Raw genomic sequence first — 72,089 nt, 5'->3', positions numbered from 1 at the left:
AACTAAAATTCCTTATCAAAATACTCAAATTTCAATTTCTTTTCAAATTTTTATCCAAACATCTTATTTAATTGAAGAGTAATTAAAATCCTTTAAAAAATTGAATTACCCTATTAAATTTCTCCATCCAAACATACTCTAAGAAAAACTCTGATATTAGCAACCATACAGCTACTTGAACTTCATAAATGGTTAAAAACGAAAGAGTTCCTCCTCCACCAAATCCTATCAAGAGTAGCAGCAAACCATATGCTCCACCACACTTCTTCCGCCAACTTCTGACTCTTTAAATTCATCATCATCTAGCTAACCAAATCGTGCTGGAAGAAAACATATTGGTCATTTACACTAGCCATCGTCCAAATATTCTTAGCCCAAATACACACCCTTACGGAGTGAATCACAGTTTCTGGCTCAGAATTACATAGAGGACAAATATCAACCTGCACCATTTGCCTATGTACTCTCAACATTTGTAGCCAGAATACCACTGGCAATCTTCCGTAAATGGTATATAATTCTCTCAGACCCATCCCACCTCCAAATAATCTTGAACAACTGACTGCTATGCAAATTATCATTGCCAGATATACGCAGATAAGTTCCTTAGTCGAAAAATTGCTATCATGAGACCTTCTCCACTCCACATAATCATTTGAATTGGAGCTACATGGAGGCTTCAAGTCATTAACCCTCTGAATGACATTTGAAGGAAGAATTTGTTACAGCCTGTCGATATCCCACTTACCCAATCTGTCCACAAAAAAATAGATTGGAATGTTTTGGTTATCCAAGGAATGAGTATCATTATATTTTTTTCATGGCCAGGAACCCACAAATCTTCCCAGAATTTAATCCTTCTCCCATTACCAACTCATCAAATCAGATTGGACTGAACATTATTCCACGTTTTGACAATACCAGGCCACAAGTTGGACCCATTTCTGTAAGGATCAATATAGGAATTACATCATCCCCGCATTTATATTTTGCACGAATAACCTTCGCCCAGAGATCATTTTTCCTAGAACATAAATTCTACAACACCTTTGTTACACTCCTTTTGGGCTGGCACACATCATCCTATTTCATCCAATGAACCTATTGAAACTGTAAAGAAATGCCATGAAGAAGAAGAAGAGATAGCTTGTGAAGGAAAATTGAGAGAATGCTTGATTACAGAGAATGATTCTGAATTGTTATTGAAAGAATAACCAGAATGCAAAAAACAGAATACAAAGTATATTTATATACACTCTATAACTAACCACCTCTAACTAACTATAACAGAAATTAGTTACTAACTTACTATATCAGAACTTAGTTAGGATGGTTAATATCCCCCCTCAAGCTGGAGAATGTATGTCTGACATTCCCAGCTTGCACTGAAGAAAATGGAAAGCACCTGGTGGAAGAGCTTTAGTATATATGTCTGCAAGTTGTTGAGCAGAAGCAATGGGCAGCAATTTGATAAGGCCGGAATGCAACTTCTCGCGCACAATGTGATAGTCTATCTCAATATGTTTCGTACATTCATGAAAGACAGGATTCGCAGCAATGTGAAGAGCGGAGCGATTATCCCAAAACAAAAGAGTTGGTTGAGTGTAAACAATTCCAAAGTCATTAAGCAAGTGGGTTAACCACTGTAATTCACATGTAGCACTGGCTAGTGCCCGATACTCAGCCTCGGATGAACTTCTAGACACTGTGGCCTGCTTTTTGGATTTCCAAGAAATAAGGGAATTACCAAGATAGACGGAGTAGCCAGTGATAGATCGCCTTGTATCAACGCATCCTGCCCAGTCAGAGTCGCTAAAAGCTCTGAGGTGCAATGTGCTGGAAGCAGGGAAAAATATACCAGAACCTGGTGCTGCTTTCAAGTATCTGAGAATCCTATAAGCTGCTTGTTGATGAGCTGAAGAAGGATGAGCTACAAATTGATTTAAATGTTGCACCGCATATGTGATATCGGGCTTTGTGTTTGTGAGGTAAATAAGGCGACCAATGAGCCTACGATATGATGAAGCTGTTGTATCATCAAGTGGAGTTCCAGATTATTGGTGTAGTCTTACAGCATAGTCAATGGGAGTAGAGATAGGTTTTGCTTCCTAACATGCCTGCATCATGCAAGATATCAAGAACATATTTTCTTTGACAAATATTGATCCCTTGTTTACTTCGAGCCACTTCAAGTCCAAGAAAAAATTTTAAGTCACCAAGATCTTTGATTTTAAAAACTTGATCCAGAAGCTGAGCTATGGACTTAATTTCTAGAAGATCATAGCCCGACAAGACAATATCATCTACATAAACCAGTAAAGCAGTAAAAGATTGAAGATGCTGCTTAATAAACAAAGAATGATCAGAAGAGCATTGTCTATAGCCATGTGAGATGAGGAAAGTAGACAAGCGAGCATACCACTATCTACTGGCTTGTTTAAGGCCATACAAAGATCTCTGCAATCGACAAACTTGATCAGATTTTGTTGAGTGCATACCAGGAGGCAAAGTCATGTAAACTTCTTCATTAAGATCTCCATGCAAAAAAGCATTATTCACATCTAATTGTTGTAAATGTCAGTTGTTAACAGCAGCCAAAGTAAGCAATAATCTCACAGTAGTTATCTTGGCCACTGGTGAAAAGGTATCAAGATAGTCCTGACCTTCAATCTGAGTACACCCCTTTGCCACTAACCTAGCTTTATATCTCTCCACTGACCCATCAACCTTGTGTTTGATTTTATAAACCCATTTACATCCAATAGCAGATTTGTTAGGTGGAAGGTCAGTCAAAATCCAAGTATGATTAGCCTCTAAAGCCTCAATTTCAGCATTCATTGCTTTAATCCATTTGTCTGATTAAGAAGCTTCTTTAAATGACTTAGGTTCTGTCTCAGAGGATACAGCCATAATAAAATTGTGGTATGTAGGAGACAAATTCTTGTAAGATATAAGATAGAAGCTAAAGGATAACGAATACTTGAGGATTGACCAGTAACAGCTGATGTAAATGTAGTGTGAAAGTCTTGAAACTTCTTTGGTCTGGTTCTGTCCCTGTTAGATCTTCTAGGAGGAACAATAATTGGGGAATTTAATGGATTAGAAGAAGTGTTTGAGGAGTCCAATTGTGAATGATCAATAGACATGTTAGATTGAGAATCATCAAGGATATTAGAGTGTGAAAAAGGTGAAGAACAAACCAAATCTTTACCATGGTCATAGGAATGTACAGGGAAACTGGGAAAAGATTGAGAGGCACTAGGAGACGCATAAGGGAAACAATCTTCATAAAAAAATCACATGTCTAGATACGATTATGGCTCTAGAGGAAAGATCAAATGTAATATACCCTTTAGTGTGAGGCTTGAAGCCCAAAAAAATGGAAGCAGAGGTTCTAGGATCAAGTTTTTTTCTGTTATTAGTGAGAGTGCTGATGTAGCATAAGCAACCAAAGACTTTCAAAGGAGAAATGTCATATGCAGTACGATATAATTTTCCAAAAGGAGACTTATTATTAAGAAATGGAGTTGGCAAACAATTGATGAGTAAAACAGCATGCTGTAAAGCAAAAGACCAAAAGATTGGTGGTAACTTGGACTGAAAAAGAAGGGCTCGAGTAACATTTAATAAATGTTGATGCTTTCTTTCCACAATTCCATTTTGTTGTGCGGTTTCAACACAGGAAGTCTGGTGTATGATACCAGTATTATGATAAAACTATTTCATAATAAATTTTGCACCATTGTCTGATCGGATAGCTTTCACTTTTGTATTGAATTGCCTCTCAACATAGGAAACAAAGGCTTGTAAATGAGTTTGAGTCTCAGCTTTTGAAGTCATTATAAAAATCTAAACAAATCTAGTATGATCATCCACACTTGTAAGAAAATACTTATGTCCATTCAAAGTAGTTGTGGCACAAGGACCCCAAATGTCTACATGTATCAAAGAGAAAGGACTAGAAGCATAAGAGTCACTATTGGGAAATGAGAATTTTCTCTGTTTTGCTCTATGGCAAGTATCACAAACAAAGGTTTTATCACAAGTCAACATAGGGTAAGTTTGTTTCAACAATTGCATTATCATATGAAAGATGACCCAACAGATTTAATGGAAATGAAATTGTTGTTAGTCTTGGGAATTGAATTGGAAGCAGGTATTCTAAGCTTGTACAAGCCTTCCACTACATCAACTCTACCCAGCTATATAAGCACTTATCAAGTTTGTTAAACATCCGATGTGGGACTATTTTCAACACCTATCGGTGCTAGGATTTTGTGGTTTGAGTCTGTACATTGTATCTATGTTATATTTATTCATTGTGGTTCGGGTTATGTAACTAAAATGTATTTTTGTTTTACTTGTGTCATTTTTGTACCGTACCTTAGCCATGCTGAGACTTTTTTTTTTGGCATGAGTTTGTATATTATATCTTTGTGATGATTTAAAACTCTTAAACCAGATTGTAATGGATAAGAAATTTTGTACCAATAACCCCATTGATTTTCTTTTTTCTTTTTTGAAATATATCCCCCTCATGCCTGGCGTCCACCTTCTTATATTCTTAGGAGTGGGTTTAATTTACATATCCTCACCTAGTTGTTACCTGAGATCCTCGGATACACACATCCTAGAATAAATGGCATATATGATGAAGAGAGAAAAATATAAGTGTATAAAAATGTTGTGAAAATTGATTGCATGAATATAATTATTCTAAAATACGGTTGGGGGATATGTAGAGAGAATGTGTTGGTAAGATTTATGATATGACCCTCTTATTTATATATCCTTCAACTTGTTTCTAGTAGTTTATGAGCATGTTTTATTTAGCTTCACCTTTTTACAGTATATTGGGCCTTTTCAATTTTTTTGTCAATGACTTTTTGTTTGTTTTAGTCTTCAAGTCTTGTCTTAGATATGTCTATATGATATTAAAGTTCACATTAAATTTGTGTGCAAATCCTTATTCAACAGTACGTGAGGGTAAAGTGTGTTTTAGTAGAAATTAGCTCGAGTAACTGGTTTTGTTCCAAAATATCTAAACACTTAATGATCTTCTTGTTATATTGGTCCAAGGTAACATTCCTTTTTGCAGGAGGTTGAATTATTTAGGAATCGTATCAAACATAACTTGACAAGGTAAAGCCATGATCTTATTAGAAATTCAAGAGAAATTTTCAAGCGAAAGAAAAAAGTAGAACCTTAATGGAAGCTTAAAACCTTTAAAAAAATTCAAATCTGAACACAATCAAAATGAATTTTCCTAATAGTAGAGTCAAAGATCCAACAAGTATCAATGAGTTTACATGAATTAATTGTCACGTATAACTTTTTTACGACTACGATTTTCTCTGTAAATTAACATGTTCGGGGAAACGTGTAAATTAACATATTCGATGTACTAATAATTTTATCTAACAAGACCTTAATACAATATGGCCAAGGATGAACTTTTTTAAAATTGAAGTTTTTAGATTAACTCTCAAAAAATATGTGTCATATATGATTCAATATTTTATTTGTTTCCAACTTCCTCCTTAAATTGTTGGCCGAGAATCTCATAAATGTTCCAGACGACAAGTTGACAAAGTAAACATCATTTTCTATTTTCCTTGAGGATACTTTTACCTATGGTGTCCATAGTAAAGATCATAGAACTTTCGGGCTGAAGATAATAATCCAAAGGGTGAACCCAAAAAGAGGAAGAGAAATCTTACACACGCTGGAGAATCTTGGACGAAGATATCTGTGAGATTGTATAACTATATTCAACTTAAGGATGGGATAAATCAATTCATCTCCATTTCTTGTTAGGCAATTAAAAAACATAATCTTTTACTTTATGGTGAATCTATAATTTATTCGTCCATCGCACATTACCTATATTACTAGCATATTAAAAAAAGAGGTTAATCTTGCTCCTCTTGGTAAGGTAATTACGTGCTCATATTTACTTACTTTAAGTATTAATATTTAATATCAGGGGAAACGTGATAAATTAAAAGATAAGTTTAGTAAAATATGACCCGAACAATTGTCGGATTTAAACTTCCTGTTTCATTGTTGAGTCTCACTTATAAGTTATGTGTATTTTCTATCAATTCTCAAAATACCCCTGGATCTCTAACTAATAGAGTCTATGCCACGTTAAAAAAAAGAAAATGAAGACAATATAATTTCTATTTACTGCTCAACCTCCTTCCCCACTCCTTCGTCATCGTCTCTGATATATGTTTCAAAGTTATTGTTCCTTATCGGATAATTTTTCGAAAACCTTTCAGTTTCGCCCCCTACGTCCTTCTCTGGCAACCCCACAACATGAGAGAGAAAAAAAAAAGATTCACAGTGTTGTTACCTATAACACCTTAAATTCTTTTTTTTCTCTCGAAATTTTGCTTATAAAACTATTTAAATGATAAATATTGTGATTACACATCATTAATTCTTAATTTTTATTTTTATGTTCGCAAAATATTTCATTAATTTTTCTTTTTATAAATAAGATGAAATAAAATAAAATAAAATAAGTGTGTTGCTTAAAAAGCAGTAAGTTTTCACATCATAATTAAATTTGTATATAAATGAATGCAAATTTATAATATGAAACCTTTGTACCCAAATAAAGCAAATAAATAGTGTCACATTAGAGAAAATTTGGATACAACCCAAAATGTAAAAGTAGTGAAATGATCGATACACACCTGTTAAATAAAAAAAACATTTCCAGTGAAGACCCCGCCCCTTAAAGTACATCAAAATATCAAAAAGGATCTAGGATCGGAGCATATCATTACTCGACTAATAGTACTAAACTACGCCTAAGGTATAAACGGAAGGTAACCAATTCTCCTCTCTAAATCTCATAGAAGCTCATGATACACTTGCTCCTCCTTAGGCGTCATGTCGGTGTGATTTCCTTGGTGCTCAACGACCTACTAATGAGAGCTGGTCGACAAGTATATCAATTTATACAAGTAGTATAAAACGGTAAGACCGAATATCGTATCCACAGAAAATTTGTTTTACGTAGACTATGTATATTCAGTATGTAAACACTTTTAAAGCTTGGAAATAAGTAAATATTGAATGGTAAATTAAGTTTTCTGCACTATTAAACTACTTGGACAATATTAAAATACTCAAAGCTATAAAATGTGACAAATATCAAGATAAAAACATTGGGGAGTTTCCTACTGAAATTTCTCTTGTCAGTCTAAGTTGTAATTTTTCAAGGTGTCACAACTCTAACTTATTTTAATTATTCTACATCATATAATTAGATACTTTAATTAGTCACCAACTAACTAAAATAAAATTCTATTTTTAAACTAGTTGCATAGTCATTTATGAAAATGCCCTCCACTTTAAACTCTGACTTAACTATCCATTTTCTAATTCTATAAAATCTAGATCACAATTAATCAACCTTAATTATCTCCACTTAATTTCTAACTTTACTTACATTAATTACTAATTTTCTTTCAAGCTTCTAGTTTATATTTCCATACCAAAATTCATTTATTAACATCTAGTTCATTAATGAGTTCACCATTTTTTGACCAAAGAATTTTCTTTGAATTATCCTTATTCTTTATATACTTTACTTAAAAATTTAAGATTTTAACCATGTTTAGGTATCCTATGGTAATATCTCATTTTCTCTCATTTCAATAGTCTAAAAACACTATTAAATACACATGACAACTTAAATGGTGTGTCACCATTTGTTTGGTGGAACACGAAGTGAGACAACATATTTAAATCCACAAAATAAATTGAGATTTCATGACGCAAAGAGAAATCTCCACTTCAAATTAGATCCTTCTTGTCTCTAGTCCAACAAATGTTAAATAATATATTTTTGGTTCGTTAACTTTTTACAAATTTTATTTTTAGTTTCTCTCTCTCTCTCTCTCTCTCTCTCTCTCTCTATATATATATATATATATATATATATATAAATAATAGTTTTAATCTCTGCTATCACATGAAGTGTTTTTTGATGACATAACAATCTTGTTAATAGATTGGTGACTTGTCATGTTATTAAGAGTTTAACGGAAACAATCACATATGATCTTTTTAATATCTCATTAATTATCACGCTTCATGTGTAATTACTTTGATCCCTCATCTGTTTAGACTAGTTGATGATGTCAGCTTAGTTGATGAGATATTAAAAATATATTTTATCAAAAATAATTACACATAATTATTCTGTCAATTTTCTTAATGACGCAACAGCTCAATGAGCTACTACTATGACTTATGCCATCAAAAATCACTATTATGTGATAATAAGGATTAAAATTGTTAATAGGAAAAAATACAAGGACCAAAAAACACTAAAAAATTTATTTAGAAATTAAAACAAAATATACAAAAAAAATTAAGAATAAAAATATATTTAATCCCATAAAAAAGAGAAAAAAATAAATGATAAAAATTAGAATGAAAAGAAAATACAGAGATAAAATGTCAAATGACTGGAGGAAAGTTCAAGAGTGAAGAGAGACTATTGTCCGGTAAGGATCGAGATCCTTCTCCACTTACACGTCAGAATTTTGAGGTGTGACAAGCACAAGTGACAACTTGTAATGGTCTTATTTTAAAAGAATGTAAAAAAAAAATACATTTAATATGTTCATTCATTTTAAAACTTAGTATAGTTAATTAAATTACAGTAATTTTAAATAATTAAACATATTTGAGATAAATATCCAAATTAATCTCGATCGTTAATTTTACATTAGAATGTGTGTTCTAACATTTCTAAGTATTTTTCAAATAAGCACCAATATTCAGCCTACATCTTCATGTACTTCCATTTAAAACTTATTTGTTAAATAAAGGGAAGAGAGTATTTGCTCTTTTAAATTTTACTTCTTTTACAAATAGACTTCTTATATGTTAATTTCATCCTAATTATCTTTAAACTTTAATCTTATTGCAAATAAATGCCTTAAATCTTAATTTTATTTAAATTGATCCTTAAACTTTATTTATTATTGTACATAAACACCTTAATTTCAATTTTATCTTAATTAATTCTTATAATTTATCCTCTTATAAATAGTCACTTATATTAAATTCTGATTAAAATATTAATTAAGAAAAAAATATCAATAATTTTTTTATTATATTAGTTGTATTTGTATAAATAAATTTTTTAAACATATAAGAATAATAAAATTTATAATTAAACAAAATCAAATAAAAAGATTTTCATTTTTTTCTATATTCATATTTTTATTATATTTTAATACATGAAGGAAATTAATTGTAACAAAAGAATAAGAACAAAATGATTGACATTTAACAATAATTTAACTCTATTTCGATATGAAAAACCATTTGTAAAAATGATAAATTTTAAGGATGAATCGTAATGAAATTAAGTTCAAGGTGCCTATTTATAAAAAATAGTAATTAAAGTATGAGGTTTAATTAAAATTAAATCAAATATCATAGTGCTATTTATAAATGAGATAAATTTAAAGGATCAATTAAATTTTAGGGTGTCAATTTGTAAAAGAGGTAAAGTTTAGGAGGGATTTAGTGCTCCTTTCCCCTAAATAAATTATCATTTTTGTTCTATATGTCATACTCCTCTCCCGTCTTTTTATTTCTTAATTTAATTTTTAAATTATTTTCTTGTCTAGTTATATATTTCAAAATTTAAGATGCCATTGATTATTTTCATTACAATTTTATTAAAATAATGGTTAATTATTTTTTTGTAAAAAAGTAATCAAATTAATATTATAAATGAAGTACTGTCATTTCAATAAAACTTTATAACTATTAATTCCTGAACAATTATTTTAAACACAAATTTTGTATCTATAAAATAAACTCTTATAATTTATATAAAAAAAAACTCTTATAAAGAGAATTAATTAATCTTACCATATCTTAGACATCGTGGATTTCAATCAATTTCCGTATGTATCAGGTTCTTGAAAAAGAATACGTACGCGCTACCAGGAAGCAAAACTCTCTTTTAACACTCTTAGATATATTGTATTTTATTGGTTAAAACTTATGGATTTGTTAAATAGATGATGAGATTTACATATTTAGTAAGACTTATATAAATTTCACTCAATAAATAAATATGTTAAAATAATATAAAGAGTGTATTAGTAATATTTCTTAACACCGGAATAGTTTGAAAGTATTGAAATAACATTTTATCAGTAATTTAATTCTCATATTTATCTGTAAGAAGAAGTATTTGTTCACAGAGATTGATCTCTTAAAATAATTTTAATATTTTAAATGACTGGTCATTAAATTTTAACTAAATGTATCCTAACACAAAAAAATTTAAATATATTTTTAGTCTCTCAAATTATTTTTTATTTTTAAATTAAAATTTACATATTTTAATCTCTCAAATTCACTAATTTTGTTTTTAAGTCTCTCTTACGGTAAAAAAAAAGGGCCACAAATTAATTGTGTACTCAAGCTGAAAAAAATAAGTCAAGAGGGATTAAAAAATTACATTTTGCGAATAAGAAATACTAAAAATTGTAAATTTTTATTTGAAAGACTTCAAAAAGATAAACTCTAAATTTAAGAGATTAAAAATATATTTTTAAGTCAAAAAATAATAACATGTAAATTAATTGATATAAAATTATTTTAACTTAATTAATAATTTTAAATTGAAATCCTAAATATACATATATTCATAATAATTTTATCTGACATGATTGACTCAAATGAAAAATACACATGATGTATAAAAAAAAGATTTAAATATGTTTTTGGTCCTTGATATATATTTGTTTTTGCATCTAATCCTTAAATTTTTTTTTCTTCAAATCAAGTCCCTAATATTTGAAAACTTTTGTTAGAGATTCCTGTCGTTAGTCAATATTTGTTATCTACTTATGTGATTGTTAACCGGTCAAGCAGATATGTCACGTGTAATCTTTGTCTGAGTGAAACTACATATAAGATTTTTTTTATAAAAAAGTAAAAAATGACGTCGTTTGTTTGCATGGTTTCAATCTTTTTGTTTCTTTATTTTCCTTGATCCCTTTGACATCACAGAATCATTCTTCAGCATCTCTCTCGCATTTCTTCTCCCTATCTTTCTCTCCTCCCTTTATCTCTCTTAATTTCCTCAGGTCTTAGTTTTCTATTGTATGGTTATGTGTCTCTCTCTCCTCCCTTTTGTTTCTCTGTTCTGCCATTGAACAATGACAGTGCAATGACCTTGTTGTTTGGCCTCACCACGTTCATGGTCGTGGTCACCATAGTCATGTTGCTGAGCCTCATCACGATGACAAAGGAGCCGGTGTTATCGTTGACGTCGAGGTTGAGTACACGTAGATGAAAAACATCAAAGCAAGCTCTTGGTGTGTTGAAATTTTTTGGTTTGCTTTTTTATTTTCAAAATTTGATTGGTGGTGGTTAAAGTGGTGGGGGGGGGGGGTTATGTTAGGGTTACAAAGGGGGGATATGGTTGTAGGAAGAAGGGGTTTGATAGGAAGGTTTTGAGTGGGGTGTTGATTAGGGTTGTTGTGGTATTCTAGGTGGTTGTGATGACTTTGTTGGTGATGGTGAAGAAGAAGAGGGGTGGTGAAAGAACGGGGTTGGATGAGGAGGAGGAAGAGGAAGATGGGTTTGTGTCTGTGTCGGGGGTCAAGAAGACTTTTGGTTTGGACCACCGTGATAGTTTTTTACAACATGAACCGTTTGGTGATTGATCAAGCCACTAGAAATGGTTCCATGCCCTATTATTTTGGTGCTGGACATCTCAACCTCGCTCTCATGATGGATCTTGTGATTGGAGTTGTTGTGGTTTTGAGGGTGGTGGTGATGACTTTGTTGGTAAAGGTGAAGAAGAAGAGGGGTGGTTGAAGAAAGGGGTTGAAGGAACCACACAACATTGTTTTTTACTTTTTTTTTTAAAAAAAAAAGTTTACATGTAATTTCATTTAGACAAAGATTATACGTGACACCACACGTAACATGTATGTGTGGTCAGTCAACAGTCATATAAGTAAATAACAGATTCCAACTAACGGCAGAGACTTCAGACAAAAATTTTCAAATATTAAGAACCTGATTCAAAGAAAAAACTTATTAGGAACTAGATAAAAAAAATAAATATATATTAAAAACTAAAAACATATTTAAACCTAAAAATACATTAAAAAAAAACATAGGTGAGGATTACGAAAAGAAACGTAGTTTTGGCAATCTCTAGGGTTTGTTCAGCTTTCGGTAGCCCTACCTGGTGTGAAGTCATGAGCTACAGTAGGTGATGATCCATGGGACCCTCTAGTCGATCACTAATCAGCATTTGGGCGCCACATATTATAGTCATTTTAGAGTTTTTACACCATGGAAAATTTTTGAAGGTCTTCATCGATTTTGATTAGATATTGAGTCATTGTGATGGGGTATGGTTTGGTTTCATCTCCACATGCATTTTGGCATGTGTGGCCATGTACTCATGCACGTCTCTTTCAGTCATGTCTTTCGGTCAAATGCATGGGAGGAATCGCACATAATGAATACTAACAAAAAAAGGGTGTGTTTTTCATAAAGGGCATTATAGTTTTGATAGAATTTACAATTTCATACTGGAATTCTTTATCTTTAACATATAATTAATTTGTCATTAAATACTTCTTACACATTAGTATTTTAGTCTATAAATTATATAAGATAAATATTTAATTTTAAAGTTAAAATTTATAATAAATGACTATTTTAATATATAAATTATTTTATAATTAATAATAGAGAAATATCTTTAAATTATAAAGTAAATGTTAATAATAAATTATTTGAGTTATAATGCAAGGCTATTTTTAATTATTGGTAACTAAGAAAAACTATCTTTTGTAAGCCAAAAGATATATGTTAATAACTTGCAGCTATAACTTAACTCAAGATATGTAAGGATTTAAAAACAAGGAGTCAAATGTATAACAAAAGTAAATGGATGTTGTTCCATCTCATCAAACAACCTCACATTGTTTAGGAATTGAAATCTGGAATGGTTTATAAATATCATCATCATCTTTTAGCTTATTGAGACATGTTTTAAGGAGAAACAAGATCTACAAAAATCAAAATGGACAATACTTCAAACACGAGCCTAACAATCTAGCCAAACTCTGGTATTGTGTTCAAAAAACTTTTTCTTTAAATGGACAATTGAATTTGTTGGACTAATTAAACTTGTAGTTTAATTGATATCAACTTTAATATTCACCAATTTTGTTCTCTACTCAAATTCTTGTAAATTATAATGTAAAAAATGTTAAACCGTTTCAATTTGAACTTCTATATAATCATACCAAAAGAACAACATATTAAAAATTAATATATTCAAAATCTTACTATTGGAAACTTAATGCTTTAAATTATGTTCATTTATATTTTAAAATTTATTTATGTGTATAAGTTAAGTTATAGTATAAAACTCATGCTAGTTCGTATTATATTTCACTTTGCTTTTCAAAGACAAACTTGATGGAAAGTTCTATTGGTTTAATATATAACTTATAAATATAAACAAAATTTAGCGACTAAAGTCTGCGTAAAAGATAATTTCATATATATAAAAAATTGTGTATTTACTGTTAAAAAATAATATCATATTTTTTTTTTTATGTTCTTTCCCCGCTTGTAGGATATCGTGCATAGTTTCAAGCTTCTAGAAACTTATCCAATAAAACAATTTACCATCAATAATATACTTATAATTTCTTTGTGATGAATTTGGTTGTGAAAAAATAGGTGAGAAAAGAAAAAAAATATAAAAAATATGTGTGGATCTCATGTCTCTGTCATATTATTCTAATTCAAATATTTTTTTCATTTTATTCTATTTCATTTCTTTCCATTCTACCAAGCCAATCCTATATGTATTTTATATAAATACTAGTGAAAAAATTGTGTCTTTATCTTTATTTAAAAAAAAATAAAAAGAAAAAGTAGTTAAAGAACTGATAGGAGTTTTTGTTAGAGTAATGATAGCAGTTACATCTTAAAGATTTATGAAGAAAATAAAAATAATTATATATGTTAAAGAATAATTTAATTAGAAAGTATTGTCTTTCAAGATTTGATGTTTTTTCTGACATATTTAATTAAATAAAAAATATAACATGTTCTTTTCCCACATTTACATCTTCTAATTAATTAACTATTTCGATGTGATAATAATGCTAACTAGTTTAACTTCTTTTTTTCTACTTGCATTTAGTATAGTTTTATTAAAATGAAAAAAATAGCTTATATTCAATACACTATGTATGTCAAAAATCAATTAATTAAATATAAGTGATGAATGTATTAAAATTAAATAATTCAGATTAAGAAAAAAATATCAATATCAACCATATCATTTATTATTCCATTCTCATTCGCATAAGTGGGGTTCACACCAGATCAAGAAAAAAAAAAAGAGAGAAAAAGAAAAGTGAGGGTTCACTCAATGGCATGTGGGGCCGTTGATTTAGCAATTGCCACGGTAATTTTTCATAATCCATTGGTTGATGATTGGTGGTGCTATGTGCCCAACAAAAGCAGAATAGTGTGGTAAGGCTTTGTCCCCACACTTATCTTTCCGTCGATTTACACTTTTTTTGTTTCATCACATAAAACAAATTAAATTACTATCAATCACAATCGAGCTTGGGTATCTAGAGTTACTTTTATACAGCACGACATCCTCAACATTCAATATTTTTTTTATTACATATTCATTTTTGAGAGTTCTAATTTTCTTTTAATCTTTTGATTCATAATAAAAAAAAATTCTTATGAATACGAAGTTTGATGAAAACATAAATAAAACCTTATTAAAAGTTATTTTCATGAAGGATAGAACTTATTAATTACCTGAATTATTTAATGTTAACTTTAATATATTAATTATTTTTATTAATCATTTGATTTTTTGAAACTTATAATAAAATAACATTGAGTAACTCATAAATTAATGTAATGATATAAGATCTCGTTAGATTTATATATGAAATTGTAGATGAATGATTTATTTAATCAATAAATTTATAATATTTATTTTTTTATAGAAAAATTTCTTTCGGATAAAAAAATTATATATTACGAATGAAACTAATTTAACCTAATAAAGTGAAGGAAATCCGTAGTCTCTTAAGAAAAAAATTAAATACTGAGTGGCTGAATCAGGAGCTACACAGCATTTATTTTCAATAGGGGTTGACGTCCCAATTATATTTGGATAAAGATTCTCCTGAGTTATGATGCATTGGTGAAGTTCACATCTTCACCTTTCATTTACATTAACCCTACTTTATGATAATTCTAGTTAAATAATCAAACGTATCTTACCGTTGAGATTGAATAGAGTTTTCGTAAGACTGTAAACGCTCTTATTCTATCATATTTATACATAAGAAAATAAAAAAATGAGAAAATGGAATCGTCCTTTGGTCCCATTCACGTGTCAACCTTTTATGGTTTGGAATCTTACGTGCCGCCCTCTCAATGGCCAAGTTCTAGTTCGCATATTTACCAATGGTTACCCACCTCTTTAATTTGCAACCGCAGCCCTTTTCTTACATTAAGTCAATAACTCATAGTAAAATAATTATTAATTATTTAATAATCTCTTACTAAATAGTTTATCTCAAGAATTTATTGTAGAATTGAAGGTTTTTATTGTATAAATATATTTATATAAAAAATAAATAGTATTATGAGAATTATGAAACACATAAATTAATTAACACCGGACTATTTCACTAGTGATCATAAGTCTTAAGTTCGTCGTTGCACCTCTACTAAAAGATACCTATGACTATGATGTATAAAAAAAATACTACATGGATAATGGAAATTAAGATTACTTTTGACACACAAACTTAAATATAAAATCTTATTTTAATTAAAAAGACCAAACATATATAACCATTAGGTCAATCTAGTAATGAGGAATATAACTAATATGTACGAGGACATAGGTTAGATACCACCTAGACTAACAATCCTTTAATGATTAAAATTATATTTGAACCAATATATCATGTTAAAAATTAAATAAAATGTCAGCATTTTTTTACTCTTTTAAATTCTACCTCAAACATCCTATTAGTCAAAAGACCCGTATCTGTCCCTCCCTATATGAATCATGAAATCATCTAACATGCGTGAATAGTGCAACATTGGAAGTGTTTGTAGGAGATCATTTCCATCTCCCACAGACAGCCACATAAGATCATGGGCCTTCACCTTGACTTTGGATGGTAAATAAAGCTACATATCATACATAGCGAAAGATGTGTGTTGTTCTCTTCTTCTTGTGTGAAGCCAAAGCCACAACAACAACCATTGGAACAACCCAACAACATAGTGAACAACAACCTTGGTAATAATAACCATGGAGAGCACCGAAGACTCATCCACGAGTTCACAGCAACAACCGAACCTGCCACCCGGGTTTCGGTTCCACCCCACAGACGAGGAGCTCGTGGTTCATTACCTCAAGAAGAAAGTAGATTCTGTTCCTCTCCCTGTTTCAATCATCGCTGATGTTGATCTCTACAAGTTTGATCCATGGGAATTACCAGGTATGTCTCCAATTTCACCCATACAAATAATAGATTGCAACAAAGTTTTGAATTTTAATCTTCAACCTCTATTATAGCTGAAAATATCTAGATTTTAGAGGTTTACATTCATCAACCGCAGTTTTTCATAATATTAAGGTTTTATATATCAAGTTTCATAATAATTTTTACAATATTGATTTTTCATAATCTTTAATCGAACTTTTTAATTTTTCATGATATGTCTTAAGACCTTCATTGTTGTAATATAAATCTATGATCCTCGTTTTTTTTTATTTTTATTTTTTATTTTTAATTGTGTTTATGTAATTGACCTCAGAATGAAATGAGGCCGTTTAGGTATTATAATTTAACTTTATGATGGGAAATGAAATGGGTATATAGTATTTTTATTTTTATTCTTTTTCTTTGATTTTTTTTTTGTTTGCATTTGATTTTGAAGCCAAAGCATCGTTTGGGGCGGAAGAGTGGTACTTTTTCAGCCCGAGAGAAAGGAAGTACCCGAATGGCGCGAGGCCAAACAGGGCTGCAACTTCAGGGTATTGGAAAGCCACGGGGACAGATAAGCCTATATGTAGTGGAACTCAAAAGGTTGGGGTGAAGAAATCTTTGGTTTTCTATGGAGGGAAGCCACCAAAAGGGGTCAAAACCGATTGGATCATGCATGAGTACCGTGTTACTGAAAACAAGCCAAACAATAGGCCTCCTGGGTGTGACTTGGGCCACAAGAAAAACTCCCTAAGGGTAAACCCTTTTTCATGTAAAAAGCCTGCTTTGTTCTGCTTCACTTTGGAGCATATCATGCACATCACACTTTTTCTGCCCACTAGGGGCTCTCCTCATTCACCAATTCTTGCACAAAATTCCACCAATTAAACGTTAGGATATATTAAAATAATAATTAAACCTATCTTTGTGCATTTAGGCACATTGTTGAACGAAGCAAGAATCATTTTCTTCTAAACCTGTTTGGATACAGGGCTAGAAATGTTTTTTTTTTTTACAGTTTGATTTTTTTTTACTGAAAAATGTTTTATGTTTTCAGTAGAGAAACTTTGAAAAACACTTGCATTTTTTTCAAAAGCATTTTGTGTTCCTCTCTTTCTGACTAGAGTGTGGATTGTGTGATGCACGGATGTATTTTGGGCTGAGTAATTTTTTATACGAATAAAAAAATATATTGACATCTTTATTTAGAAGAATAACATATACTAATTGTATTGTGTATGAATTGTGTAGCTGGATGATTGGGTGTTGTGCCGAATCTACAAGAAGGGCAACACACAAAGGTCACATGAGAGGGACGATTCCATTGATGACATGATTGGAGAAGTACCTCCTTCCATCAACGTGGGCCACATGAGTGCGAGGTTTCACCTTTCAAGGATGTCCACGAGCTACAGTGGTGCATTGTTGGAAAATGACAGAAACACGTTAGAAGGGGTGGTTATAGGCAATGGTAGTGTGAATGGGATCAGCAATACTAATAATATTACAAGTGTCATATCATCATCTCATCAGTTTGGCACCTCAAACTCCAAGGCAGAGCTTCTTCCTTTTGTCCCTTCAAACAACACTTCTAATTCGGCCTCCAAAAGAACACTCTCATCACTCTATTGGAATGTTGATGATCACAAACACTTCAATTTGGACAGTAATGGGAATGTGAGTGTTTTGAGGACAGATCAAGAGAATAATAATAATAATAATGGTACTTCTGGCTCCTTTGCTACTCTGCTTAACCAGCTTCCACAAACACCTTCATTGCCCCAAATAGATGGGTTACTTCGGACACCGTATCAAATACAAGGGACCAATTGGTATGGTTAATTCCATTTTGAGGGGTATGCTTGATATGATAATTTCATAATTATAATGCACAAGGAGATCAAATTGAACTAAGGTGTGGCAAGGGATCCTCAACTTGTGCTAGATTGCAAGGATTTTAAAAGGGTCATTGAGATTGTGGTTTAATTGTTAGGAGAATGGAAGAATGTTAGAGCACACTAATCAATGTTTTCTTTCAACCATTTGCAGGTAGCTAAGGGCAATTAATACCACATGAGGTGAGGGTGTAAGACCTTGGAACTTTTAGTTTAATTATTATATAGATCGGTATAGTAACATAGATAAAGATAGATATATAGAAGCATATTTGCTTGTTTTATTAGTGTGTAAAGAAACAAAATGAGGGTAAAAACTTTCGAGAGAGGATAAAAGAAAGAGTTAGCCACAGTTCTATATATATATACTTTGCTTTATGATACAGAATGAAGAGTATAGAAAATATACTTCAGAACGATATAAATTGATGCAAGATTTTAAAATATGTATATTGATTGTATTTATGGTTTGTCTATCTATAACTTGTTCATGAAGAGCTTGATATTAATCTAATGTTGATTTGATTTGTTATCACTAAACTGTTATTAAGATCTTGATGGTTAAGCGAATACAACTAGTGAAAGGGATTTTGTGTTACATCTTTGCATGTAACCTAGGTAACCTAATGGCTATTGATTATCATTGTTAATATCTCTATGTATCCTTTATATACAATATTGTGTATCCATATATACAATATTATATGTTTGTTAATAAACAATAATTTTCGCTGCTTCTGCCTTCTAGTATGATGTAGGTAATAGGGGCCCGGCCGTCTTGTAATTTTTTTCTTAAAAAAAAAGTTATGTGTGCAACTGAAATATTCTGTTAGAGACTTTTTCGATTGATGCACATGCACCAATTATCAAAGAAGAGTACTGAATTTTGTCCCAACTGATCACATTCTTTGAAAACGAAATGTTTGTCATAACTTGTATTATATTCTATTTATTTGATGATGTTAACATTTTCAATATCGATTTCTGTTTGGTAAAACTAATATATCATATTAATTAAAAAAGTCAACAAGATATTTATAAGTTATAGCGACAATAACTATGCTATTTCACTGATTAATTAATGTATGATGGTATTATTGGTGCGAATGTCATCCATGCTTGGGAGCTATATGCTCTTAAGTGGACATTGATACACATTGTCAAATTCAAATTTTTGAATTAAATTATTAAAGATTTGTGGCATTGTGATGATATGATTCCATGATCATTAAGAACTTTTCATACTCTTACTTTTGTTTCCCTAATTCATCCTTTTCTAAAACTGATAATTGGCTCGTGCAGCCCCTTATTAGTGCCCGTACTACACGTACGGTATAAAGTATAATTTTCAGTTTAATATTTAATTTCAATGATAATATATTAATATCTATTTGTCAATCAATATATAATATAAAATTTCTAACATAAAGTTGTCACATGCATAATTTTTTCCCTAAATATTTCGTTTTAAAATTCTTTTAAATTGTTACTTCATTAATTTTTTTTATTAAGTTTTGATTTATATCACATATAGTTGGCTTTTTGTGTTTTCAGCCTCATTTTTTTAATTTACCAACTTAGAAACGTTTTATAACATAAAAAAATTAGAAGGGGAATTCAAATACCTTTTGTTAAATATTAAAAGAAACACTTTTTAAAATAACTGAAGAATAATAAATATTATATATACTTTATTTCTCTGTTTAGGATTAATATATACAATAAAAATGGACTTTCACTATTTTCTTTTAAAAATATAAGGTACTGTTGATTAATATTTATTTCAAAATTTAGAAAAATGTAAGAACATTTTAATTATATATATAGTTTTTTTTTGTTATAATACAACACATCCATATCTTTGTCCAAATAACTTAATAATTTGATAGTACAATTATATGTTACTAATAAAAATTTGTTGAAAATGTTGGTATATGTTAACTTTATAATTACTGAAGCCAAAAGCTATTATATGCAGATGGATCTAGAAATTTTATATAATGAGGATAAGATATAAGCTATTTTTTAATTACTTATGAGGAAAAAAAATAGAAATTTGAGGACAAAGATAATATAATAAGACTTCAATGGAAATCTAGAATTATAATGATTACATCGAGTCAACAAAGATAGTACTTCAAAATTTTCATAAACAGTAAAATATTGATATTAAGATTTGAATGAGTTTTTATAAAAAGTTGATACGTTTACTATGTGAAAAAAAATCTCAAAATTCTGTTATCAATAAAGCATATAATAGACTATATGTATGTATATAGCATCTACTCATCCTCACATTTCAAACACTATATGATTGTCTGATGATCTCTAAGTGTCTTTAATCTAGCGTTCTAAAATTATTGAAGGATATAGTTGATATGTTATAGGACAATCAAAATTTATTAGAAAAGTTATTGTTGAAGATTGTACTTACATCCATAAAGAGATATGACAAATTGAACTTTCAGGGTGACAAGATGTAGAGCAAATAAAAAGTTTCACTTAAAAGAGTTAGAACATAGAGGAACTACATCTGAAGAAAAAACATTTCTCCACATGACGATCAAAAGCAATATATATATATATATATATATATATATATATATATATACTTTAAACGTATATATATAGTTCAATGTTAAACTAATATTTTTTAAAAACACATTTCATCTTTAACCGTTAAAAGCATGTCTACAACCAAAGTTTGAAGAATTAAAGAGTCCCAGCTACATTAAATATTAATTAATTCTGTAATTCTTTTAGAAGCTCTTATATATTAAGTCTTTATTTATCTTATTGTACATTCTCATAACATTCTTCAACTTTACTAGCCATCATATGCATTGAGCATTCATATACTTTAACATAACATTAAACTTACATTTTCTTTAGTTTTTTTTTTTTTTGTTTAAGAAAGAAGTCTAAAGAGGCTTGAACAAGAATATACCTATGCTGTACGCCTAAACATGTATAAAAAGGGATCTTTGTACATGTCTTTGTAAGAAAAGATCTTGTACAAAAAGAAGAAAATGAATATAACCCTAATTAAGTTTTTGGCATGAACTAGTATAAATTTCTAGATTTTATTTCTCTATCTTATATTCGTGACCAATGTTAAAGTGATATTAATGTGACAGTTTGCGAGTTTTAAAATATCTTTCATTAAAGTCTTCAAAAACCTGTTTTTTAAAATCTATCGTCTGACACTGTAAAAAAAACTATTGTCTGACTAATCATTAAATTGTTTGATGCATTCTCGAAGTATTTCTTGAAACATTTTCAAAAAAATTTATAAAGGAAAAAAAAAACTCAGTTGATCATCTCCCTTCCTTATTATATTTTTTCTTTTGTCCTTTGTATTAATAATATTTAAAGATTTGAAATTTACTGGGCATGCTCCCCTCCCTAGCTCTCTCTCTCTCTCTCTCTCTATATATATATATATATATATATGTATGTATATATGCTTACAAATTAATCACTTAATAACATACTTAATCATTATATCCGGTTTAGTTCAATCCTGAGAAGGAAAAGTTAGTTTTTGTTCATAATAATACGTCATGATGATCTGGTTTATTTAGATGATGCGTAACAAAATTGTGTTTCAGGATATTCTTTCGATTTCAATGATAATTTGAATTGATAATAAATTAGATCTTAGACTTAGTTACAACTAAAATGGGTAGACTCAATGTTTTTTTCTAATTGTGTATCAATGTATCTAGTATTTTTTTTAAACCTTAATTCAAAATGAGCTTGTAAGATTCTTTTACTCGGGTTACAGTATTTCTTATACCTTTTAATCAATATTTTAAGTTTTTTGCTAATAAAAAAATGTATACCTTCCTTTTTTTTTTTAAAAAAAAGTATACCAATCCGCATTACTACATAACATTTTTTTGGAAGGGATAAGAGGAGAAAAGTAGCACCTATGCACTTATACTGGTGGTCACTTATAGATCATGGTGCTAAGACAAATCATTCCAACCACTGAAAACTTGTTTTTGATGCATCCCTTTCCTAAGAGATACCTAGATACCTGTTAATGTAGTTTCTTCACACCTTCTCTTCAATGCACGGTTGTTATTTAGACAACATAAATAATACGTCGCGACTCGAGGGGGAAAAATGATACTGTACTCAAGGAGAAAGAGGAAATTAGAAATTAATTAATTAGGTTGATATTATTATTGTTCTTTAACTTTTACCTTTCCAATTTCCACCCACACAGCTTTGGTTTAATCTAAAAAAAGGGTGTCAAGATATTTGAGCATGGGTGTCATTTTCTTTCGTGGGAGTGATAAGACACGGTTAAGTATATTCCACATCCCCAAGGTCACACAAATAGACATCAAAGTCGATTTCATCACTAGCTGCATGCTAGCTAGCTGATCTCTCTTTGTGGCTCGACTCTATAAGGGACCATTCTTGTTATCATATAAAGGAATCATTATCCAAAAGCCACACAAATCAAATTTCACTTTAATTGCTTTCCTTTTCGGGGAAAGAAAACGAACCAACTTTATAAAGTTTAGCATAACCTGCGCCTCATTTTGGAATAGGTATCATGACCGTGAATTGAAAGTATTAATTCTATTGGTATATATATTTTGAGTTGTGCATGATGCTTTCAACGGCTTAAAAGTCTATCAAGTCTTATCTGTGAATTAGTAAGCAAATCTTATCTGTGAAGCAAACAAATATTTGCATAGTAAACACCCACGTAATTTTCCTCCCAAAACCAAATCACAAGTCCGTGCCTGCTAATTAAATTAATTAGCAGAGGCCAATGAAAATTCAAGGACTCAAATACGAATCATACTGTATCTATCGTCTAATATAAATTATATATAGCCCAACTCTAGCTGTAAGATAAAGAGAGGATAGGGGAATAGGTGTTTGAGAGATTGGAGTAATTTAGACCAATAGGATAAAAATCCTTTAGCTTTTGACTTATTGCTTTTAAATAATATGATTTAATTATTGGCTTGGATTAATTAAATTAATTACTGCAGGTTGTTAATTAAAAAAAATAAATATGATATTTAAAATTAAATCATAAACAACATCAATGTTTAGAAAAATTAATGTTATTTTATTTTATGAAAATCAATTTTTAGGAAAATTAATGTTATTTTTTTCTTATCAACATCAATTTTTAGGAAAACTGATGTTATTGTTTAATAATAACATCGATTATTCAAAAAATTAATATTTTTTTTATAATAATATTAATTTTTAAACAATCGATATTAATATTAATAAATTAGTATTGGTAATTTTAATATGAGTTAATAATTGATATTAAAAGTTCTTAATTATCGATATTAAAATTGTATTTTCTAATAGTGAAATAGAGGTTACAATTTAGTGAATAAGTTAGTTTGGACTTTGGACATACACGACCCAATTCCTCAATTAAGTAAAAATGAATGAGAAAAGTCACATACCAATTACAATCTCTCTTAATCACTTTCGTTTCTTACAAAAAAAATCCTTAGGAGCTGGCGAGTTGCGGTGCCAAAGTTATTATTTGGAGGTAGAAATTGTAGAATTATCGTCATCTTCTCAAATGGAGCTCAGATTGACATCTGATGGTTGTCGTCGACTTTAATAGAGTCCCATTCGGCCTTTGGTGTGCTTCATGTTTGTACGTTTCTCGCAAGTATTTTTCGTTTTGGTCCTTGGAGATTATAATTCTGCGATTTATGCTTCCTGAATTCCCGTCTTCTTCTAAACCGTGTTTTATTTTTCTATTTATGATCTCTTTTTCCATTTTTGACATTGACTTGCAGAACTTGGAAAGTTGGAAACTATTGAAGTTTAGGACTTTAAAGGTTTGGATTCAGGGGATTCTCAACTTTAGCTTATATATCTCATGGTATATAGTTATATATACACTTGTTTTTTCTTATTTTGGATTCCAATGTAACCTTTATGTGAGTGGTTTCCAAGGGTGTTAGGAGATTTGAATTGTTACTTGTGAATGTCAATGAAAAACAAAAAGGATTTGAACTAACCTTAAACTGTATAGTTGTGTAGTATGTGAGTGCTATTTGTACGTTGCAATAAAAGGAAAGTGAAAATTTGTGATACTTGTCCTGCCACTGTTAATGTTGAGCTTCTGCTTCCATGCATATCACACTTTGATTTTAACTTTTTTTTATTTATGTTGCAATGAAAAGAAAGTGAAAATTTGTGATACTAGTCTTGTCACTGTTATTGTCGAGCTTCTGCTTCCATGCATAGCACACTTTGATTTCACCTTTTTAATTTATAGTGATAGAGTTTGTAAATTGTGCAGTAAGCATAATTAGACTATTGTCATTGAACAAAATTAATCTTGTGTGTGCGTGCTAGAAATATAACTCCTAATTCTATCATGGGTTGTATTATGCATTTAGTATTTACCATTATTAATTCTATCATGTCTGATTTATTCATCTTGAAGCTTTGCGCTAGCTGCTGGAGACATGTTTCTCTCGCTGTTATGGATTGTTTGATAGGGTCACAATGGTTTGATTTTTTTAGTCTTATCTATTTCTACTTCTTTTGGGTTTATGGTAGTTATGTAAACCTTGCTGGACTAGCTTGCATTTTGGTTTTCTTTGGTTGTTGTAATTGTTATTCTACTTACACTATGTAATTGGTTGTGTCTTGCTTACATCTTAATGCCTTGACATTTATATTTAATAATATGCTTCATGTAATGAATTTAATGTTTTGAATTTATTATTATTTACTTAAAATAACAAAGATAATAAAGAATTTTATAAATTAGTAGATTAATTATGAATAAAACTTGTATGTACAAAATCTTGTATATCACTTTGATAGTCTGATTTATTCATCGAGTTATCAGTTTTCCTATTAAAAAATCTTCATTAATCTATATTAAATAACTTGTTGTGTTAATAGTCTTATTAGTATTAATATATAAGTAATTGAACTATTACATAAGTATAACAACATAATAAGTAATAAAATTTGTTTCTACTTCCTTCTATTCCTCTTCCTTCTCAAAATTCTTCTTCTCTTCCTTCTCCTCCGTCTCCTTCTCAATATTTTTCTACCTTTGCTTTTGCTTCTACTTTAGTTTGTAGATTTTGGAAATGAAAAAGAAATATGACAAGTATTGGACAAATTTAATGACTACTAATCAGTTGTTGTATTTTGGTGTCATTTTGGACCCTCGATCTAAGATGAAGTATATAGAATGGTATTTTGAGGGCATGCACAAGGATGGCAAGCAGTTTGCAAAGCAGCTCTATAAATATGTGAATGCCAATTTGAGAAGGATGTATGATTTGTACATTGTTGCCCATGGCTAACAATATAATCAAAACCAATCAGAATAAGATAGTGGTTTAGCTGCACAAACTACTAATTAATGCATCTAAGGGAAATAAGTTTAATTGATACAAAAAATGAGCTTGAGACATATTTGGTTGAAGCAATTATTGATGCTGAAGACAATTTTGAGTTACTTTCACTACTAAAAAAATAATGTTTTTACGACGCACATTCTTAGAACCGTCTTAGAATGTGACTCAGTGATATTTTTGTAATTAATGCCAATATAACTACGACGGTCTCTAACACCCGTCTTTGAAGGTAGAACGCGATGACATTTTCATCAATTGAAGACTTCATTCTATGATGGGTTATAGTCGATAACCGTCTTTGTTAATTTACAAAAATAATAAAAAAAAGGTTATACGTATATTAAATGTTTTATGTTAGACAAAAACTATTTCATGTTTTTTTACTGTTTGAATATACCTAGCTTACGCGTTCTGAACCCGAAGATGAAGCTGACAACCTCAAAGCTGAGATCGTGTGCTATGTCGTCCCGCAGTGTGTCGTCAGTGACATCGTGGTCATGCTGCCCCGTCGAAGTCAGCCCTAAACCCTAAACGAGCAGTCCGTGCCGCGCGCACCCTGTCGTGCCCTTCCCCGTTGTCGAAGGTGTGTGCTCTTTTTAATTTTTGGCTTTAACCTTGTACCTTGATGGAGTGTGCACACATTTTGTACTATTAGTATTGCTTGTTTACTGTAAGTAGTGAACTTGGTTAATGTTCGCTTGTATTTTTGTATCCAACACTATATAGTTAGATTGTTGGTAGGTTTTTCAAAGAACACTACTGAAAAAAGATGTTTTTACATCGGTTCTATGACACATTCAAAGACGGTTTTGAACCGTCTTTGTGGCCAACGTTGTAGAAAGTTAAAACTTTCTATGCAGTTATTAAAAAACCATCTTAGAAAAGTTGCACATTCTAAGATGGTTCTTAGAAAAACAACCATCTTAGAATGATCACATTCTAAGACGGTTCTCTAAAAAAATGTCTTAGAATGCCTACAATCTAAAGAATCGTCTTTGAATGTTTTTTTTAACAAAACAAAAAATTAAAATAGTTTTAGGATTCTAAGACGATTTTCTAGAGAACCGTCTTCGAATGCTTTTTTTTTTAATAAAAAAAATCCAAACAACATATTCAATTCCTCTGTCTATTTGTTACTTTGCTTTATTTATTTTATAAACCATAATTAATTCATTAAGGTTCTAGTTTTAGGCTCTCTCTCTCTCTCTCTTCGTTTTAGCTTTTTTCGTTTTGGAGAATAATTCTAGTTTTCTTCATTTTCTACTACAATTTCGTTTTCTATTGATTAATGGAAGGCTGAGTCTCCAGCGTTGTTTTCTCTTGCGGATCAAACACAACTCTCTTTGAGGTTTTATTATTATTATTAAATTCTGATCAGTTTTTCCTCTTCACCAATTACTCTGTATTTGTTGCTATTAATCCATGCATGCTTAGTGCTTGATTAATTGTCTCTGCGCTTAATTTATGTTCATGCTTAATGATAAGTTTCGTTCATGATTAATTGGTGTATGTGTTGCTTAATCACATAATGACAGCCTCATGTTAAATTTTGCTTAGTAATTTAATTTAGGGTTGGAGTAAGTGGTTGAACTGATTAAGGATAAATTCTCGTAACCTAGCATAAGAGACTTGCTTGTGAATCAAGGGGAAACAACATGTTTTAATTCTATTATTTTCTAATTCAAATTTACTTGCTGTTTAATTTACAAAAACAAACAACCCCCAATTCATTACTGTTTTATTACTATCTGTTATGAACGTTTGGTTGACCATTGCTCGTTGGGAGATGACCTAGGATCACTTCCTAGATACTGCATTTTTAATGTTTATTTGATTCGGGTACGACCTGATGGAAGCTTGCTTGTGGGGCTTCTATGGAGGCTGGATCTTTGAGCTTCAATGGGGTCCTTTAATGGTGATTTTCCACCTTGGAGATGCAGCGGAAGACAAAGGAAAAGAGGTGAGAGGAGGCGCCATCCATTAAGGAATAAGCCATGGAAGAAGGAGCTTCACCACCAAGATGAGCCTTGGATAAGAAGCTTGGAGAGGATGCTTCAATGGAGGAAAAGAATGAGAGAGAGAAAGAGAGAGGGGGGAGCACGAAATTGAAGGAAGAAAAAGAGAGAGAAGTTGAACTTTGAGTTGTGTCTCACAAGACTCTCATTCATCAAAGTTACAACAAGTGTTACATATGCTTCTATTTATAGACTAGGTAGCTTGCTTGAGAAGCTTTCTTGAGAAAACTTCTTTGAGAAGATTCTTTGAGAAAACTTCCTTGAGAAGCTAGAGCTTAGCTACACACACCCCTCTCATAACTAAGCTCACCTCCTTGAGAAGCTTCCATAAGAAGATTCATAAAGAAGCTAGAGATTAGCTACACACACATCTCTAATAGCTAAGCTCACCTCCTTGAGATGAGAAGCTAGAGCTTAGCTACACACCCCCTATAATAGCTAAGCTCACCCCCATAACAAAATACATGAAAATACAAAAAATTCCCTACTACAAAGACTACTCACAATACCTCAAAATACAAGGCAAAAACCCTATAATACTAGAATGACCAAAATACAAGGCCCAAACGAAGGAAAAACCTATTCTAATATTTACAAAGATAAGCGGGCTCATACGTAGCCCATGGGCTCAAAATCTACCCTAAGGATCATGAGAACCCTAGGGCCTTCCCTTGGATCTCTGGCCCAATCTTCTTGGAGTCTTCTATCCAATGCCCTTGCGGGGTAGGATTGCATCATCCCCTCCACCTTGGAAAGGATTTGACCTCAAATCCCGAGGTTCTTCATACTCTGGGCTCCTTCCCTCAACACCTGTAAAAAGAACAAAAACATATGTATTAGTGGTGTTTGGTATGTTGAAGTAAGGTAAGGTCTGAAAATCCATTTCCTGGGCATCTTCCCATGAAGGAACATGGTTCCTCACCAACTCAATGAGTGGTGCTACAAGTATAAAAAAATATGGGAAAAACCTTTTGTAAAAGTTTGTCAAGTCATGGCAGCCCCAGATTTCCCTTATACTTGGTGGAGTGGGCCAATCAGGAATGATCTTTATTCTCTTAGGGTCCTTGTGAACCCCTTGATCACTATTTAAAAAATTAAGGAAAGTAATGCAATAAAGCGTACCTTTTTCTGTATTTTTATGTTGATTATTCCTACAAAAAAATATGACAAACCTATGGTGTCCCATATGAGCACCTAAGTTTGTATTGAAACAAAAAATAAGAACAAACCTACCTAATGAGTCCCTATGTACATGAATCATGAAGACGTTGGGTGCATGACTGATTTTACAAAAGAGGGTGCAACACTCAAAAAATTCATCATATCACTTATTGTAGGGATTTGGTGCCTAATAATACCTATTTTGGGCACCAACAAAGCACAAGGATTTAAGCTATTACAAACCAAGCCTTTCATCCAACAACTCCTTTACTTGAGGAATAACCTCAAGCCTAAGAGGTGTGGCAGTGCTAACAAGTGTCTTTTTACAAAAGAGAAAATGTAGAGGTTGTCTAAAAGGGAAAGTTTCTTTAATGTTTGTCTTTATTGTAAAATGGGTTTCCTTCTTATCTAACCTCTTGGGGGAGACACTTACCTCTTTACACTTCCCTTTAACCACTAATGGTTGTCCATCTTCTTGGGGGTAGATTTCTTCACTAGATTCTTCCCCTTTTGCTTCTTCACTTTCACTAGAGGAAGGTGAAGTAGTAACCTCATCTTGGCTACTATAAATGTCTTGGCCCCTCATAATCATGGTTTTTGTGGTGGGGCATTGAGAAGTAATGTGTCCTCTTCCAAGACATTTAAAGCACTTTATAGAGCTAGTTTTCTCTTGCATACTAGCCTTAGGGGCTTGCTTTTCTATTGTCTTCCCCTTATCATCTTTGGGCTTAGAAGGTGTCACCCCTAAGATGCCTTGACCTTGGTCTTTCTTTGGATAAGAGTGAGAGCCATAAGATTTTGAAGTAGATTTCTTTTTAAGTTGTTGCTCTACCCTTATTTCCCAATCTAAGTTAGCCTCTACATTGTCCTTCCCATGGAAGTATGAGAGGTTAATGTTAGCCTTTTGAGGCTTTCTTTCCTTTTCTCTTCTATGGGAGTGAGGTCTAAGATGTGACCTATGCCTTCCTTCGTAATAGTCACGAAGTTCTTCACTTAGGCTCTTGCAAGAGTTATGATTACTATATGAGGCATGTTTTTCTCTTTTCATTTCTTTCATTATTTTTCTTCTTTCTTCCTCTCTTATTTTCTTTCTTTCATCTTGACTTATTTCTTCCACTCTTTTTTTCCCTTTTTCTTTTCTCTCTTGTTTTTCTTTCCATAACTTGAGGGAACTCAACTCATCTAAGATTCTAGATAAAGGGTCTTTATGACTAGTACCCTCGCCATTAACACTAGATGAATGATGACTCATGTTGGTTCCTAAGTTATGATTCTTTCTTGTTGAAGGTTTGAAAACAAAAGGTAAAAGAAAATATGGTTGAAGCTAGCCAAAATAAACACTAAAAGAGGTGTGAAAGATAAGGTAAACAACTAATTGGTAAAATGCAAGCTATCTAGGCGGTTTGACAATGGAAGGTAAAAGAAATAAGCTATGAAAGTAAGCAAGAAATGTAAACAAGGCGAATCCTAAGAGTGTTTGGATGACTACATTTAAGGTTCCCAACAAAACACTCACAATCCTAAGGGAAAATTGCCTAAAATTATTACACACAAAGGGAAGTAGGGTGACCTATTGGAGGCTCCCAACTTACTTCCAATGAAAGGCCTTTTTGTTACAAAATTTGAAAGCAATGAAAGTAAAGTAAATTGTTAATTACAAAATTGCAAAAAGGTCCTCAATTTTGGTGGTTTTTCTCTCTTTGGTGATTCACTCAATTTGGAGTGCTTCTTAGGCCAATAGCTCATAAGGTGGTTGACCCCTTGCTTCTTGACTCAAATTCTTCAAGGGATGGCACCAATTCTGCTTTCCAATTCCCTATATGGCAACTCACAAACAAGGAAACAAAGAGACAAACAATAACCAAAGACCAAAAAATGAAATGAAAGTTAAACCAATGGAATTTTAACAAGACATTTTTTTAAGGATTATTCAACAATTAAAGCAATGAAAAGGACATAGAAGCAAGTTAGGACTCAAAGAGAAACTTAGAATGGCTCTAGAGTAGAGTAAAAAAAACTATATAAAAAAGACTCAACAAACCTCTAGCTTTGGCACTTGTTTTCACAGTAATTTTCAATTGAAATTTAGGAACTAAGATTGGTATAAGATAGGAACCAATTACAGAATAAATTTTGAGCCAAAACAACAATCACACTTCCCTTTCACTTTTTTTTATACTGATTTTTCTGCCAACTTGTGTGATTTTATTATTTTTTCCTTTTATCCAAACCATCTGGTTCTTTTTTTATAACTTTTTTTCAGATGTCTAGAAAATTCAGTAAAACTTTGAGCTCAAAATTCAAAGTAACCAATTCTCAGTAATTTTTACAAGTTTCTATTTCCAAGCTGCCAGCACCAGCGATTTTGTTTTTTAAGCATGGTATATTGATTGCCTTGGGCTTACTTTCAACCTTCCTATGTATGTTGAACTCACTAGGATTGTTTACCACAGTTTTAGGTGTTCAATATTCACTTAGGATCAACATTTCAGCCAGCAATTCCTAAAAGTTCAAGAAAAGGTTCACAATCAAAGACTCTCTAAGAATTTTGCATGAATATGTTATGGACTAATTAACATGAAAGATTTGACTCAAATCAAATAATAGGCTAAAAGAATTTCATACACTCATGAAAAAATGAGTTATACAAAGAAACAAGAAAATAAAATTCAGCACAACATAAGAAATCTTATGTGACAAGTTTCATGACTAGACATGACTTCTATGACAAAACTACAATAGGTGAACAAGTCACTCTAGATTTTTGAGGTTTTCTTCTACTTTAATATTTTTGTAAGAATTTTATGGTTTAGGTTTCAGCCACAAAAAATAACAAGACAAAACTCAAAGGAACCTAAACTCAACACAATTCATGGTTCAAGAACAAGAACAAGAAATTTGAACCATAGAAAATCAAATCTAGCTTATATAGCAAGTTTAATCGGTGGAAACTCTAAAGAATCATGTTAAAAACATTTAGCACAAAACATGTGAGGAGATACATGGAGAAAAAAATGAAGAAACAACAATGGAAGAGAAGGTAAAGCAAAAAAAATTAATGGAGGTTTAAGGAGCACCTACTTGAAGCTCTTGTGCTCTGATTACCACTTGATGGAAGCTTGCTTGTGGGGCTTCTATGGAGGCTGGATCTTTGAGCTTCAATGGGGTCCTTTAATGGTGATTTTCCACCTTGGAGATGCAGCGGAAGACAAAGGAAAAGAGGTGAGAGGAGGCGCCATCCATTAAGGAATAAGCCATGGAAGAAGGAGCTTCACCACCAAGATGAGCCTTGGATAAGAAGCTTGGAGAGGATGATTCAATGGAGGAAAAGAATGAGAGAGAGAAAGAGAGAGGGGGGAGCACGAAATTGAAGGAAGAAAAAGAGAGAGAAGTTGAACTTTGAGTTGTGTCTCACAAGACTCTCATTCATCAAAGTTACAACAAGTGTTACACATGCTTCTATTTATAGACTAGGTAGCTTGCTTGAGAAGCTTTCTTGAGAAAACTTCTTTGAGAAGATTCTTTGAGAAAACTTCCTTGAGAAGGTAGAGCTTAGCTACACACACCCCTCTCATAACTAAGCTCACCTCCTTGAGAAGCTTCCTTAAGAAGATTCCTAAAGAAGCTAGAGCTTAGCTACACATACATCTCTAATAGCTAAGCTCACCTCCTTGAGATGAGAAGCTAGAGCTTAGCTACACACCCCCTATAATAGCTAAGTTCATCCCCATAACAAAATACATGAAAATACAAAAAATTCCCTACTACAAAGACTACTCAAAATACCTCAAAATACAAGGCAAAAACCCTATAATACTATAATGACCAAAATACAAGGCCCAAACGAAGGAAAAACCTATTCGAATATTTACAAAGATAAGCGGGCTCATACTTAGCCCATGGGCTCAAAATCTACCCTAAGGATCATGAGAACCCTAGGGCCTTCCCTTGGATCTCTGGCCCAATCTGCTTGGAGTCTTCTATCCAATACCCTTGCGGGGTAGGATTGCATCACGACCTCAATCAACAAGATAATAAAACTAATAGAAGAGAGAAGAAGAAACAAGACCTCCAAACCTAAAAAAGACACTTAGCAACAAGAGTTTGTACTCTACCTCTTTCTTCCTCTCTTCTGTTAGAGTACCGGGCATGGTAACATCTAGCATATTTATTACCACTTGTGTTGTCTGTAGAACTTGACCAAGTTCACTATCTACCGAGACAACATTCCTCTCTTCAATTAAATCTGCATTACTAGATCTAGTATGATGTAATGGACCATCTTTTACCTGTAAGCTCATATCATCCTACTCAAAGTTCCATTTTAGACCTTGTTGGAAACTAAATAGAAGGCCAGTGTTATTCTGATTTTCTCCAAGCAAATCTTCAATGGGATCAACAGAGTACCCATTAAATGCACCCGACTGAGTAAGATCCAACAGTGTGCCAACTTTAGCATCCTTATTTGACCTTACTTCTTCTACAACAACTAATCCTTTAGAAGGATTTACGGTAACATATATATATATATATGTCAGGAGAGGATGACAACCCTTCAAGAGTCCTAGCTCCACTGCCGTGAGCCACTGCGTATATAACACGTCAAATTATCACTTGCAAGAATAGAGTTGAAAACCTCACATTCAACAAAATGGTGGATATATTAATTAACTATGATAAGAGCATTTTTTACTTCACATATCAAGGGAACTAATAAACCTAGCTATATAGGTTTTGCAGGGAAGCTATGTACCCATAGATCGAGATGAAAAAGATGTGAAACAAATTTTCATAAAAAAATTATAGAATTTAACATCATGATATTGTTTTAGGGTTTTTCAATTGTTTAAATGTTTTACTAATTTGTGTTAAAGTTATTTGAGTAATCAACATTTTCAAAACTAAACCAACCATTGAATACAGAAAGATATATGCCTAAGGTTTTGAGGATCAACTGGGGCTGAATCTATTAGATTCAACTAGGGTTAGGGAAACAATTCATGAATGAAATGAAGAAAATATATTTTCTATACCCTAGCCAATGCAACTAGAGCAAGGGAATTACACTCTTGAGATATATTCAAGAGTATCTCACACTCTCCTCAACTTCAATCCCAATTCCCTTGCCTCATACGCTCTTTTTTTTTTCTTCCTGTTGAAAAACTCTCCTCTTAGGCTTAATTGCACTTTTTTACCCCTAACTTTTTTACACTTTTTTACATTTTGCTAGAAATAAATTTTGAAAGATTAACATTAGAAGATTGTAATTATGTTTGAAAGTAACATTTTAAAAGTACTTTAAAAAATCAACTTTATTTAATTGATAAAATAAGCTTTTCAATTGTAAATAAAATATAATTTAAGTCACCAGAATCATTTATTTACAATCAAACACTAAAACCATTAACCAATACACAAATCACCCTTGCTGGATTTGAACTCAAACTTCAGTACAGTCTCCTTAGTTTATCAAACCAGGCCCTACGAGCCTATTTGAGACCATATATGCCTATGAGTTGCACCTAATTGCTGTAAAAATGCATTAAAAGGTCTCAACTTGATGTGTATGGTTGCTATTGATATGATGCAATTCTTCCCAGTGTAAGGATTCCTATCAAAATAATAAACCGAAAATGTCAGTATATGAATGTTGTAATGAACACTTATGACTTTCCATGGCTAGAGTCTTCACCCCTTCCCCCAGCCCCTAATGTCATGCCAGTTCCTTACTGCAACTGATTACATTGTTTGCATTTTAAAAAACTTGTTTGATATAGGTTGATTATTACTTGTTGAGATCTGTTGAAATTTTTACAAAAAAACAATTTAATAGATAATTGCTTCTTATAGATTTGTGTTGCTGTTGTTGAAAAGATGTTGAACATCCATTCAAAGGAAATAACAAATATTAATCTTTAAACATTGTGTTTATATTTATGAATTTATTGTATGATAATTAATAGCACTCTTTCCCGAGACCTCTTCTACCTTGTATGTTGTATTTTTAGAGCGAAACTTACAGTTTTTAAACACCACTTTGCAGGCTGCACATTGCGACTTGGAATCTATGGATCCTGCTACATTATTTGTCCCCACATTTTTTAGAGCAATTAAGGATAATACAAAACAAAGCTTTACAAGTATAGTATCTTAACCCTTTCTAGCCATTTTTATATTTCACATATTTGATCATTTTAAAAATAGATGCTGAAATTTGAAGAATGTTGACATAATAAAATGCAAACCCTTCTTATTTATTTATGTAGAGGTCAAGACATTATAGATTGTCACGTAACATGGTCAACATTAGTTAGTTGACATGAGGTGCCCCAAGGCCATAATTGACTTTCCTGCAAGCCGTATTCTTTTTTGTAAATAACATGCATGAACAATGTTTAATTATATGACTACTTTAGTATGACATAAGCTCATACAATTTTCCCTGCCATCACCACAGTCATAGTTATTGTTACACGTATCTTTCCAAGTATGTATGTCAACATCACATTTATGGGGATATTGCATTTTTTTCAAATATGTCAATTCTTAAATATTAAAATTATGTGCATCCTGAGTGACCCTTAGTTTCTCGTTCAAGCAAGCTTCAATACAGTGATTAATACGAACAATTTGGATTAATCAGTGTATTGGATCTTGAATTATTCGTTTAGACATTTTAGGAACACTCATTTTTTTTACTTCATTCATAGTTATATGTTAAGTACGTTGTGTTATATTTGATTACATTTCGGTTGACTACATATTGCTTTGTTCTCCTGGTGCATACTCGAACGTGGTCAAATGATGTGACCTGTTTCATTTCGTGCACTTGGAGACCAATGTGAAATATTGCTGAAATTTAATCAAATTTAGCATAATGTACTTAACTTGTACATATGAATGACATAATAAAATAGTTCCTGAATGGGATAGGACCACACCTTTTTTTGAAAAAAGTGAGATTATCATGCATATAGGACAACATACCCTGTATTGTAGAACATAGAACATGGATTGAAATTGGATTACAGCACCTCGCATAAGCGAAGTTTATCAAAAGGGAGTTGAAGATTTCTTGCAATTTGCTTAGCAAAATGCACCAGTATTAGCTGCAAAATATTTTCGCCCATGTGTTAAATGTGTGAATAGGAGACGTCAATCATTGAATGACATCAGATCACATCTTATATGTGAGGGGTTTAGTCCGAGTTACACAAATTGGATATGGCATGGTGAATTGCCACACGTTTCAACAACCCCTCAACCTGAGCTAGTTGATGTACAAACCGGAGATCGTATGGAAGACATGGTACATGATCTTGGCCAAGAGGGTTTTCGGGATGCTCATGCTCATTATTATGAAAAATTACAAACAGATTCAAAGAAGCCATTGTATGCAGGATACACAACCTTCACTCGGTTATCAGCTGTGCTAGGTTTGGTGAACTTGAAGGCCAGATTTGGGTGGAGTGATAGAAGCTTTACTGAGTTACTTGTGTTATTGAAGAATATACTTCCTGACGGTAACATTTTACCGAAAAGTCACTACGAGGCAAAGAAAATATTATGTCCTGTGGGTATGAAGTACCAAAATATCCATGCATGCCCTAATGACTGTATTTTGTACAGAAATGAGTTTGCGGAAATGCGTAACTTCCCGACATGTGGGGTGTCATGCTACAAAGTCAACAACGATGAATGTAGTGATGGTGCATCCATAACCAATAGTCGTCCAACAAAGGTTTATTGGTATTTGCTAATAATACCAAGGTTTAAGAGATTATTTGCTAGTGCATACGATGCAAAAAATATAAGGTGGCATGCAGATGGAAGAATAATGGATAGGTTACTCGGACATCCCGCTGATTCTCCACAATGAAAGACAGTTGATCGATTGTATCCAGAATTTGGAGAGGATCCAAGAAACCTAAGGCTTGTTCTTGCTTCAGATGGAATGAATCCTTTCGGTAACTTGACCACCAATCATAGTTCATGGTCGGTTTTGTTAATGATTTACAACCTTCCTCTTTGGTTGTGCATGAAGCGAAAATACATTATGTTGTTTATGATGATAGCGGGTCCAAAATAGCCAGGAAATGATATTGATATTTATATAAGTCCCTTGATTGAAGACTTGAGGAAACTGTGGGTAGACGGGGTTGATGTGTATGATGCGAATGTTCAAGACACCTTCAGGTTACGTGCAATGATATTTTACACTGTTAATGACTTTTCGGCTTATGGAAATTTGAGCAGATATAGTGTGAAAGGACACCACACATGTCCTATTTGTGAAAAAAAACACTTGTTACATTCAACTCACACATGGGAAGAAGATAATATATACAAGGCACAAAAGATTTTGGAGACCTAATCACCCATATCGGCGATTGAAGAGAGCATTTAATGGAGAGAATGAGATTGAAAGTGCGGCTGAACCATTAGCTAGAGACGATGTTTATGATCGGGTGAAAGACATTGTAACTATCTTTGGAAAGACACACAAAAGGGATGCGTCTGCGAAGAAAATTTGGAAGAAAAGGTCAATATTCTTTGATCTTCCTTATTGGTGCGATCTACATGTTCGACATTGTCCGGATGTTATGCATGAGGAGAAAAATATGTGTGATAGTTTGATTGACACCCTTCTTAACATTAAGGGCAAGACAAAGGATGGTTTGAAATGTCGTCAAGATTTGGTTCACATGGGTATACGAGACCAACTACATCCAGTTTCATGAGGTGATCCAACATATTTGCCCCCAACATGTCACACAATGTCAATGGCAGAGAAAAAAAGTTTTTGTCATTGTCTGAAAAATATGAAAGTTCCTCAAGGATACTCTTCAAATATCAAGAGCCTTGTGTCAATTAAGGATTTGAAATTGGTTGGCCTCAAATCTCATGATTGTCACGTATTAATGCAAAAACTTTTTCCAGTGGCTGTTAAGGTTTCCATCACTTGCTTGTGTTTTTTCTTTAATGCTATCTGTAGCAAGGTTATTGACCCTCAACAGTTGGATAATTTTAGAGAATGAAGCTTCGATTATCCTATGTGAATTGGAGATGTATTTTCCCTCCTCATTTTTTGACATCATGATTCACTTAATTGTTCATCTAGTTCGTGAGATTTGATTGTGTGGGCCTATTTATTTACGTTGGATGTATCCGATTGAGCGCTACATGAAGGTGTTGAAAGGATATACAAAGAATCAATATTGACTAGAAGCAAGCATTGTTGAAAGATACGTTGCTGAAGAAGCAATTGAATTTTGCTCAGAGTATATAAATACTACATCACCAGTCGGGGTTTCTCAAAGTCGTCATGACTCCACGACTCAAGGTAGGGAGGGGTACACGGGGATTTAATGTTGTAACGATGGATCAGCAACACCTATCACAAGCTCATCTATATGTACCAAACACCACATAAGAGGTTATCCCATAGATAGATAGTCACAGAAAACATGTCTCAGATACTCACCCAAAAATTAACATGATGAAGTTGTTGTTAGAACACAACCAAACTTTCATTAACTGGTTTAGACAAAGAATCTTCACAGATGACAGTGCTTCGAAGACACTAAGATTGTTAGTTGTTGGTCCAAATCTCAATGTTCCAACCTGGCAGGGATATGATATCAATGGCTATTCTTTCTACACAAAGTCACAGGATGGAAAAAGTATTCTGGCTAACAGTAGGGTTAGTGTTAACGGTCAGTCAGATCATTTTTGTAGTGTTTCTGATAATAATCCAATTCAAGCGTCCATGCCTTACAATAGAGTCATTGAAGATATCTGGGAGCTTGATTACAGTGAATTTAGAGTGTCTGTCTTCAAGTGTCAATGGGTTAATGGAAATATCGGAGTACATTAAGACAAATTGGGATTTACTTTAGTAGACTTGCAAAAGGTTGGTTACGACGACGATCCATTCATCATGGCAGTGCAAGCTGGACAAGTGTTTTATGTCCAAGATCCATGCGATTCGAGATGGTCAGGGGTTCTACAAGGGAGAACAATTTCTATCAGTGACCATATTGATGGTTCGTTAGTTGATGTGAGCGAGATGCCAACTTTCTATCAACAAATGCCTTTCATAAATGGTGAAGATCAGGAGGATGTTGTACATGAAAATTGAAATGATCATGATGAAGGTTTATGGGATAATATTCATACGTATCTGCTTATGTTTTTACTGGTAATGTATATAACATATTACATAATTGAAATACATTTATGTATTTGAATATTTACAACTTAATACGTATATGTTGTTTATATAACTGACATGTCCTAGTAACTTTATTTGTTTCACTTGTGTAGACTCATGACAACACCCCCAAGGTCCCCTCCACATTCAAATATTCTTTCAGATGCTACATCTAGGAGGACTAGACAATCCACTCGGCTGAGAAGGTTGACAGTTTGAAGCTTGGATCAACCACGACCTACAATTAACGTCAATCCTGCCACTAGGAGAGGATTAGGCCCTCATAAAGAAAAGTTTCATAGTTATCTGGGAGTTGTAGTGTGAGAGAAAATTCCTATTGTCCACTCCAATTGGAATGTTGTACCAAAAACTTTAAAGAATCTAATATGGGATGACATTTTGGTAAGTCGTTATTTAAGTTGACATTTGTATATGATTTCATATAATAATTTAAAAAATATTATATTTCACTAATTGTTACTTAAAAATTTTGTTTTGGAGGGAAAATTTGACATCCTCGAGGGTGACAATGCAAAAACGAAGGTGATGTCAACGGTCGCTACTCGAAGGAGGCAATTTAAGTCCTCCCTGACAAAAAAATACGTTTATTTTGACAGTGAGGGTCAAGCAAAAGATGATCCTTCTGTTAAGTATGGCATTGGTGCAGCAACTTGGGCCGAATTTGCAAAAAGCCGCCAAACCCCAAATTGGCAGGTTTATTTGACGACCTAGTTCTGTATGCAGCTTGTGAATTTGTTAACATATTTGTTTTTCCTAATCCTTGAAAATGTTTTTTGTTTTTTTGTAAGGGAATATAGAGAAAGGCCCAGGAAATTCAAAAATACAATGACTGTTTGCACTCATTGTCTCGTGGGGGTTACGAACTGCTTGAAAAAAAATTAATGGACCGGAAAAGGAAGACACGAGAACATCAAGCAGGATTTATTGAAAATTTTTCATTGAGTGTCAACCCACCATCCCCCATTTCTAGACATGTCAAGTGGAAGATGGCCCACACAAAGCGACATGGCCAAATAACCTCTACAACTGCCCAACAAATATCAGACAAAATTGTGAGTAATTACCTCAAAGTTTGATAGTGGGAATTAATTAATTGTATAATAACAATCTCCGTTGGCTTGTAAATTAATGTTGTGTTGTTCACATGACTCTTTAGAAGAGCTGACAACGCAGGACAACTTTGTTCCTTCAGGTTGTGAGGACATATTGAACACGACTATTGGCCAACCAGAGCATCCAGGTCGTGTTTGTGTGGCGGGGACAAGTGTGACAATCAGCCAGTTCTTTGGTCAGGCCTCACGTGGATCTAACACTTCCTCTACATCGATCACTCAATAAAAGTTGGTTGAAATCATCAGTAACTTGAAGGAAGAATGAAGGAAAGAAGTAGAAGAAGATAACAAGAACCTACAGGAAGCGTGGAGGAGGAAGGTAGAAGAGGAAAACCAACGCACTTTGGAGATAATTAAACAAGAGTTGAAACAAGTAATCAAATTAGAGTTATCCCAAATAGCATCACACCACTCACCCCCACTTTAGCCACCGGATATACAAGTATTAGTTGCACGGGTCAGCACGAAGGGGAGCTGTGCAAAAGCTGACACAAATCCATTAGGTAAAGATACTTCTAATGTGCACGCCGATACCATGGGCTTGTATGTAGTTGCTGAGCAATCTACTCAACTAGTGGCATTGGGAAAAGTCTATGACAGTTTGTCGACCATAAACAATGTCCCTTACGAGGATGATGTGGTTAGGGTGAGTGTTGTCAAAGTATACCACGGTGATGCTCAGCTTCCTTTCCTAACATAGGAAATTCAGTTTGTGAGGCAAGCCGTTGGCACTTTCGAGGGGTGGCCGACACATCTTGTGATACCCATATCTGATGAGGTATTTAGTGTTGCCTTTGAATAATAATTCTAGTCACACTGTTCAATTGTTTGTTAGCGTAATTGATATTTTCTTTAACCATGTAGGATTCACAAAAGCGTCTGCCCATTTCGGTTAAATCTATTGAAATGGACAATGTAGTGGTTGCAATTGATCCATTGGGAGAATTGGTAAAGAACTTGTTTGATATTTACCAAAAGCCAATTGAGTTGGCGTGAGATGGGGCAAAATTTGGGATACCTAATGTCAAAGATGACTTTTTCATCACACATGCAGATGTTAGTGAGATTATTTTAGGTGACAAGTGTTTGAACATATCCATACTACAGTTGTGGCTAATGTAAGTAAATTTGGTTTACTAGGTGTTTCATTTGTTAACTGAGGATGTAAGTTGGTTAAAATATGCCATTAACAATATTTATGTCAAATGTTTGAAACAAGTTTATGAATGATTGGAGTACAAGCTTAGGTTATGGATCACTGTATGGTTTCCTTTAACCTCAGTCTATCCATAACGCAAAGAACAAACATGAAGAATGCCAACATTACATTCAAAAATGGGTCAAGGAATCACAACGAAAAGTGTACTTGGGACCTTACCTAAATCAGTAAGTTGAATTGATGTTGTAGAATATGGATATTATGTGCATTATTGTTGCCTAACTAATGTTTTTCGTCTTCAAGGCACATTGGCAACTTGTTGTTCTGTGTCCACGGGACAATATTGTTGTTTGGTTTTGTTCTTTGTGTAAGAAGCCTGATGTTAACATCAAGACAACAATGAATAAGTTAGTTTTAACATTAAAAGTCAATTGAAATATTGCAATTGTAGGGTATAAAGACAATGATTATTTGAATATATACGTTAACGTCATTTTTAAACTAGTGCAATGAAAACATTAAGCACTACTTTGGAAGGAAAGACAGATCAAGAGGTTGATTGAACCAAAGGTATGTCATTATATCAAATCAATATAGCCATCTCCAATTACTGACGTGTGTTTCTTTGAAATAACTACCTTAAGTAAACATATTGCATGAAGAGTCATTTTCAAACCGGAGGCTACAAGTGTAGATATTATGTCATGCATCGGATGTGGTGCATAGTGAGCGACGGTTTGAAGAATGAATGGAATATGGTTATGTTTACTTATTACTATAACATGTCTTACTTGTTACTATCATTTGAGGTCACTAATTCCAATGCGTTTATGTACGTCAGCCATTTGATATTTACAATTTTGCAGTAGTTTTTTGATGAAACACCGTTAAACAAAGAGACCATGACAACACTTCGCAACAAATGGGCGGGATATTTTCTACTGATTAAGAACATGGAAGTTAGAAAAATTTAGATAACATAGGAACATGTTTCTTTGAAACTATGCATTTTCATTGTACAATCATTTGATTACAAACACATTAGAATCAGTTCACATTTATTTTAGTAGTAATATACATTTGCGTTAGTAATACTTATTATAACCTTCATTTTTACCAAACTCAGCTTCCAGAAAATACCATTTTCATGGTGGGAAATTTTGATGTTTCCAAAGCATGCTTTATTGCTGATTTGTTATATCAACATTACATTTGTTCATGGTTCGTTGTCTCTCTAACCAAATTTATGCAGCTGTTGAAGTATGAGGATGTACAAATGCTTGATTTACTTCAACAAGTACAGTATTGGCAGAAATTCTACTTGTGGGGTCCCTTACAAAAACTAGTATGTTACCCTCTATTTTCCTCTTGATGTGGACAATCATTTGATTGTTGATGTTTGGTCAATTAACATAGGTTTTTTGAGGATATTAGTTCTTGTATGATGTGTACATTCTATAGCCTACCAAAGAACATGATATAAACTTTGAACAAGGTTGAGACTGATCTGGTTTTAACAAGTAAAATAATTAAATACCTAAAGTTGATTTATTGGCAACCAAGTTTTGATCAAAATGGTCTTCAGTAGATTGAATCACTTAAGAATTCATATCATTTTGGTGTGAGTGTGAATTTGGAAATTCACAACTCGGGTTCTTTATTATTTTTTTCTTCGATGTGTGTGTTTTGCATTGTAGTTCATATTACAATGAATCTGTCTCATTCTACTATTTTGTTTTGGTTTACTAGTGAAAGAGAAAACATGGGTGATATTTAAGGGAGTGGAGGATGCTACCTATATTCTAGGTATATATTTTACATTGGCCATCATTGAACTACTAAATTAGTATGCCTATTATTATAGACCCATGTTGCTTAATCAGTTTTTTTTTCTTGATCCTAATGGCTTGTATTTCGGCCATATCTGCCACCACCAATCCTTTCTCCACCCCCTATACCATGATCATAAAAATATAGATTTTTCACATACAGTTGAAAGCTGATAATGACTAACATTCCTTATCCACAACCTGAGGTTTTGCAAACTATTTATAAAGTTTTAACCACATTTAAAGGTGATGCTATTAAGTTAAGAGAAATCAGTGAAAGTGTTCAAAGAGAAGACATAACGAGGGATTGGTTAGGAAGCAGAGGGATCAAAGGTGTATGGTAAGAATAGTGAAGAGTGGTTTCAAAAAGAAGAAGACGAAATGGTGGGATCCATTGCTAGGACATTGGAAGAAGAGGTCAAGGTTATCTATGAAGAACATAATAGTTAGCATTTTGGGAACAATAATGGCTTTGATTTAGAGTTTATGGCCTCTTCTTCTAAGTTCTGGGCTGAGGAAGCCTCGCTTTGGCAGGTTTGTGCGAATGTGCTTCACTTTCATTATCAATTACTACCTCTTTTTAGTTGATTTAATATTTAGGGGCCATTTTTGTTGATTTTCTTGGCTTTGATATTATATTCCTATCTATCTTCCTAGTGAACCATATTATACTTCATGTTAGGATGATTTTAAACAGGTGCTATGTGAGCTTTTGGAAACTCATCCAGGGCTGGAGTTCCTGCAGAGCACACCTGAGTTTCAAGAGAGATATGGTTTGTCTTCCATCTTGGTTATAACCTTGCATTTAGGGGTTTATGTAAATTTAACTCTAGATATCATTACTCTCCATTATTGGGGATGGTTGAAGCTTGCATTAATTCCAATCTTATTCCTCACTGAATGTAGAATGAATCACTAAATGAGGGTGGAATGCTTTTTGTGGACAAGCACCCTAACCTTAGGGTCCGTGTTGTTCATGGGAACATGTTTACTGTTGCTGTCATACTCAATGAGATCCCTCAAGGTGTGAAAGAGGCGTTCCTAAAAGGAGCGACATCCAGGCTTGGAAGAGCAATTGCTCTCTACCTTTGCCAAAAGAAAGTCAAAGTTCTGGTAAAATTTCTCACATTCCCTATTTTTTTTACCATTTTTCTTGCATTATACTTTTGCTTTCGTTTCCTATATTTCCTCCTCACTAGGTACTCGTTCTTTTAATTTTAGATATAAGGATGGGACAAGATGAAATGAAATTGTAGTGCTATGAAATGGACACATTTCAACGCTTGATTGCAGAATGGGGTAAGCAGGGGTCCCTTTTAATCAATGATTGGTGTACTTGTTCTTTATGTAGCAAACAACTTACAACACTTAATTTTGAGAGCAAGTTGGCTTTCACTTTTTGCTGCAAATCCTCACATTCTTGCTGTAAGAAAAATAACACAATTGGTTATCATATATTCTAAGATAGTGAGAGAATGAATACTTATGTAATAACCATATAGTTTCCATTGCAACTATGCACTGAAATGTTCATAGTTGATTCAGGGAAAAAAATAATAGGTTCGTTGCAAGTCATTTACCTCTGTGAAGTCTTCATCAGACAGCTCAGAAATGGGAACAACCTTATACATGAAGGAAACTCGCAAGAGAGTTCCATTTGATATTTCATCAAAGACAACATCTAGAAGTTAAACAAGTCAATCATTTAAGATATACATAGAGCCACATAAGAAATATAAAGTAACTTAACAAAAGTAGGGAAAGAAAGTGGTTGTCTGCTTCCCATGCTTCCCATGAATTGTATCAGTTCTGTCTGGCTGGCTTATAATCTTCACCACTATGCCTTGACATCGAATCATTTTGTTTTTCTTCTTCACCTTTACAATTTTTTTATGATGCAGTAAATCTTTACCCTTTTTGTAGTTTGGCTGTGCAACAAAGATATCATCACTAGGCAATCCTTCTTTTGTCTCTGAATAGTACCCCTTCCTTTTGGATGGCTTATAATCTTCATTAATATTTGATTCCCAGGACGTCAAATCATTTTTCTTTTCTTCTTCACCTTTATAAAAAAAATTATGATGCAGAATTTTTATACCCTTTTTGTAGTCGGGCTATGCAACAAAGATATCATCACTAGTCAATCCTTCTTTCATCTTTGAATTGTACCTCTTCCGTTTGGCTGGCTTAGAATCATCATCAATAACCCATGACATCGAGTCATTTTGCTTTTCTTCTTCACCTTTACTTATTTGTTTATGATGCAGAATTTTTTTACCCTTGTAGTTGGGCAATGCAGCAAAGATCCACTGGATCTTTGTCAATTTGTCATAGTTTTCTATGGTTCTTGTCTCTTTCCCCATTTTATGTTGCTTTACATTGATTGTGGAAAAATACTGTTGCCTGATGGGGCTAGTTTTTCTTTTCTGCGTTAATACTTGTTTTACATGCTTTATGAAGATTTAGTCTCTTCTTTGCTCATAATGTAGGCTATTTAGTGAACCATCCGTAAGCTTAAATGTTGGGTAAAGAAGCTTGAGTGTCAAACTCCTTAACATTTAGAATCAATTATCCCAAAGGCTTAAATAGTTCAATGATATGAATGGTTTAATACTTTAATTACATCTTTTAACATTTACTATTCAAACTTAGGCTGCAGTTTACAACATAGGAGCTATAAGTGCTGCCTTCCTTGCCAACATTGCCAAAACTGATGCAAAAGTAAGCTTCAATGGAAATTCATATCACTTATCCGCATGGTCTTTGAGCATCTTACCAGACTGCAAGAGTGTAGTGCTTAATACGGCAAAGGTTTGCTTTATCAACTTCGTGATCAAAATAGATGATGCAATTGAATGAAGTTCCTTTTGAAATGCATGTGATTAATCTATCTATAGTCTATAGTTTAGATCTTTTCTTTCATTTTCTAGTACAAGAAGTGGCATATCCTATAGTTATTTATGATATGACAGATTAACTCTGCATCTATGATTTCAAGCTTCACAACTGAATCTTTAAAAGAAGAGGTTGGCTCTTTGGATGATTCTGGCTCGGGATGGAGTTGGATTAGTGAACCTATCGATATTTCAAAGGCTCATTCATTCTCAAAATTTTGGTTACTGGAGCAAATAAATACAACTGCAGATAGAAGTGTTCCTCAAGATATATAGTATACCTTTAAGGTTGAGAAAGCTTTCTTCTGACTCATAAGATGGTAACACTTTTCATGTTTTTTTTTTCTGCAGCATTGATCTTGATGCTGCTACTGAAACTGTCCTTCACATTGAATCCCTTGGTCATACTCTTCATGCTTTAATAAATGGGATGCTTGCAGCTAAATAAAATTTAAAGCATTGACATAGGATGATATGTCTTTTTATAATTTTAAATATTTTGGATGCCCATGTGTGTTCATGTTTAAATTCCTTGGCAGTATTTTAAGGCTTGACAAAGAAGTGTTTCTCACCCCACCTCTCTTAAGCTCAATTAGGAAATGCAGCAAAATGAATTCAGACTATGTTTAGGTTGGCATTATGGTGGGTCCAAGAAGGATTTTACCCTTTAAGCAATTGAGGATTTTGGTTGGCAAACAGTATGTAATCGTCAAAACAAAAATAACAAACGTGTGTGGTGTCTCTATCTTCCTGCTATGTGTGGCAGGTAGGCGGTGGCCACATATGATAGATCAGTAACCTGAGAACATAATATTCTCTGATGTGGATCCAAAACCTTTCACACAAGTTTGCATTCTTAAACATTTAAACGTATACTGTCAAGATCAATCACTCAAATTAAGCATAAAACTTTGTACTCACAAGTTTTATCAGGAACAATTTAAAAAATGGTACCAACTCCTAGGTTTATTAAATGCATAGAAGAGAAACTTTTAACATACTGTTTATTTTGTGCATTCTTGGGCAAACAAAATTTAGAGTAATGATATACATACAACAAATATTTACAATAGATTTTATGACTTCATTTTTTGTTTTTATCTCTCTTCATTGTATTGCCGGTGTTATCCAACATTTATTTCTTTTCTTTCTTTCTCTCTTAAATTGTAAAATTTATAGTATAAAATTTATGTATGAGGAACGTTATCCCCAAATCTAATCCCTTTAAGGATGTAGTGAAATAAATTCAAGGTCAACCACAAGATAAGATCAATTGTTCATGATTGTTCCTTCCTAAAATGTTCAGTTCTTTCTTTATTTCAATGGATAACTTTTTCAGGGAATGGAATAGGTAACCATGAGAAAGTTAGTGTAAAAGTACACATCCCCATCACATTAGTATACGGGAAGAACACAATTTTTACTTAATTTTAAGTATTTTAATTATACACTTACAGTGAGAGTATATAACTTAAAAAAATTGTATCATTTCTTCAAGACGATTTTTTAATAACTAGATCTAAAATCACCTGGGTAGTTGCTAATTAAAATTAGCCAGTTCGATCATTTTTCAAAAACATGACATGAGGGTGATGGAAGCTTGTTTGTGGGGCTTCTATGGAGGCTGGATCTTTGAGCTTCAATGAGGTCCTTTAATGGTGATTTTCCACCATGGAGATGCAGCAGAAGACAAAGGAGAAGAGGTGAGAGGAGGCAACATCCACTAGGGAATAAGCCATGGAAGAAGGAGCTTCACCACCAAGATGAGCCTTGGATAAGAAGCTTGGAGAGGATGCTTCAATGGAGGAAAAGAAAGAAGGAGAGAAAGAGAGATGGGGGAGCACGAAATTGAAGGAAGAAAAAGGGAGAGAAGTTGAGCTTTGAGTTGTGTCTCACAAGACTCTCATTCATCAAAGTTACAAGTGTTACACATGCTTCTATTTATAGACTAGGTAGCTTCCTTGAGAAGTTTTCTTGATAAAACTTCCTTGAGAAGCTTCTTTGAGAAAAATTTCTTGAGAAGCTAGAGCTTAGCTACACACACACCTCTCATAACTAAGCTCACCTCCTTGAGAAGCTTCCTTAAGAGGATTCCTAAAGAAGCTAGAGCTTAGCTACACATACCTCTCTAATAGCAAAGCTCACCTCCTTGAGATGAGAAGCTAGAGCTTAGCTACACACCCCCTATAATAGCTAAGCTCACCCCCATGACAAAATACATGAAAATACAAAAAAAATCCCTACTACAAAGACTACTCAAAATGCCTCGAAATACAAGGCTAAAACCCTATATTACTAGAATGGCCAAAATACAAGACCCAAACGAAAGGAAAAACCTATTCTAATATTTACAAAGATAAGCGGGCTCATACTTAGCCCATGGGCTCAAAATCTACCCTAAGGCTCATGAGAACCCTAGGGCCTTCCCTTGGATCTCTGGTCCAATCTACTTGGAGTCTTCTATCCAATGCCCTTGCGGGGTAGGATTGCATCATTCCCTCCACCTTGGAAAGGATTTGACCTCAAATCTTGAGGTTCTTCATACTCTAGGCTCCTTCCCTCAACACCTGTAAAAAGAACAAAAACATATGTATTAGTGGTGTTTGGTATGTTGAAGTAAGGTAAGGTCTGAAAACCCATTTCTTGGGCATCTTCCCATGAAGGAACATGGTTTCTCACCAACTCAATGAGTGGTGCTACAAGTATAGAAAAATATGGGACAAACCTTTTGTAAAAGTTTGTTAAGTCATGGAATCCCCAAATTTTTCTTATACTTGGTGGAGTGGGCCACTCAGGAATGACCTTTATTCTCTTAGGGTTCATGGGAACCCCTTGATCACTATTTGAAAAATTAAGAAAAGTAACGCAATAAAACATACCTTTTTTTGTATTTTCATATTAATTATTCCTACCAAAAAGTATGACAAACCTAAGGTGTCCCATATGAGTACCTAAGTTTGTATTGAAACTAAAAATAAGAACAAATCTACCTAATGGGTCCCTATGTAGACACACCATGAAGATGTTAGGTGCACGAGCGATTTTACAAAAGAGGGTTGCACCACTCAAAACATTCATCATACCACCTATTTTAGGGACCTGGTGCCTAATAATACCTATTTTGGGCACTAACAAAGCACAAGGATTTAAGATCTTGCGAACCAAACCCTCATCCAACAACATCTTTACTTGAGGGATAAACTCAAGCCCAAAAGGTGTGGCAATGCTAGCAAGTGTCATTTTACAAAAGAGAAAATGTGGAGGTTGTCTAAGAGGGAAAGTTTCTTTAATGTTTTTCTTTATTGTAAAATGAGTTTCCTTCTTAGCTAACCTCTTGGAGGAGACACTTACCTCCTTACACTTCTCTTTAACCACTAATGGTTATCCTTCTTCTTGGGGGTAGATTTCTTCACTAGTGTTGCAACCTACCCTTTTGCGGGCGAGCGAGGCGAGGATCACGAGTGCGTCTTCCAAAGGAGGAAAATGCGTGGAGTCGCCACCAACGTTTATTTGTGGAAAACGTCGGAAAAACCGAAGGAAGCCGGTCATGAAGAATATTCCAGATTCGGGAGTTGTATTTACGTTTGAGGAAGGTATTAGCACCTCTCACGTTTATCCCAAATGATAACAGCCTTAAATTAGAATTGTGTGAAGCTATGTATTTAAACTTTTATTTCTTTTTAATTTTTGAGGTCGACAAAAGCGGGGCTCTTGCTCCTACGTACCCTCCATCGAAGAGGAAATCAGACCTACGTAGTTCTGTCTAAAGGGGGAATCAAGCGATTCTTTTTACTTGGAAGGTGGTCCTTTTACGGCGTTGGACCTTAAAATGATCCATTTTTACTTGGTGAGAAAAACTGAGGTATTGAACCTTAAAATCCTTTTAAGTGATTTTTTTTGCGGACAAGCTTGACTTTGCGAGTTGATTTTAGCCTTAGTTTCACTTTAGTTATTAGTCAATTCAATTAAGAAAGAGAAAGCCCAAAGAGAAAAGTCCGATTTGATTTTTTCGGTTTATTTTACTAAAAGATATTTTTTTGATTATTATATTATTATTTTACCGCTTTTTGGTTTCCAACGTGGTTACGACATGACTGAACGGTCGGATTTCATTTTAACAGAAATTAACGGATATTACCATTCAAATGATCGGTGGAAATTTATTTTATTTTTTGATTAGGCGAGAAAATGACTTAAGTAAATGACTAAAGCACGTCAAAAGGGGGTACGAAAAGTTAATAAAACGAAAATAAATGTACGCGAAAAAAATGGGGACCACCACGGGTACATAGAATTAATTGAAAAGTTCGATTTCGGGAACTTACCGGTTGAAGACCGAAGAACGACGAAGAACGAACGACGAGCGACGAAGAACGGTGGAAAATCTTCGCAAAATCACCCACGGAAACGTTATGGAAACGTTACGGAAGCGACTCGGCTTGGATTTTCTTCACGGAAACAATTTTTTTCACTAATTTTAAGTGATCTCGAAATACCAGAAGGGCTAAACCCCTTTCTCCTTCACTCCTCCCTCTATTTATAGGAAAATAAGGGAGGAGCTTGCCACTCAGCTCGCCCAGGCAAGCCAGGTTGCTTCCTCCAGAAGCAACCGCCTTTTGGAGGAACATCTTGGAAGGCCCAAGTGGGCCTAGTTGCTATTTGCACCCCCTTTTGTACTAAATACACCCCCTTTAATTTTTTTGGTGATTCTTTTTCCGTAACGTTACGAAACTTTACGAATTTCGTAATGATACTTGTTTTCTTTCCGTAAGGTTACGGGACCTTACGGGTCACGTAATTACTCCTTTTTTGGCTTTCGGAATGTTACGGATCCTCACGGTTTGCGTAACAATGCTTCTTTTTGATTTCCGGCATGTTACGTAAACTCACGGATTGTGTAACAATGCTTCCTTTTGATCCTCGGCATGTCACGGAACTTCACGTATTGTGCAACAAATGGTGCCAAGTACCTCGAAGCGGTTAAACAAAGGTTGCATGCCATCAAACAATAATCCCCGGACGAAATTTGGGTATGACAGTTGCCCCTCTTTACTTACCTTTTATCGGAGATAAGAGGATAGCAAAGATAAAACACTGATTTCGTCCGTCTTCGCCCTTTCCGTGATTAGTCTATGACGACTCCCGTCTCTCCTTCTTCTTTCTCTGCACAACACAAAACAAACACAAACAACAAAAAAAACACCAATAACATAATATACACGTATGCACATGTTTGGCGGAGGAACCGATCGGAAAAATAACAAAAAAAACCATATTTTCCAGTCACCAGAGGCTCTGCGCTTGATAACAGAGGACGCATGAACAACGCTATGCAATCAATTCATGGGGCTCCGAATAGGATGGTGGAGGATACATGAACAGCGCTAGGCAATCAATTCATGGGGCTCCGGGTAAGATTCGTTGGTGGAGGATGCACGAACAACGCTAGGCAATCAATTCGTGGGGCTCCGGACTCGATGGTGGAGGATGCATGAATGACAATCAATTCATGGGGCTCCGGATAAGATTTGAGGGTGGAGGATAAACGAACAGTGCTAGGAAATCAATTCGTGGGGCTCCAGACTCGATGGTGAAGGATGCATGAATGACAATCAATTCATGGGGCTCCGAATAAAATTTGAGGGTGGAGGATAGACGAACAGTGCTAGGCAATCAATTCGTGGGGCTCCAGACTCGATGGTGGAGGATGCATGAATGACAATCAATTCATGGGGCTCCAGATAAAATTTGAGGGTGGAGGATAGACGAACAGCGCTAGGCAATCAATTCGTGGGACTCCAGACTCGTTGGTGGAGGATGCATGAATGACAATCAATTCATGGGGCTCCGGATAAGATTTGTTGGCAGGACCGAATGGTCCACCGGGTTCTTTCACCTAAAAGACGAACATGCTTTAGCAAGGAAAAATAAATCATTCAGGAGAGCACCATATTTTAGAGAAACAATATACCCATGCCAAAAGTAATTTTCCTTGTAGCCAAAAATGAAGGGCAGGATGTCAACATTTAGCTTTTAAATGAACATTCAGGGGAAACGTCGAGTCAAACTGAAACTGGGAATAAAATCACTCATAGTGTATAAAAGCTCACACAGGAAAGTGTTTTACCCTAATCCAAAACCATAGCTGCACCATGACTTTATTTTGCACATGTTTTCCTATCGAATCAAAAGATCACACGCACGATCACGGATCAATAAGATTTTCTCGAGGGCAGTGTTTTTGGAGAGGAAGCTGGGTGTTTCGATCTTTTCCTCTTTGTTTATGTGGGGCGGGATATCGCCAGTCGAGAGCGACTTTGAATGACAATCCCAAAGGAAGAACTACTTCAAAAATGGGTTTTCCTTTGCCGGCAGTCATTTACCCTGCCGAAAAATTTATCTGGTCAGAAGATCTTCTGTTCTCTTTCCTGGTTTCCTGTATTGATCTGGAATCATTCTATTTTTCCTTCGATCTTTTTTCTTTTTACTTTCTTTCGATCTTCGATCGGGAATCCTTCTTTTCCTTTTCTTTTCTTTCTTTTCATTTCTTCCTTTCCGATCTTTGATTGAGAATTCGGGTTTTAGCATTTGTTATTCGCTCTCCCTTAAGGAGATTCTGCTGTCCTTTTCTTCGGGGGAAAGGATGAGGATTTTTTTCATGGGCCAAGGTTCAAAGTAGCTTAAGGTTATGTCTCAACAGGGTCTTTTCATCGTGCGAGCCCGATTTTGATATCTGGGGCAAAAGAAATTCGTGTGTCAAGGTGTCGGTCTTGGGTTGAATTTCCATATTATTTCCACAAGGCACGTGTAACAATGATGATTTGGAAACAACGTGCAAAATTAGTCATGGCTACAGCTAGGTGGGTACTCAAGCATCCAATTTATGGCATTGTGATACTAAGGTTTGGGATTTACATAAGTAGACCCAATATTTCCAAATTATGTTCTTTCATCGGTTCAACGAATCCATCCATTCTTATCTCGATTGTTCTGGAAAATATACTCCTAGCGTCAGTCTCTTGTTTCCAAAAGATATGCTTGCTCTCTATGAATGATTTATGCTTCCTATGACCATAACATGCCGACCTTCGAGGTCTTTCTTCCTTTTTCTTTTTGTTTCATTTTTTATGTTTGCAAAAACTATACATCCATCACCATCTGTGAGAAAAGTTTTTCTTTGTACACCTACATTCTTATACACGACAAACTTTTTCTGTATACACACGCATTAAAAACTCTTTCTCTTTATATCAACACGGCCTATATAAAAACTCTATTCCTGTTCAAAGATTTCTTTTTCGTTTTTCAACATACACTCGTGGTTTATACAAAAACTTCTTTATATACACTCATTGCTCACACACAAGAATTTCTTTTCACACCTTATTTACACACACACAAAATCTTTCCATACATTTTTTACATATAAAAAACTCTTTTCTTTTCTTTATATATAGACACGACATTTGTTCACAACGCCTCTTTCTTTTTTCTATTCTTGGAGTCATCATGTTTTTTGTTCGAAATTTCAAGGTTCCAAAATTTCAACAAACATTATCGACAATAACGAAGTAAGCACTAACGCAACAGTCTAAACAAAATGTATGCACAAAACAAGAGACAATCGAAAAAACAAAACAAACGTTAGTCCCTCAAGTCATAAAAATAAACTAATATGCAATAGATAAAGAGGAAACATAAAAGAGAATATTAATCTGGGGATCTCCCGGTCACGTGGCTCCACTCCCTCCCAAGAAATTGAGTAAATCTGTCATCTCCTCGTCAATGCGGGCCTCTTCTGCATCGCCGGGAGTCTCTGCGGGCGCCTCCCCTGCCTGGGCCTCAGGCCAATCTCCGGGCCATGCAACCTCATCCCTGAACTGATCTGGAGTAGGGCACGCAAAAGGAGCGAAACCCTGACTCTGCTAACTGAGGCTGAGCTGGTAGAGACACTCATGTATCTGCACCTGCCCCCTGTGGTTGGCCGCTTGCTGGCGAACCAAGTGCTGTTAATACTGCTCCATGCCAAATGACCCGACTGGATCAGCCTGATGAGGTGGTGGCGGTGCGTCTGCGGCCTGCGGTGCATCACCCTGCGCCTGTCTAGGCGTGCAATACTTCTCAATGAAGGCCCGAGTGATCAGCGGTCGAATCACCTTACTAGGTGTGATGGGAACCTCGAATGACTGGCAGAGACTTGTGATCAACGTTGGAAACCCCAGGGCCCTGTTAGACTTATCTGGGTCTAGAGGGTGCCTGGTAGGTGGCATACTTGCAAATAAATAAATGGCGCCAGCGATCAACTGAGCCACATGGACGCTCATCCGTGTCACGATGGCATACACCAGCTGACACTTCGGTAGAGGGAGGTCAGAGTTATGATCGCTGGGCAGGACGTTGCTAAGCAGCAACGTCATCCACATCTGGGTCAAGGTGGTCATGCTGGTGCGCATGATCCGCACCTGCCTCCCGGCAGCGGTCCGAGAAAAATCCTGGCCCCGTATGCATATCGGCTGGGCGATGACCTCCTCGTCAAATCCATCGGTCCGGTTCCTCCTCTGACTAAACTCGCACTCCTGGCCCTCCTCTAACACTAGCAGGTCACCCAGGAACTGGCTGAGGGCGTTTGCATCAAAAGGAATCCACTGGCCCCTTACCCATGACCGCATGTCCCGCACGCCCTCCTCCGTGGGCCAAGCATTAGCGTAAAACTCTAGGACTATATCTGGGTCAAACTTAGCCATGGGAGTGACCAGCGACATCCAACACCGGCGAGCTATCTCTTCTTGAAAATCTACGTACTCATCGTCCCTGAGCTGGACGCGTCTCTCTCGGTGGAACAACCATCCTTTGATGGCTTCGAAATGCTGCTGGTGCTCAGCGCTCCTGAAACGATGGCTGTCAAATGGCACTGGTCCCTTCAGCCGCGACGTCCCTCCTAGATCTTTTTGCAGAAAGCTTCCTCGAAGCCATTTCCTGCGAGGGCAACATTTGGAAAGTTAGCTTACAAGAGATATAGCAATCATTACAAACAAGAGCCAAACAACACTTCATATGGCGCGAGTGTCAACATGCACTTTATAAAATAATCATATTGGGGTTGTGCTATTTTATGACACATATGCATTTGCACACATAAAAAAATTGGTGAGAGGCATTTTTACGACACACGTCCATGTACATATTTTTTGACAAACCTTTTTATGCTACATCCTATATATATACATATATTTTTTTGGAAGGCCTTTTTTGCTACCTACTCAAAAATACACATATTTTGAAAAACACTTTTACGCTACCCATCCAAACACTTTGTAAGGCACTTCATGCTATATATATTATGCAAGGCATTTTCGTGCTATAGATATTCATATTTTGCAAGGCATTTTATTCAACATTTTGCAAGGCATTTTATTCAACATTTTGCAAGGCATTTCATGCTACATATTGCAAGGCATTTCATGCTACATATTTACATACATACATATTATCGAAGCACTTTTTCATGCTATCTAAGCGCAAGGCATTCCTCATGAGGCAACAAGCTTTGAATTCTAGTCAAAAAAACTCCTCAAACATATTCTAATACTCATGCCTCTTTTACATTCAAAACCGGAAACTTAGATTCCTAGGCAAGAGTCATCCTTTTGGCACTTTAGTCTAGCTTCTACAAACTACCCACACACTCACAATGCGCATAATTTATTTTGCAAGCTAAGTTCCACAAAATCATGCGCAAATGCCATTGAGGCATTTCACCGAACACTTGGTGGGCGCATGTTTAAGCATGAAAATCAAGGGAATGGGGGCAATGTGGCATGCCCCATTATCTCAGAATGCACCCTAGGCCTAAGGCCATCCCCTACAACCCCTCAATTCAACAAAAACAAGCAATAATTCAAAGATAAATCCCTCACGTTTTGAGCAAATACATGCAACTTAGAGCATCAAAATATATCAATGGAAAGCCAAAGAGCCCAAAAATGAGGTACTTACTTGTTGGAGATGAATAATAGAGCAAAATGGAATCAAAAACGTGAAAAATGGTGACCTAGGGGCTGCAAAATTGGTGATTCCCGTAGCTTTCTTTTTAAATGAGGGGGCGGGGGGGAATAGTTTTTGGTGCAGAAACCTTCCCCCTTCCCCCTTTTTAACCCATTTCGTGCAGGGGTTGCTCGCCTAGGCGAGCTAACCTGCACTTTTTTTTTTAGGGAGGAAATAAGTAAGACCCCTAAGGGTCAACGTTCGCTTACTCGAAACTCCTCAGGGTAGATTAGGCATCTAATACTTATTTTATAGACACAACAACAATAACTACTGGAGATTTTAAAGGATACTAGGCTACTTTGCAGCGGCGCTTTCCGTTTGTCCCGGGCTAGGCAAAGGATGACAACCTATTAGTCATGACCCTAGCCTCTACTTGCGTCCGTCCCTAAGTACCTGAAAGTAGGAAACAACAATGTGTGGCAAACCGTGACTGTGTCATCGTCTTACCTTGATTGGTTTCTGCTTTCAACCTTGTCTCAACCTCTGACCGTTGCCAAAGACGATTCTGCCTCTATTATCACAAAATATGCAAGCGTATGCGTATGCATGAATGTTTTCAAATGCAATAATCTTCTTAGTGAAAGCTGGTTAGGTTCAATTTTAATTAAGTGCTTGGGGCACCCCATGAACGGAGCGAAAGGGCTCAGTGATGCAATCCTACCCCCCAAGGGCATTGGATAGAAGACTCCAAGAAGATTGGGCCAAAGATGCAAGAGAAGGCCCTAGGGTTCTCATGAGCCTTAGGGTAGATTTCTGAGCCCAAGGACCAAGGTTGGGTCCAATTATCTTTGTACATATTAGACTAGGATGTCATTATATTTGGTCCTTGTATTTAGGGCTCCATATTGTAGGTAGGGTACCCTAGAAATATAGGATTTTTCAGCCCTTGTATTTTAGGGCACCTAGACTAGTTTTTGTATTAGGGGTAGTTTTGTAATTTCACGTGAACTAAGTGAATATTTGATGTGTGTTGGGAAATAAATTTAATTGAATTGGTAGAAGCCCAATCCAATTAAATTTTAGAGGGGGAGGTGAGCATTTGCTTACTACACCCCATTGCCACATCATATAGTCACACTTTGTGCATGTCCTTCATGCTTTACATGCCTCATGACACCTAAGCACACTTAGTGGAGAATCTTGGAATTGATCTTGGATTAGTGAGCGGAACCATAACTAAAATTCGCTAATCATAATTAGTGAAATTTTGGCTCCAAAGTTTGGCTCCACAAATTCAATTTCAAATTCAAGTGAAATTTGAATTGAAATTCAAATTTCCCTGCAATTTTGTGTGACACTTAGGCTATAAATAGAGGTCATGTGTGTGTATTTTTTTTTAACTTTGATCATTTGAATATTTAACTTCAGATTTCAAAGCTCATTTAGAGCACACAATTTCGTGCTTTTCTCTCCCTCTCCCCTCATTCATCTCCTTCTTCCTCCAAGCTCTTATCCATGGCCTCCTATGGTGGTGAGCTTCTTCTAGACTCATCTTCTCCTTGAAGTGGCGTCTCCTCTCTCTCTTCCTTTCTCCATTCCGCTGCCATTCATCTTCCAAGAAGCAAAGGAATCCATTGATGAAGAAGATCCTAGGCCTACAAGCTCCAATGGAGCTTGCATCACTCAAGTTATCACAAACTGCACATGGTTTAAAACCAAAGTGAGGACTGAAGCCTTAGACCCATGTTCTCTTCTTTTAAAGAACTGTGACGAGACAATTACAGTGGACAGGAATCCCTGGAGGAAACCAAGAAGAACACACAAACACAAAAATAAAAAGAACATGCAGCGGTTTCCTCAATTGCCCCAGATTTCATGCGTAATATCGCTTAACGACATCGGAGTTCACGGGCGAGGGTAGCTCCTCGCCATCCATGTTGGTGAGCACCAGAGCCCCCCTAGAAAAAGCCCTTTTCACAACGAAAGGTCCTTCATAATTTGGGGCCCACTTGCCTCGATTATCTTTAACAGCGTGGGATATCTTTTTCAGGACAAGGTCCCCCTGATTGAACTTGCGCGGGCGTACCCTCTTGTCGAACGCGTTCTTTATCCTTTGTTGATACAGGCGCCCATGGCTCATGGTCGTCAAACGCTTACCTTCAATAAGGTTGAGTTGGTCGTAGCGTGTTTGAGCCCACTCTGATTCTTCTAGGCCCGATTCCGCTAATATCTTTTGGGAAGGGACCTCTACCTTAAATGGGAGTACCGCTTTCATCCCATAAACCAAGTAATATGGCGTTGCCCCAGTAGAAGTTCGTATCGAGGTTCGATATCCATGTAGGGCAAAAGGCAACATCTCATGCCAATCTTTGTATGACACCATCATCTTCTGAATAATCTTCTTAATATTTTTATTTGCAGCCTCCACAACCCCGTTCATCTTTGGCCGATAGGGGGTGGAGTTATGATGCTGGATCTTGAAATCCCCGCACATTTCCTGCATCATTTTGTTATTCAGATTGGTGCCATTGTCAGTAATGATCTTCCTAAGGAGTCCATATCGACAAATCAGTTCCCTCTTTATGAATATGACCACCACACTCCTCGTGACATTGGTATAAGAAGTCACTTCGACCCATTTGGTGAAATAATCTATCGCCACGAGAATGAAGCGATGACCATTTGAAGCTTTGGGTTCGATGGCCCCAATGAGATCTATCCCCCACATGAAAATGGTCAAGGGGCGGACATGACATTCAGAGGATGTGGCTGAACATTGAGATTGTCCGCGTACGCTTGACATTTATGGCATTTCCTTACATGGGCGCAACAATCGCTTTCCATAGTGAGCCAGTAATAACCTGCTCTAAGGATCTTCTTGGCCATAGCATGCCCATTGGCATGTGTCCCAAATGAACCCCCATGGATTTCCTCAATCATGTAGTTCGCCTCTTTGGCATCTATGCATCGCTGGAGGGTCATGTCGTGGTTTTGTTTGTACAGGATGGTACCACTCACAAAGAAACCTGTAGCCAATCTCCTTAACGTTCTTTTGTCATTGTCGGAAATCCCTGGTGGATATTCTTTGTTCTCGACATACTGTTTGATGTTGAAATACCACGGTTTCCCATCTCGCTCATCCTCTATTGCACAACAATGTGTCGGCTTGCCCCGAGATCTGAATTCAATGTACGACAGATCCCAGTGTGGGGCAAGTTGAAACATGGATGCCAAGGTGGCCAATGCATCGGCCATTTGGTTCTCTTCCCGAGGTATGTGGTGGAAAGAAATGTCGTCAAAGAATTCGGCTAACTTCAAGATATGAGTTTGATAGAGTATCAATTTTTTATCTCTAGTTTCCCATTCTCCTTTCAACTGGCGTATTACCAAAGCCGAGTCTCCATACACTTTGAGTAGCTTTACGTCAAAATCAATGGTCGCTTGAATCCCAAGGACGCACACTTCATATTCGGCCATATTGTTGGTACAATCGAAACCTAGCCTGGCCGTGAAAGGAATACATTGATCATTTGGGGATACAAGGACTGCCCCTACTCCATGGCCTAAAGCATTATATGCCCCATCGAAACAAATAATCCATTTGTCTAGGGCCATGATGTCTTCATCCGGGAACTCAGGGTGCATCGACCGATAATCTTGGAGGGGTTGTTGGGCCAAATAATCTACCAAGGCGCTTCCCTTTATCGCCTTTTGGGTGACGTACACAATATCAAATTCAGATAGTAGTACCTGCCACCTAGCGATTCATCCTGTGAGGGCCGGCTTCTCAAAGATGTATTTCACAGGATCCATTTTAGAAATAAGCCACGTGGTATGACTGAGCATGTATTGCCTAAGACGATGTGACGCCCATACCATGGCGCAACACGTCCTTTCCAACATTGAGTAATTCATCTCACAGGCGGTAAACTTCTTGCTTAAATAGTAAATGGCTTGTTCCTTTTTCCCAGAGTCATCGTGCTGACCCAACACGCACCCCATAGACTCGTCTAACACAGTCATGTACAGGAAAAGAGGTCTTCCTGTTACAGGTGGCATAAGCACCGGGGGATTCGCAAGGCTCTGTTTGATTTTTTTGAAGACCTCTTGGCAGTCGTTGTTCCACAGGACCGCCTGGTTCTTACGCAATAGTTTGAAGATAGGCTTGCAGGTAGGGGTGAGTTGCGAGATAAATCTCGCAATGTAGTTCAACCTGCCCAGAAAACCTCGAACCTGCTTCTCCGTGCGTGGCTCTGGCATTTCAAGAATGGCCTTCACTTTCTCGGGATCTATCTCTATCCCTTTCTGGCTCACGATAAATCCCAATAACTTCCCCAATTTTACCCCGAAGGTGCACTTGACGGGGTTTAGTTTCAGTTGGTATTTTCGTAGCCTTCCAAACAGCTTACGCAGATTGACGAGGTGTTCGTCCTCGGTCCGAGATTTGACGATCATGTCATCTATGTAGACTTCTATCTCTTTATGCATCATGTCGTGGAATTAAGCTACCATGGCACGTTGATAGGTTGCCCCAGCATTGTTTAGCCCGAAGGCCATCACTTTGTAGCAGAATGTTCCCCATAGGGTGACGAAAGTAGTCTTCTCCACATCTTCGGGTGCCATCTTTATCTGATTATACCCTGAGAAACCATCCATAAAGGAGAAAAGGACGAACTTGGCTGTATTATCTACCAGTATATCAATGTGTGGTAAGGGAAAATTGTCTTTAGGACTAGCTTGGTTTAAATCCTGATAGTCTACGCACATTCGCACTTTGCCGTCCTTTTTTGGGACCGGGACAATGTTGGCCACCCACTCCGGGTATCGAGCTACAGCCAAGAAACCTGCATCGAACTGCTTTCTCACTTCTTCTTTAATTTTCAAAGACATTTCGGGTCTCATCCTTCGTAGTTTTTGCTTAACCGGGGAAGACCCAGGATTCAATGGCAACTTATGCTGCACAATATCGAGGTCCAGACCTGGCATGTCTTGGTATGACCATGCGAAGATGTCTTGATATTATTCAAGAAGGGTTATCAAACCTTGGCGGGTAGGTGCAGTCATACCGGTTCCTACTTTCACTTCTTTCTTTCCCTCTCCGGTCTCTAAGTCTATCAGTTTGGTTTCCTCTTGGTGAGGCCTCATTTCGCGTTCTTCCTGAGTGATGAACCTCTCCAACTTTGGTGAAAGGACGTCCTCTTCCTCTTCTTCGTTTATTGTTTGCCTTATTTCTCGGTCAAAATCGATTATCAAACCCTCGTTGTTAGGATCCTCAAAGAATCGACCCTCACATCTATACCATTCAAGACAAAAAACAAAAACATGCAAAATGATATGAGAAAAGGTGGAATCACAAGAACAGATGAAACATGATCTCTTTGTTATTTAATAAGGTAGATTTCACAAAACAAAAAAGAAAGGAATCTATAGCCTCTAATTACATTGAATCAGTGGTATAGACTTCCGACTGGCTCATCACGAGCCAGTTCCCCACTTGGGAATTGGGATAGCACGGTCGTACGAAACTTGGCGGATATTGTGGAGACTCCTCTCCTATTGCCGCCACCTCTTCCTCGAACATTATCCCGACACTTGTGAAACACTGGTTAACATGGTCGGGCCATGCCCTATCTGCCCGGAGTCTTGACGGTGCATTCCTTCTTCCCGATTTCCAGGGTTCATACCCCAACCCATATTTGTATGGGTTCCCCCTAATGTCAACCACATCGGCATTCCCGTGGCTGTCCTTGCCCAAACCCATTCCAGGCTCATAACCGTGCCTGAGCATTACCCGTGCCACCATTAGGGCCGCATTAGAGAGACAAGGTAGCAACGGACTCATTTCCACAGAGGCACAACTCACCACCTCGAAGGATTGGAAAGTTGTTTCCAATGATTCCTCCGCTGCTTCTACATATAGTGCGGAGGAGGGGCAGCTCACCAACATATCTTCTTCGCCTGACACTATCACCAAGAGTCCACCAACTGCGAATTTCAATTTCTGGTGAAACGTCGAAGGGACCACTCCTAGCGCGTGAATCCAGGGTCTCCCCAAAAGGCAACTGTAGGCGGGATTTATGTCCATCACTTGAAAAACCACATTGCAAGTGTGGGGGTCTATCTGAATGGGGATTTCGATTTCCCCCATCACCTCCCGCCGACTACCGTCAAAGGCTCGTACTACCATCGAACTTGGTTTTAGAAGTGACGCATTAAAAGGAAGCTTCTCCAAGGTGGTCTTTGGCATCACGTTTAAACTTAAACCATTGTCGATGAGCACCTTAGCGACGACATGGTCCATGCATCTGACAGACACATGTAGAGCTTTGTTGTGCCCTCTCCCTTCAACAGGAATCTCTTCTTCTGCGAACGCGATATAGTTATTGGTAGTTATATGATTAACAATGCCTTCAAAACCCTCGACTGAGATGTCGTGTGGTACGTGGGCTTTGTTGAGGACCTTTACCAATAGTGCACGATGAGGCTCGGAGTTTATGAGCAGTTCGAGCAAAGAGATCCTTGCCGGAGTTTTATTTAGTTGCTCAACTACTTTAAACTCACTTTGTTGGATGAGACGAAGGAACTCATGAGCCTTTTGCAAGGTCACCGCCATTCCTTGAAGACCTTCTTTCTTTTCAGCTCCTTTTACCATCGGGGGATCCACTTCTTTTGAGGGGGTGACCGTGTCTGCGGCTCTTGGATCATGGGTGCTTTCCCCTTGGAGGGCAATTCCGCCGAGTGAGGGGGAGCGAACACCCGGCCACTGCGGGTTACACCACTAAGGTCGGTAATGTTGGTCACCTTGGCTAACAAGGAGTCAACCTCGGTTGCCGCCGTTTCTCCAAAAGCGGGAGGGGTATACTTCCATGGAGCGGCCTTAGCGCTTTGATAGGAAAATGGTGTTGGCTTGGGCGCTGTCGGGGGGGTACTTGGGCCTGGAGCCGGTCACATTCCTAGTGAAACATATCACTAGGGCTTTGGGGGTTGGGGGAACCTTCCTTTCTGCCGACTCCATGCAAATCTGCGGTTCTTCCCTATCTCCCTCGGACACTTCGAGCTGCCCCCAGTCCATGAGCCGTTGAAGTAACTCTTCCACCGCAGGGCAGGTTTCCATGTCGTGTGATTCCCCGAGATGAAACAGACATTCGTCACTTTCGCCTCCGCCACGAGAGACCATGCATGCTGCCTACAGCGGCTGGTAGATGAATCATCTAGACGTACCCACATCTTCTAATCTCTTTGACCTTGATGGCCTATCCTTTTCGATGGCATTTACGCTAGCCCCTCCATGACTGGCTAGTGGATTGGTTTTAACGTTGGGGCCCTCTTCTTGAAATGATAGCCAGCCAACATTTATTAGGTGTTGCACCTTATACTTGAATGGCAGGCAAGAGTCAATGTTGTGTCCGGGGGCTCCACTATGGTATGCGCATGTGGCATTTGAGTTGTACCACTTGGGGTATGGTGGTTGGAAGACCTTCCCGGGTATGGCCATCACCAAATGATTTTCCAATAATGAGGGCCACAACTCGTAATACGCCATGGGAACAGGAGAGAACTTGTCTCTCGGGGGGCGTCGTGCATTGTTATAGCTCGCGCCAGGAGTTGTATTATTGGCTGGGTGGGGAATGGCTGGAGCTGTGTGTTGGGCAGACATTTTTTTTTGTTGCGGGAGGCCCTTCCACTTTAGTTGGGAGGGAACTTCCGACTTGGATCGAAAAGTTCGGGTGGTTGTGTTGGTATGAGTTTTGGGCATTTTGGGGCGTTTTCATCCATGTTGGGGCGGTGGTGACCGCGTGGGTACCTCCTTCCTTTTTCCGTGTGCCCAGCACTGAGGCTCTTCTATTGTTGTTGGGGGCAACGTTGGAGGCATATCCAAACTTGCCTTTCCTTAGTCCGGACTCGATTCTTTCTCCGGTGAAGATGAGGTCTGCAAAGTTAGCCAGCATATATCCTATCAGCTTCTCGTAGTAGAACGTAGGCAACGTATCTACCATAATCGTGATCATTTCCCTTTCAGTCATAGGTGGGACGACTTGGGCTGCTAGGTCTCTCCACCTTTGAGAATATTCTTTAATGGACTCATGTTCCCGTTTGGTCATGCTCTGAAGTTGGTTCCGATCAGGAGCCATATCCGTGTTGTATTGGTACTGCCTAATGAAGGCAGTTGCCAAGTCTTTCCATGACCGGATCTGAGAAGCTTCCAGATTGGTGTACCACGCCACTGCTGCTCCGGCTAAGCTGTCTTGAAAGAAGTGCATTAACAACTTTTCATCCGTAGAATATGCCCCCATCCTTCGGCAATACATTCGAAGATGACCTTTTGGACACGTCGTCCCTTTGTATTTATCAAAATCTGGTACTTTAAACTTGGGAGGAATGATGATGTCAGGTACCAGACACAGATCTGCTAAATCCGAGAACGGATAGTTGCCGAGGCCTTCTACCGCTCTCAGCCTTTCTTCAAGTAGATCAATCTTTCCCTTGTCTTTTGCAATGGGAACGAGTTCCTTAACGGGTGCGGATGGAGATGGGACGTGGCGGACTATGTTTGGTTGGGGCAACTCATGGGGGGCTGGTTCCTTGAGGGGAAGTAGAGGGCCTAAATGGGCATATCCTTCATCATCTTCTTGCAGAGGATAGTCGGCATGAGGAGGGAGCTGCCCCTCGAAGGTAGAGGCTTGGCTCAAATCGTCTGGAACGGTACGGGGAGTGAAGTCTGGAGGCAAACCATAAGGGTAGGCTCGAGGACTATACCTCTGATTAAAACCCGTCGCGTTTCTGTCTCGGCCCAAGTTTATTGCAGGCTATAGCACTGGTTCCGCTTCCCTAGCTGTATTGGAAGCGGCCGCCGTAACATTATCTTCTATAGTTTTTTGAAGCTTTAGCATGGCCACCGTGATAGAAGCCATCTGATCTTTTAAGGCCGACATGTCAACCTTCATCTGTTCCTGCACTCCGTCTTCATTATCCATTTTACTTTTGGATCGGGTGTTATAAGGGTGCCTTTGTGCTTTTTTAGTTATGGTGAGTTCCCTAAAGAAACAAACAGTGGTGAGCATGCCACCAAATCATGAATATGCTAATGAATGATCAGAGCACTTGGATCCACCTCAAGGCCTTTTATCTAGCCAAGATCATACAAAAGTGTTACAACAGAACCTAATGGTTTCTAATTATATGGGCCATCAAATCTACATGTGTTGACAGTAATTGATTAGCCCGTGAATTTCCTCTGGGGCTGAACACACCTCGGCGATGACCTTTGCTTTGGCTAGTAGTCGCGGGAGGTCTTGACTTCCATTTAAGGTCAAGGCGAACCTATCGATCCATATGGTCGCTTCTTGATGCAATGCATCAATCACCCTCCCTCTTGCTTTCTTCTCCGCGTATGCTTGTGCGAAGTCCTCTACTAGTTTTTGTTCATGGGTCAAAGAATGGTTTAACTCTTCTTTGTACTGCCCTATTATAGCTAGCATGCTTTGCTCTGTGGCTTCTAAGTGTTGGGCCAAACTCCTCTTGGATCTTGAGCAGGCAACTATCTCCTCCTTTAAGACCATGCCATGTACTCGTGACTGGTCTCTTTCCTCTCTCTGGAGATTGAGCTCATTGTTGCTGCCCCACAAAGCTCCTCGGAATTTATCTCGGCCATGCTCTTCCTTGCGAGCCCTCTTGGTTTCTTGTTCAAGGGCTCTTGCGGTAGCCGCATTTTCCTCTCATAACTCGGCACACTCTTTCCGGATGTCTGTAATGACTAACTTGAATTTTTCTTTGGCGAGTCTTGCCTTTCCTAGCTCTGTTTTTAGAGCTTGGACTTCTTCATCCTCTTCCATAGCTTCGAAGTTCTCCTCGTTGATAATTTTCAACTTGGAGAGCCAATCTAACCCTCGTGTATGAACTCTCAGCCATTCATGATAACCACCGATGATGCCATTACGGATGCCCCTGAGTTCTTTATCTTTCCTTAACGGGCTTTCCCACGCCTTGTGGACTCTTTGTACAATCTTGAAACTTTGCGCGCTGAAATCTCTCACAAGGAAAGGCGAGAGGCTCTCTTCCGTTGGTGCTCCCCTCATGGGGTACCTAACTGTCTTATAGCAAGTGCGGGATTGTAGTTAATACAACCCCTCGTCACTATCAACGGAACATTTGGGTTGTCCCCACATGAGAAGAGAACTCCCTCCTTTCCTTCCTTCCATCGAGGAAACCAGTTGATTGTTCTGCCTCCTATCCCAGCCAAGTATTGGTCCCAATCTACTCTTCTCTTTTTGACGCACGAGCGATAAATTTGGAGCGGACACGGGTGCCTTATGTCTTGTTGGAATAGGTGCGAAACCAACCACACACAAAGAGCGGGTAAGCAGCAGACAATTTGTGCGCTGTTCTTCTCGCACCTTCGGTCAAATGTATCAAATAAGTCCGCCAAGATAGCTACCACCGGGCTCTCGTTGCTATAGTGATATGCAAGGAAAGCATCAATCGCGGCTAGGTCCACCAAACCGTCCACGTTTAGAAAGAGGACAACCCCAAAGATTAGCAAAGCTAGTATATCCGCAAACGAGACCCACTCCTCTTGATTCGCCATATCCCTTGCCTTGCCTTCCAAGTATTTCCGCGGTAGGCCCACTACGCCGTTTCGAGTTTGCTTCATACGATCCAACTCTCTCGCCGAATCTCCGACCATAGCTGCAATCTTGCTCAAGGAGGGAAGAAACCCGGAGAAAAGATACGGTTTTCTTCCCCCAAGAGGGCATCCTAGAATCTCCTCTAATTCTTCAACAGTCGGTACTATTTGGAAGTCCCCAAACGTGAAGCATCTCAATGGCTGGTCAAAGTATTGGGCGAGGGATACAACGGCTTCCGTAAATACCTCCGCTGTGGTCAAATCTAAAATCTTTCGGTACACTTTGCGGAAGGCTTGCCTTTGGAGGGGTCCCATCAACCGTCCCAACTCCTTAAGGTTGGTGACATCTAGGCCCTTAATCTTGACTTGATAGAATCTTTTTTCGATTTGATTTGTCCCCATCATTTACCTAAAAAGGGGTGAATCAAGGCTCTGATATGAATGATGCAATGCACATGCATAAAACGAAAAGAAAAACAAGTGGTAATTTACATATACGAGACCGAAAAAGATCCATCCTTTTAATACTACGTTCTAGGCATTGCGGCGCCCCAACGTAAGCATTAAAAAGTGACGCATTACTCTAAAGAGACAAGATATCACTAGCTATACAGCAAAACTATAATTCATGTGCTATTCCCGGAAGAATGTATGAGAACAAATGGCACAGAGCATGCTTGCTCCATACCCCTTATTTGGGGACCTATAGGATAATATCTAGAGGTTTCTAATAACTACTCCCAACGATCGATATCTCACATGGTTGTTTTCTAGAGGTATCATCACTCAAGATATTAATATTGCGGCGGTATGGAATACCAGCGACAACACATTATAAAGAGAGAAAGCTCTAGACGAGGTTTCACTATTATCAAGCAAGTCGGAGACCTAACATGACCATAGATTCACCTCCACTCCTTAGATTTCCATGGACCTGGGTATAGGGCCCCTTTTAACTCAAACCCGTGGGTGCTTAGAATGCAGTGTAAAAATGTGGAAAAGACAGCATTTATTATTTTTACACAGTTCACGAAAAAATGCACACACAAAAGCTTCACAATTCCACACTTTCCTAAAATAGGCCTAACTCACAAAAACAATCCCCAGTGGAGTCGCCAACTGTCGCAACCTACCCTTTTGCAGCGAGCGAGGCGAGGCTCACGGGTGCGTCTTCCAAAGGGGGAAAAGGCGCGGAGTCGCCACCAACGTTTTTTTGTGAAAAACGTCGGAAAAACCGAAGGAAACCGGTCATGAAGAATATTCCAGATTCGGGAGTTGTATTTACGTTTGAGGAAGGTATTAGCACCTCTCACGTTTATCCCAAAGGATAACAGCCTTAAATTAGAATTGTGTGAAGCTATGTATTTAAACTTTTATTTCTTTTTAATTTTTGAGGTCGACAAAAGCGAAGCTCTTGCTGCTACGTACCCTCCATCGAAGAGGAAATTTGACCTACGTAGTTCTGTCTAAAGGGGGAATCGAGCGATTCTTTTTACTTGGAAGGTGGTCCTTTTAAGGCGTTGGACCTTAAAATGATCCATTTTACTTGGTGAGAAAAATTGAGGTATTGAACCTTAAAATCCTTTTTAGTGATTTTTTTGCAGACGAGCTTGACTTTGCGAGTTGATTTTAGCCTTAGTTTCACTTTAGTTATTAGTCAGTTCAATTAAGAAAGAGAAAGCCCAAAGAGAAAAGTCCGATTTGATTTTTTCGGTTTATTTTACTAAAAGATATTTTTTTATTATTATATTATTATTTTACCTCTTTTTGATTTCCAACGTGGTTACAACATGACCGAACGGTCGGATTTCATTTTAACAGAAATTAACGGATATTACAATTCAAATGATCAGTGGAAATTTATTTTATTTTTGATTAGGCGAGAAAATGACTTAAGTAAATGACTAAAGCACGTCAAAAGGGGGTACGGAAAGTAAATGAAACGAAAATAAAAGTACGTGAAACAAATGGGGACCACCAAGCGTACATAGAATGAATTGAAAAGTTCGATTTGGGGAACTTACCGGTTGAAGACCAAAGAACGACGAAGAACGAACAACGAACGACGAAGAACGGTTGAAAATCTTCGCGACATCACCCATGGAAACGTTACGGAAGCGCCTCGGCTTGGATATTCTTCACGGAAAATATTTTTTTCACTAATTTTAAGTGATCTCGAAATACCAGAAGGGCTGAACCCCTTTCTCCTTCACTCCTCCCTCTATTTATAAGAAAATAGGGGAAGAGCTTGCCACCTAGCTCGCCCAGGCGAGCTCAGCTCGTCCAGGTGAGCCAGGTTGCTTCATCCAGAAGCAACCGCCTTCTGGAGGAACATCCTGGAAGGCTCAAGTGGGCCTGTTTGCTATTTGCACCCTTTTTTTTTTACTAAATACACCCCTTTGCTTTTTTTGGTGATTCTTTTTCCATAACGTTACAAAACTTTACGAATTTCGTAACGATACTTGTTTTCTTTCCGTAAGGTTACGGGACCTTACAAGTCACGTAATTACTCCTTTTTTTGGCTTTCGGAATGTTACGGAACCTCACGGATTGCGTAACAATGCTTCCTTTTGATTTTCGGCATGTTACGGAAACTCACGGATTTTGTAACAATGCTTCCTTTTGATCCCCGGCATGTCACGGAACTTCACATATTGTGAAACAAAGGGTGCCAAGTACCTCGAAGCGGTTAAACAAAGGTTGCATGCCATCAAACAATGGTCCTCAGACGAAATTAGGGTATGACAACTAGATTCTTCCCCTTTTGCTTTTTCACTTTCACTAGAGGAAGGTGAAGTAGTAGCCTCATCTTGGCTACTATAAATGTCTTGGCCCCTCATAACCATGGTTTTTGTGGTAGGGCATTGAGAAGTAATGTGTCATCTTCCAAGACATTTAAAGCACTTTATAGAGCTAGTTTTCTCTTGCATACTAGCCTTAGGGGCTTGCTTTTCTATTGTCTTCCCCTTATCATCTTTGGGCTTAGAAGGTGTCACCCCTAAGATGCCTTGACATTGGTCTTTCTTTGGATAAGAGTGAGAGACATAAGATTTTGATGTAGACTTCTTTTTAAGTTGTTGCTCTACCCTTATTGCCCAAACTAAGTTAGCCTCAACATTGTCCTTCCCATGGAAGTGTGGGAGGTTAATGTTAGCCTCTTGAGGCTTTCTTTCCTTTTCTCTTCTATGAGAGTGAGGTCTAAGATGTGACCTATGCCTTCCTTCGTAATAGTCACGAAGTTCTTCACTTAGGCTCTTGCAAGAGTTATGACTACTACAGGAGGCATGTTTTTCTCTTTTCATTTCTTTCATTATTTTTCTTCTTTCTTCCTCTCTTATTTTGTTTCTTTCATCTGGACTTATTTCTTCCACTCTTTTTTTCCTTTTTCTTTTCTCTCTTGTTTTTCTTTCCATAACTTGAGGGAACTCAACTCATCTAAGATTCTAGATAAAAGGTCTTTATGACTAGTACCCTCGCCATTAACTCTAGATGAATGATGACTCATGTTGGTTCCTAAGTTGTGGTTCTTTCTTGTTGGAGGTTTGAAAACAAAAGGTAAAAGAAACTATGGTTGAAACTAGCCAAAATAAACACTAAAAGAGGTGTGAAAGATAAGGTAAAAAAACTAATTAGTAAAAGGAAAGCAATCTAGACGATTTGACAATGGAAGGTGTCGCAACCTACCCTTTTGTGGGCGAGCGAGGCGAGGCTCACGGGTGCGTCTTCCAAAGGAGGAAAATGCGTGGAGTCGCCACCAATGTTTATTTGTGGAAAACGTCAGAAAAACCGAAGGAAACCGGTCATGAAGAATATTCCAGATTCGGGAGTTGTATTTACGCTTCAGGAAGGTATTAGCACCTCTCACGTTTGTCCCAAAGGACAACAACCTTAAGTTGGAATTGTGTGAATTTCTGTATCAAAACTTTTATTTCTTTTTTATTTTTGAGGTCGACAAAAGCGGGGCTCTTGCTCCTAGGTACCATCCATCAAAGAGGAAATCAGACCTACGTAGTTCTTTCAAAAGGGGGAATCATGCGATTCTTTTTACTTGGAAGCTGGTCCTTTTAAGGCGTTGGACCTTAAAATGACCAATTTTTACTTGGTGAGAAAAACTGAGGTATCGAACCTTAAAATCCTTTTTAGTGATTTGTTGCGGACAAGCTTGACTTTGCGAGTTGATTTTAGCCTTAGTTTCACTTTAGTTATTAGTCAATTCAATTAAGAAAGAGAAATCCCAAAGAGAAACGTCCGATTTGATTTTTTTGGTTTATTTTACTAAAAGATATTTTTTTATTATTATATTATTATTTTACCTCTTTTTGGTTTCCAACGTGGTTACGGCATGACCGAACGGTCGGATTTCATTTTAACAAAAATTAACGGATATTACAAATCAAATGATCGGTGGAAATTTATTTTATTTTTTGATTAGGCGAGAAAATGACTTAAGTAAATGACTAAAGCACGTCAAAAGGGGGTACGGAAAGTAAATGAAACGAAAATAAAAGTACGCGAAACAAATGGGGACCACCAAGCGTACATAGAATGAATTGAAAAGTTTGATTTCGGGAACTTAGCGGTTGAAGACCGAAGAACGACGAAGAACGAACGACGAACGACAAAGAACGGTTGAAAATCTTTGCGAAATCACCCACGGAAACGTTACGGAAGCGCCTCGGCTTGGATTTTCTTCACGGAAACAATTTTTTTCACTAATTTTAAGTGATCTTGAAATACCAGAAGGGCTGAACATTTTTCTCCTTCACTCCTCCCCCTATTTATAGGAAAATAGGGGAGGAGCTTACCACCCAGCTCCCCCAGGCGAGCCAGGTTGCTTCCTCCAGAAGCAACCGCCTTTTGGAGGAACATCCTGGAAGGCCCAAATGGGTCTGGTTGCTATTTGCAACCCCTTTTTACTAAATACACCCCCTGTTTGCTATTTTTGGTGATTCTTTTTCTGTAACGTTACGAAACTTTACGAATTTTGTAACGATACTTGTTTTCTTTTCGTAAGGTTACGAAAACTTACGGGTCACGTAATTACTCCTTTTTTTGCTTTCGGAATGTTACGGAACCTCATGGATTGCGTAACAATGCTTCCTTTTGATTTCCGACATGTTACGGAAACTCACGGATTGTGTAACAATGCTTCCTTTTGACCCCCGGCATGTCACGGAACTTCACGTATTGTGCAACAAAGGGTGCAAAGTACCT

At 36.3% G+C, this 72,089-nt stretch overlaps 1 protein-coding gene and 1 long non-coding RNA gene across 2 annotated transcripts; both read left to right on the top strand.

The window, feature by feature from the left end:
- The first annotated feature begins 16,167 nt into the window (after positions 1 to 16,167).
- Positions 16,168 to 18,967, top strand: LOC114378386 (NAC transcription factor 56-like). Its single transcript, XM_028336974.1, has 3 exons — positions 16,168 to 16,589; positions 17,032 to 17,333; positions 17,829 to 18,967. Exons 1-3 carry the CDS (start codon positions 16,400 to 16,402, stop codon positions 18,417 to 18,419), a joined length of 1,083 nt encoding a protein of 360 aa, XP_028192775.1. The 5' UTR covers positions 16,168 to 16,399; the 3' UTR covers positions 18,420 to 18,967.
- Positions 18,968 to 25,516: 6,549 nt separating this feature from the next.
- On the top strand, positions 25,517 to 47,098 carry LOC114379522. Its single transcript, XR_003659512.1, has 10 exons — positions 25,517 to 26,443; positions 35,080 to 35,176; positions 39,363 to 39,963; positions 40,068 to 40,322; positions 40,463 to 41,160; positions 41,247 to 43,347; positions 43,617 to 44,143; positions 44,277 to 44,483; positions 44,592 to 44,669; positions 46,023 to 47,098. It is a non-coding gene; the product is annotated as an uncharacterized LOC114379522 (long non-coding RNA).
- Positions 47,099 to 72,089: the final 24,991 nt, after the last annotated feature.

The sequence above is a fragment of the Glycine soja genome, chromosome 12, assembly GCF_004193775.1.
Source record: "Glycine soja cultivar W05 chromosome 12, ASM419377v2, whole genome shotgun sequence".
In the NCBI taxonomy this organism is placed as follows: Eukaryota; Viridiplantae; Streptophyta; class Magnoliopsida; order Fabales; family Fabaceae; genus Glycine; species Glycine soja.
This window is presented reverse-complemented; position numbering and strand designations above follow the sequence as displayed.

Coding starts and splice junctions, on each gene's coding strand:
- LOC114378386 (XM_028336974.1), top strand. CDS start 16,400: ATGGAGAGCACCGAAGACTCATCCACGAGTTCACAGCAACAACCGAAC. Junction 16,590..17,031: donor TGATCCATGGGAATTACCAG/GTATGTCTCCAA, acceptor TTGATTTTGAAG/CCAAAGCATCGTTTGGGGCG. Junction 17,334..17,828: donor ACAAGAAAAACTCCCTAAGG/GTAAACCCTTTT, acceptor TGAATTGTGTAG/CTGGATGATTGGGTGTTGTG.